This window comes from Crinia signifera, chromosome 4 (genome assembly GCF_055691185.1).
Source record: "Crinia signifera chromosome 4, ASM5569118v1, whole genome shotgun sequence".
Taxonomy (NCBI): domain Eukaryota; kingdom Metazoa; phylum Chordata; class Amphibia; order Anura; family Myobatrachidae; genus Crinia; species Crinia signifera.
The window spans coordinates 62969879-63041967 of record NC_139220.1 but is presented as its reverse complement, the minus strand read 5'-3'; positions in this window follow the sequence as shown (position 1 = coordinate 63041967).

Sequence of the window (72089 nt, the reverse complement as noted above, 5' to 3'; positions counted from 1 at the left end):
GAACCCTGTGTTTTATGAATGAAACCATGTGTTCTCTGAATGGAAACCACCCGTGATCTATAAATATAACCATCTGTTCTATGAATACAACCTTGTGTTCTATGAATAGAACCCTGTGTTCTATAAATGGAACCCTGTGTTCTATGAATAGAACCCTGTGTTTTATTAATGAAATTATGTGTTCTCTGAATGAAAACCACCCGTGATCTATAAATATAACCATGTGTTCTATGAATAAAACCTTGTGTTCTATGTATAGAACCCTGTGTTCTATGAATGGAACCCTGTGTTCTATGAATAGAACCCTGTGTTTTATGAATGAAACCATGTGTTCTCTGAATGGAAACCACCCGTGATCTATAAATATAACCATCTGTTCTATGAATAAAACCTTGTGTTCTATGAATAGAACCCTGTGTTCTATAAATGGAACCCTGTGTTCTATGAATAGAACCCTGTGTTTTATGAATGAAATTATGTGTTCTCTGAATGGAAACCACCCGTGATCTATAAATATAACCATGTGTTCTATGAATAAAACCTTGTGTTCTATAAATAGAACCCTGTGTTCTATGAATGGAACCCTGTGTTCTATGAATAGAACCCTGTGTTTTATGAATGAAACCATGTGTTCTCTGAATGGAAACCACCCGTGATCTATAAATATAACCATCTGTTCTATGAATAAAACCTTGTGTTCTATGAATAGAACCCTGTGTTCTATAAATGGAACCCTGTGTTCTATGAATAGAACCCTGTGTTTTATGAATGAAATTAAGTGTTCTCTGAATGGAAACCACCCGTGATCTATAAATATAACCATGTGTTCTATGAATAAAACCTTGTGTTCTATTAATAGAACCCTGTGTTCTATGAATGGAACCCTGTGTTCTATGAATAGAACCCTGTGTTTTATGAATGAAACCATGTGTTCTCTGAATGGAAACCACCCGTGATCTATAAATATAACCATGTGTTCTATGAATAAAACCTTGTGTTCTATGTATAGAACCCTGTGTTCTATGATTGGAACCCTGTGTTCTATGAATAGAACCCTGTGTTTTATGAATGAAATTAAGTGTTCTCTGAATGGAAACCAGCCATGATCTCTAAATATAACCATGTGTTCTATGAATAAAACCTTGTGTTCTATTAATAGAACCCTGTGTTCTATGAATGGAACCATGTGTTCTATGAATATAACCCTGTGTTTTATGAATGAAATTATGTGTTCTCTGAATGGAAACCACCCATGATCTATAAATATAACCATGTGTTCTATGAATAAAACCTTGTGTTCTATTAATGGAACCCTGTGTTCTATAAATGGAACCCTGTGTTCTATGAATAGAACCCTGTGTTTTATTAATGAAATTATGTGTTCTCTGAATGGAAACCACCCGTGATCTATAAATATAACCATGTGTTCTATGAATAAAACATTGTGTTCTATTAATAGAACCCTGTGTTCTATGAATGGAACCCTGTGTTCTATGAATAGAACCCTGTGTTTTATGAATGAAACCATGTGTTCTCTGAATGGAAACCACGAGTGATCTTTAAATATAACCATCTGTTCTATGAATAAAACCTTGTGTTCTATGAATAGAACCCTGTGTTCTATAAATGGAACCCTGTGTTCTATGAATAGAACACTGTGTTTTAGGAATGAAATTCTGTGTTCTCTGAATGGAAACCACCCGTGATCTATAAATATAACCATGTGTTCTATGAATAAAACCTTGTGTTCTATTAATAGAACCCTGTGTTCTATGAATGGAACCCTGTGTTCTATGAATAGAACCCTGTGTTTTATGAATGAAACCATGAGTTCTCTGAATGGAAACCACCCGTGATCTATAAATATAACCATCTGTTCTATGAATAAAACCTTGTGTTCTATGAATAGAACCCTGTGTTCTATAAATGGAACCCTGTATTCTATGAATAGAACCCTGTGTTTTATGAATGAAATTATGTGTTCTCTGAATGGAAACCACCCGTGATCTATAAATATAACCATGTGTTCTATGAATAAAACCTTGTGTTCTATTAATAGAACCATGTGTTCTATGAATGGAACCCTGTGTTCTATGAATAGAACCCTGTGTTTTATGAATGAAACCATGTGTTCTCTGAATGGAAACCACCCGTGATCTATAAATATAACCATCTGTTCTATGAATAAAACCTTGTGTTCTATGAATAGAACCATGTGTTCTATGAATGGAACCCTGTGTTCTATGAATAGAACCCTGTGTTTTATGAATTAAATTATGTGTTCTCTGAATGGAAACCACCCATGATCTATAAATATAACCATGTGTTCTATGAATAAAACCTTGTGTTCTATTAATAGAACCCTGTGTTCTATGAATGGAACCCTGTGTTCTATGAATATAACCCTGTGTTTTATTAATTAAACCATGTGTTTTCTGAATGGAAACCACCAGTGATCTATAAATATAACCATGTGTTCTATGAATAAAACCTTGTGTTCTATTAATAGAACCCTGTGTTCTATGAATGGAACCCTGTGTTCTATGAATAGAACCCTGTGTTTTATGAATGAAACCATGTGTTCTCTGAATGGAAACCACCCGTTATCTATAAATATAACCATCTGTTCTATGAATAAAACCTTGTGTTCTATGAATAGAACCCTGTGTTCTATTAATGGAACCCTGTGTTCTATGAATTGAACCCTGTGTTTTATTAATGAAATTATGTGTTCTCTGAATGGAAACCACCCGTGATCTATAAATATAACCATGTGTTCTATGAATAAAACCTTGTGTTCTATGTATAGAACCCTGTGTTCTATGAATGGAACCCTGTGTTCTGTGAATAGAACCCTGTGTTTTATTAATGAAACCATGTGTTCTCTGAATGGAAACCACCCGTGATCTATAAATATAACCATCTTTTCTATGAATAAAACCTTGTGTTCTATGAATAGAACCCTGTGTTCTACAAATGGAACCCTGAGTTCTATGAATAGAACCCTGTGTTTTATGAATTAAATTATGTGTTCTCTGAATGGAAACCACCCATAATCTATACATATAACCATGTGTTCTATGAATAAAACCTTGTGTTCTATTAATAGAACCCTGTGTTCTATGAATGTAACCCTGTGTTCTTTGAATAGAACCCTGGGTTTTATGAATGAAACCATGTGTTCTCTGAATGGAAACCACCCGTGATCTATAAATATAACCATCTGTTCTATGAATAAAACCTTGTGTTCTATGAATAGAACTCTGTGTTCTATAAATGGAACCCTGTGTTCTATGAATAGAACCCTGTGTTTTATCAATGAAATTATGTGTTCTCTGAATGGAAACCACCCGTGATCTATAAATATAACCATGTGTTCTATGAATAAAACCTTGTGTTCTATTAATAGAACCCTGTGTTCTATGAATGGAACCCTGTGTTCTATGAATAGAACCCTGTGTTTTATGAATGAAACCATGTGTTCTCTGAATGGAAACCACCCGTGATCTATAAATATAACCATGTGTTCTATGAATAAAACCTTGTGTTTTATGTATAGAACCCTGTGTTCTATGAATGGAACCCTGTGTTCTATGAATAGAACCCTGTGTTTTATGAATGAAATTATGTGTTCTCTGAATGGAAACCACCCGTGATCTATAAATATAACCATGTGTTCTATGAATAAAACCTTGGCCCTTATTCTGGTTGGTGCGGTCAGAGCCGCACACGGGGCTCCGACCGCACAAACCAATCCCCGCCCACCCTACGGATCGCCACGGCCGTCCGTACACGGACGGCTGGCGATCCGCATTAAAATGGTGGAGGCTACGCCTCCACCATGGTGGGAGCTGCCCCCTGCATTCGATGGTCGTCGACCATCGAAGGCAGGTCCGCACGCCGCGGCAGCTCCCGCAAGCTAAGACCACACGGACAATCGTCCGTGTGGTAGCTTGTATGGGGGCTGAAAGCTGACATCCGGCGACGTCAGCTTTCCGCCCCCATGAGTGGCGTCATGCCCTCATTACCATGCATACGCCCCGCGTTTGCATGGGAACGCCCATGAAACGCGGGGCGTACACATAGGAAAATGAGGGCATGATGCCTCTCACGCCCCTATACGCCCCCTTTGCGGCGGACGAAATCTGTCTGCGGCGAAGGGGGCTGCACATGCGCAGATTCACCTCTGCGCATGTGCAGTGTTAAAACATCGGCGGTACGGCCGCACGCGGGCCGTACCGTTCCGATTAGAATAAGGGCCCTTGTGTTCTATTAATAGAACCCTGTGTTCTATGAATGGAACCCTGTGTTCTATGAATAGAACCCTGTGTTTTATGAATGAAACCATGTGTTCTCTGAATGGAAACCACCCGTGATCTATAAATATAACCATCTGTTCTATGAATAAAACCTTGTGTTCTATGAATAGAACCCTGTGTTCTATAAATGGAACCCTGTGTTCTATGAATAGAACCCTGTGTTTTATTAATGAAATTATGTGTTCTCTGAATGGAAACCACCCGTGATCTATAAATATAACCATGTGTTCTATGAATAAAACCTTGTGTTCTATTAATAGAACCCTGTGTTCTATGAATGGAACCCTGTGTTCTATGAATAGAACCCTGTGTTTTATGAATGAAATTAAGTGTTCTCTGAATGGAAACCAGCCATGATCTATAAATATTACCATGTGTTCTATGAATAAAACCTTGTGTTCTATTAATAGAACCCTGTGTTCTATGAATGGAACCCTGTGTTCTATGAATAGAACCCTGTGTTTTATGAATGAAATTAAGTGTTCTCTGAATGGAAACCACCCATGATCTATAAATATAACCATGTGTTCTATGAATAAAACCTTGTGTTCTATTAATAGAACCCTGTGTTCTATAAATGGAACCCTGTGTTCTATGAATAGAACCCTGTGTTTTATTAATGAAATTATGTGTTCTCTGAATGGAAACCACCCGTGATCTATAAATATAACCATGTGTTCTATGAATAAAACCTTGTGTTCTATGAATGGAACCCTGTGTTCTATGAATAGAACCCTGTGTTTTATGAATGAAACCATGAGTTCTCTGAATGGAAACCACCCGTGATCTATAAATATAACCATCTGTTCTATGAATAAAACCTTGTGTTCTATGAATAGAACCCTGTGTTCTATAAATGGAACCCTGTGTTCTATGAATAGAACCCTGTGTTTTATGAATGAAATTATGTGTTCTCTGAATGGAAACCACCCGTGATCTATAAATATAACCATGTGTTCTATGAATAAAACCTTGTGTTCTATTAATAGAACCATGTGTTCTATGAATGGAACCCTGTGTACTATGAATAGAACCCTGTGTTTTATGAATGAAACCATGTGTTCTCTGAATGGAAACCACCCGTGATCTATAAATATAACCATCTGTTCTATGAATAAAACCTTGTGTTCTATGAATAGAACCCTGTGTTCTATGAATGGAACCCTGTGTTCTATGAATAGAACCCTGTGTTTTATGAATTAAATTATGTGTTCTCTGAATGAAAACCACCCATGATCTATAAATATAACCATGTGTTCTATGAATAAAACCTTGTGTTCTATTAATAGAACCCTGTGTTCTATGAATGGAACCCTGTGTTCTATGAATATAACCCTGTGTTTTATTAATTAAACCATGTGTTTTCTGAATGGAAACCACCCGTGATCTATAAATATAACCATGTGTTCTATGAATAAAACCTTGTGTTCTATTAATAGAACCCTGTGTTCTATGAATGGAACCCTGTGTTCTATGAATAGAACCCTGTGTTTTATGAATGAAACCATGTGTTCTCTGAATGGAAACCACCCGTTATCTATAAATATAACCATCTTTTCTTTAAATAAAACCTTGTGTTCTATGAATAGAACCCTGTGTTCTACAAATGGAACCCTGAGTTCTATGAATAGAACCCTGTGTTTTATGAATTAAATTATGTGTTCTCTGAATGGAAACCACCCATAATCTATACATATAACCATGTGTTCTATGAATAAAACTTTGTGTTCTATTAATAGAACCCTGTGTTCTATGAATGTAACCCTGTGTTCTTTGAATAGAACCCTGGGTTTTATGAATGAAACCATGTGTTCTCTGAATGGAAACCACCCGTGATCTATAAATATAAACATCTGTTCTATGAATAAAACCTTGTGTTCTATGAATAGAACTCTGTGTTCTATAAATGGAACCCTGTGTTCTATGAATAGAACCCTGTGTTTTATGAATGAAATTATGTGTTCTCTGAATGGAAACCACCCGTGATCTATAAATATAACCATGTGTTCTATGAATAAAACCTTGTGTTCTATTAATAGAACCCTGTGTTCTATGAATGGAACCCTGTGTTCTATGAATAGAACCCTGTGTTTTATGAATGAAACCATGTGTTCTCTGAATGGAAACCACCCGTGATCTTTAAATATAACCATCTGTTCTATGAATAAAACCTTGTGTTCTATGAATATAACCCTGTGTTCTATAAATGGAACCCTGTGTTCTATGAATAGAACACTGTGTTTTAGGAATGAAATTATGTGTTCTCTGAATGGAAACCACCCGTGATCTATAAATATAACCATGTGTTCTATGAATAAAACCTTGTGTTCTATTAATAGAACCCTGTGTTCTATGAATGGAACCCTGTGTTCTATGAATAGAACCCTGTGTTTTATGAATGAAACCATGAGTTCTCTGAATGGAAACCACCCGTGATCTATAAATATAACCATCTGTTCTATGAATAAAACCTTGTGTTCTATGAATAGAACCCTGTGTTCTATAAATGGAACCCTGTGTTCTATGAATAGAACCCTGTGTTTTATGAATGAAATTATGTGTTCTCTGAATGGAAACCACCTGTGATCTATAAATATAACCATGTGTTCTATGAATAAAACCTTGTGTTCTATTAATAGAACCCTGTGTTCTATGAATGGAACCATGTGTTCTATGAATAGAACCCTGTGTTTTATGAATGAAACCATGTGTTCTCTGAATGGAAACCACCCGTGATCTATAAATATAACCATCTGTTCTATGAATACAACCTTGTGTTCTATGAATAGAACCCTGTGTTCTATAAATGGAACCCTGTGTTCTATGAATAGAACCCTGTGTTTTATTAATGAAATTATGTGTTCTCTGAATGAAAACCACCCGTGATCTATAAATATAACCATGTGTTCTATGAATAAAACCTTGTGTTCTATGTATAGAACCCTGTGTTCTATGAATGGAACCCTGTGTTCTATGAATAGAACCCTGTGTTTTATGAATGAAACCATGTGTTCTCTGAATGGAAACCACCCGTGATCTATAAATATAACCATCTGTTCTATGAATAAAACCTTGTGTTCTATGAATAGAACCCTGTGTTCTATAAATGGAACCCTGTGTTCTATGAATAGAACCCTGTGTTTTATGAATGAAATTATGTGTTCTCTGAATGGAAACCACCCGTGATCTATAAATATAACCATGTGTTCTATGAATAAAACCTTGTGTTCTATAAATAGAACCCTGTGTTCTATGAATGGAACCCTGTGTTCTATGAATAGAACCCTGTGTTTTATGAATGAAACCATGTGTTCTCTGAATGGAAACCACCCGTGATCTATAAATATAACCATCTGTTCTATGAATAAAACCTTGTGTTCTATGAATAGAACCCTGTGTTCTATAAATGGAACCCTGTGTTCTATGAATAGAACCCTGTGTTTTATGAATGAAATTAAGTGTTCTCTGAATGGAAACCACCCGTGATCTATAAATATAACCATGTGTTCTATGAATAAAACCTTGTGTTCTATTAATAGAACCCTGTGTTCTATGAATGGAACCCTGTGTTCTATGAATAGAACCCTGTGTTTTATGAATGAAACCATGTGTTCTCTGAATGGAAACCACCCGTGATCTATAAATATAACCATGTGTTCTATGAATAAAACCTTGTGTTCTATGTATAGAACCCTGTGTTCTATGATTGGAACCCTGTGTTCTATGAATAGAACCCTGTGTTTTATGAATGAAATTAAGTGTTCTCTGAATGGAAACCAGCCATGATCTCTAAATATAACCATGTGTTCTATGAATAAAACCTTGTGTTCTATTAATAGAACCCTGTGTTCTATGAATGGAACCATGTGTTCTATGAATATAACCCTGTGTTTTATGAATGAAATTATGTGTTCTCTGAATGGAAACCACCCATGATCTATAAATATAACCATGTGTTCTATGAATAAAACCTTGTGTTCTATTAATGGAACCCTGTGTTCTATAAATGGAACCCTGTGTTCTATGAATAGAACCCTGTGTTTTATTAATGAAATTATGTGTTCTCTGAATGGAAACCACCCGTGATCTATAAATATAACCATGTGTTCTATGAATAAAACATTGTGTTCTATTAATAGAACCCTGTGTTCTATGAATGGAACCCTGTGTTCTATGAATAGAACCCTGTGTTTTATGAATGAAACCATGTGTTCTCTGAATGGAAACCACGAGTGATCTTTAAATATAACCATCTGTTCTATGAATAAAACCTTGTGTTCTATGAATAGAACCCTGTGTTCTATAAATGGAACCCTGTGTTCTATGAATAGAACACTGTGTTTTAGGAATGAAATTCTGTGTTCTCTGAATGGAAACCACCCGTGATCTATAAATATAACCATGTGTTCTATGAATAAAACCTTGTGTTCTATTAATAGAACCCTGTGTTCTATGAATGGAACCCTGTGTTCTATGAATAGAACCCTGTGTTTTATGAATGAAACCATGAGTTCTCTGAATGGAAACCACCCGTGATCTATAAATATAACCATCTGTTCTATGAATAAAACCTTGTGTTCTATGAATAGAACCCTGTGTTCTATAAATGGAACCCTGTATTCTATGAATAGAACCCTGTGTTTTATGAATGAAATTATGTGTTCTCTGAATGGAAACCACCCGTGATCTCTAAATATAACCATGTGTTCTATGAATAAAACCTTGTGTTCTATTAATAGAACCATGTGTTCTATGAATGGAACCCTGTGTTCTATGAATAGAACCCTGTGTTTTATGAATGAAACCATGTGTTCTCTGAATGGAAACCACCCGTGATCTATAAATATAACCATCTGTTCTATGAATAAAACCTTGTGTTCTATGAATAGAACCATGTGTTCTATGAATGGAACCCTGTGTTCTATGAATAGAACCCTGTGTTTTATGAATTAAATTATGTGTTCTCTGAATGGAAACCACCCATGATCTATAAATATAACCATGTGTTCTATGAATAAAACCTTGTGTTCTATTAATAGAACCCTGTGTTCTATGAATGGAACCCTGTGTTCTATGAATATAACCCTGTGTTTTATTAATTAAACCATGTGTTTTCTGAATGGAAACCACCAGTGATCTATAAATATAACCATGTGTTCTATGAATAAAACCTTGTGTTCTATTAATAGAACCCTGTGTTCTATGAATGGAACCCTGTGTTCTATGAATAGAACCCTGTGTTTTATGAATGAAACCATGTGTTCTCTGAATGGAAACCACCCGTTATCTATAAATATAACCATCTGTTCTATGAATAAAACCTTGTGTTCTATGAATAGAACCCTGTGTTCTATTAATGGAACCCTGTGTTCTATGAATTGAACCCTGTGTTTTATTAATGAAATTATGTGTTCTCTGAATGGAAACCACCCGTGATCTATAAATATAACCATGTGTTCTATGAATAAAACCTTGTGTTCTATGTATAGAACCCTGTGTTCTATGAATGGAACCCTGTGTTCTGTGAATAGAACCCTGTGTTTTATTAATGAAACCATGTGTTCTCTGAATGGAAACCACCCGTGATCTATAAATATAACCATCTTTTCTATGAATAAAACCTTGTGTTCTATGAATAGAACCCTGTGTTCTACAAATGGAACCCTGAGTTCTATGAATAGAACCCTGTGTTTTATGAATTAAATTATGTGTTCTCTGAATGGAAACCACCCATAATCTATACATATAACCATGTGTTCTATGAATAAAACCTTGTGTTCTATTAATAGAACCCTGTGTTCTATGAATGTAACCCTGTGTTCTTTGAATAGAACCCTGGGTTTTATGAATGAAACCATGTGTTCTCTGAATGGAAACCACCCGTGATCTATAAATATAACCATCTGTTCTATGAATAAAACCTTGTGTTCTATGAATAGAACTCTGTGTTCTATAAATGGAACCCTGTGTTCTATGAATAGAACCCTGTGTTTTATCAATGAAATTATGTGTTCTCTGAATGGAAACCACCCGTGATCTATAAATATAACCATGTGTTCTATGAATAAAACCTTGTGTTCTATTAATAGAACCCTGTGTTCTATGAATGGAACCCTGTGTTCTATGAATAGAACCCTGTGTTTTATGAATGAAACCATGTGTTCTCTGAATGGAAACCACCCGTGATCTATAAATATAACCATGTGTTCTATGAATAAAACCTTGTGTTTTATGTATAGAACCCTGTGTTCTATGAATGGAACCCTGTGTTCTATGAATAGAACCCTGTGTTTTATGAATGAAATTATGTGTTCTCTGAATGGAAACCACCCGTGATCTATAAATATAACCATGTGTTCTATGAATAAAACCTTGGCCCTTATTCTGGTTGGTGCGGTCAGAGCCGCACACGGGGCTCCGACCGCACAAACCAATCCCCGCCCACCCTACGGATCGCCACGGCCGTCCGTACACGGACGGCTGGCGATCCGCATTAAAATGGTGGAGGCTACGCCTCCACCATGGTGGGAGCTGCCCCCTGCATTCGATGGTCGTCGACCATCGAAGGCAGGTCCGCACGCCGCGGCAGCTCCCGCAAGCTAAGACCACACGGACAATCGTCCGTGTGGTAGCTTGTATGGGGGCTGAAAGCTGACATCCGGCGACGTCAGCTTTCCGCCCCCATGAGTGGCGTCATGCCCTCATTACCATGCATACGCCCCGCGTTTGCATGGGAACGCCCATGAAACGCGTGGCGTACACATAGGAAAATGAGGGCATGATGCCTCTCACGCCCCTATACGCCCCCTTTGCGGCGGACGAAATCTGTCTGCGGCGAAGGGGGCTGCACATGCGCAGATTCACCTCTGCGCATGTGCAGTGTTAAAACATCGGCGGTACGGCCGCACGCGGGCCGTACCGTTCCGATTAGAATAAGGGCCCTTGTGTTCTATTAATAGAACCCTGTGTTCTATGAATGGAACCCTGTGTTCTATAAATGGAACCCTGTGTTCTATGAATAGAACCCTGTGTTTTATTAATGAAATTATGTGTTCTCTGAATGGAAACCACCCGTGATCTATAAATATAACCATGTGTTCTATGAATAAAACCTTGTGTTCTATTAATAGAACCCTGTGTTCTATGAATGGAACCCTGTGTTCTATGAATAGAACCCTGTGTTTTATGAATGAAACCATGTGTTCTCTGAATGGAAACCACCCGTGATCTATAAATATAACCATCTGTTCTATGAATAAAACCTTGTGTTCTATGAATAGAACCCTGTGTTCTATAAATGGAACCCTGTGTTCTATGAATAGAACCCTGTGTTTTATTAATGAAATTATGTGTTCTCTGAATGGAAACCACCCGTGATCTATAAATATAACCATGTGTTCTATGAATAAAAACTTGTGTTCTATTAATAGAACCCTGTGTTCTATGAATGGAACCCTGTGTTCTATGAATAGAACCCTGTGTTTTATGAATGAAACCATGTGTTCTCTGAATGGAAACCACCCGTGATCTATAAATATAACCATCTTTTCTATGAATAAAACCTTGTGTTCTATGAATAGAACCCTGTGTTCTACAAATGGAACCCTGTGTTCTATGAATAGAACCCTGTGTTTTATGAATTAAATTATGTGTTCTCTGAATGGAAAACACCCGTAATCTATAAATATAACCATGTTTTCTATGAATACAACCTTGTGTTCTATTAATAGAACCCTGTGTTCTATGAATGGAACCCTGTGTTCTATGAATAGAACCCTGTGTTTTATGAATTAAACCATGTGTTCTCTGAATGGAAACCACCCGTGATCTATAAATATAACCATCTGTTCTATGAATACAACCTTGTGTTCTATGAATAGAACCCTGTGTTCTATAGATGGAACCCTGTGTTCTATGAATAGAACCCTGTGTTTTATTAATGAAATTATGTGTTCTCTGAATGAAAACCACCCGTGATCTATAAATATAACCATGTGTTCTATGAATAAAACCTTGTGTTCTATGTATAGAACCCTGTGTTCTATGAATGGAACCCTGTGTTCTATGAATAGAACCCTGTGTTTTATGAATGAAACCATGTGTTCTCTGAATGGAATCCACCCGTGATCTATAAATATAACCATCTGTTCTATGAATAAAACCTTGTGTTCTATGAATAGAACCCTGTGTTCTATAAATGGAACCCTGTGTTCTATGAATAGAACCCTGTGTTTTATGAATGAAATTATGTGTTCTCTGAATGGAAACCACCCGTGATTTATAAATATAACCATGTGTTCTATGAATAAAACCTTGTGTTCTATTAATAGAACCCTGTTTTCTATGAATGGAACCCTTTGTTCTATGAATAGAACCCTGTGTTTTATGAATGAAACCATGTGTTCTCTGAATGGAAACCACCCGTGATCTATAAATATAACCATCTGTTCTATGAATAAAACCTTGTGTTCTATGAATAGAACCCTGTGTTCTATAAATGGAACCCTGTGTTCTATGAATAGAACACTGTGTTTTAGGAATGAAATTATGTGTTCTCTGAATGGAAACCACCCGTGATCTATAAATATAACCATGTGTTCTATGAATAAAACCTTGTGTTCTATTAATAGAACCCTGTGTTCTATGAATGGAACCCTGTGTTCTATGAATAGAACCCTGTGTTTTATGAATTAAATTATGTGTTCTCTGAATGGAAACCACCCGTGATCTATAAATATAACCATGTATTCTATGAATAAAACCTTGTGTTCTATTAATAGAACCCTGTGTTCTATGAATGGAACCCTGTGTTCTATGAATAGAACCCTGTGTTTTATGAATGAAACCATGTGTTCTCTGAATGGAAACCACCCGTGATCTATAAATATAACCATCTGTTCTATGAATAAAACCTTGTGTTCTATGAATAGAACCCTGTGTTCTATAAATGGAACCCTGTGTTCTATGAATAGAACCCTGTGTTTTATGAATGAAATTAAGTGTTCTCTGAATGGAAACCACCCGTGATCTATAAATATAACCATGTGTTCTATGAATAAAACCTTGTGTTCTATTAATAGAACCCTGTGTTCTATGAATGGAACCCTGTGTTCTATGAATAGAACCCTGTGTTTTATGAATGAAACCATGTGTTCTCTGAATGGAAACCACCCGTGATCTATAAATATAACCATGTGTTCTATGAATAAATTCTTGTGTTCTATGTATAGAACCCTGTGTTCTATGAATGGAACACTGTGTTCTATGAATAGAACCCTGTGTTTTATGAATGAAATTAAGTGTTCTCTGAATGGAAACCAGCCATGATCTATAAATATAACCATGTGTTCTATGAATAAAACCTTGTGTTCTATTAATAGAACCCTGTGTTCTATGAATGGAACCCTGTGTTCTATGAATAGAACCCTGTGTTTTATGAATGAAATTAAGTGTTCTCTGAATGGAAACCACCCATGATCTATAAATATAACCATGTGTTCTATGAATAAAACCTTGTGTTCTATTAATAGAACCCTGTGTTCTATAAATGGAACCCTGTGTTCTATGAATAGAACCCTGTGTTTTATTAATGAAATTATGTGTTCTCTGAATGGAAACCACCCGTGATCTATAAATATAACCATGTGTTCTATGAATAAAACCTTGTGTTCTATGAATGGAACCCTGTGTTCTATGAATAGAACCCTGTGTTTTATGAATGAAACCATGAGTTCTCTGAATGGAAACCACCCGTGATCTATAAATATAACCATCTGTTCTATGAATAAAACCTTGTGTTCTATGAATAGAAACCTGTGTTCTATAAATGGAACCCTGTGTTCTATGAATAGAACCCTGTGTTTTATGAATGAAATTATGTGTTCTCTGAATGGAAACCACCCGTGATCTATAAATATAACCATGTGTTCTATGAATAAAACCTTGTGTTCTATTAATAGAACCATGTGTTCTATGAATGGAACCCTGTGTACTATGAATAGAACCCTGTGTTTTATGAATGAAACCATGTGTTCTCTGAATGGAAACCACCCGTGATCTATAAATATAACCATCTGTTCTATGAATAAAACCTTGTGTTCTATGAATAGAACCCTGTGTTCTATGAATGGAACCCTGTGTTCTATGAATAGAACCCTGTGTTTTATGAATTAAATTATGTGTTCTCTGAATGGAAACCACCCATGATCTATAAATATAACCATGTGTTCTATGAATAAAACCTTGTGTTCTATTAATAGAACCCTGTGTTTTATGAATGGAACCCTGTGTTCTATGAATATAACCCTGTGTTTTATTAATTAAACCATGTGTTTTCTGAATGGAAACCACCCGTGATCTATAAATATAACCATGTGTTCTATGAATAAAACCTTGTGTTCTATTAATAGAACCCTGTGTTCTATGAATGGAACCCTGTGTTCTATGAATAGAACCCTGTGTTTTATGAATGAAACCATGTGTTCTCTGAATGGAAACCACCCGTTATCTATAAATATAACCATCTTTTCTTTGAATAAAACCTTGTGTTCTATGAATAGAACCCTGTGTTCTACAAATGGAACCCTGAGTTCTATGAATAGAACCCTGTGTTTTATGAATTAAATTATGTGTTCTCTGAATGGAAACCACCCATAATCTATACATATAACCATGTGTTCTATGAATAAAACTTTGTGTTCTATTAATAGAACCCTGTGTTCTATGAATGTAACCCTGTGTTCTTTGAATAGAACCCTGGGTTTTATGAATGAAACCATGTGTTCTCTGAATGGAAACCACCCGTGATCTATAAATATAAACATCTGTTCTATGAATAAAACCTTGTGTTCTATGAATAGAACTCTGTGTTCTATAAATGGAACCCTGTGTTCTATGAATAGAACCCTGTGTTTTATGAATGAAATTATGTGTTCTCTGAATGGAAACCACCCGTGATCTATAAATATAACCATGTGTTCTATGAATAAAACCTTGTGTTCTATTAATAGAACCCTGTGTTCTATGAATGGAACCCTGTGTTCTATGAATAGAACCCTGTGTTTTATGAATGAAACCATGTGTTCTCTGAATGGAAACCACCCGTGATCTTTAAATATAACCATCTGTTCTATGAATAAAACCTTGTGTTCTATGATTATAACCCTGTGTTCTATAAATGGAACCCTGTGTTCTATGAATAGAACACTGTGTTTTAGGAATGAAATTATGTGTTCTCTGAATGGAAACCACCCGTGATCTATAAATATAACCATGTGTTCTATGAATAAAACCTTGTGTTCTATTAATAGAACCCTGTGTTCTATGAATGGAACCCTGTGTTCTATGAATAGAACCCTGTGTTTTATGAATGAAACCATGTGTTCTCTGAATGGAAACCACCCGTGATCTATAAATATAACCATCTGTTCTATGAATACAACCTTGTGTTCTATGAATAGAACCCTGTGTTCTATAAATGGAACCCTGTGTTCTATGAATAGAACCCTGTGTTTTATGAATGAAATTAAGTGTTCTCTGAATGGAAACCACCCGTGATCTATAAATATAACCATGTGTTCTATGAATAAAACCTTGTGTTCTATTAATAGAACCCTGTGTTCTATGAATGGAACCCTGTGTTCTATGAATAGAACCCTGTGTTTTATGAATGAAACCATGTGTTCTCTGAATGGAAACCACCCGTGATCTATAAATATAACCATGTGTTCTATGAATAAAACCTTGTGTTCTATGTATAGAACCCTGTGTTCTATGATTGGAACCCTGTGTTCTATGAATAGAAACCTGTGTTTTATGAATGAAATTAAGTGTTCTCTGAATGGAAACCAGCCATGATCTCTAAATATAACCATGTGTTCTATGAATAAAACCTTGTGTTCTATTAATAGAACCCTGTGATCTATGAATGGAACCATGTGTTCTATGAATATAACCCTGTGTTTTATGAATGAAATTATGTGTTCTCTGAATGGAAACCACCCATGATCTATAAATATAACCATGTGTTCTATGAATAAAACCTTGTGTTCTATTAATGGAACCCTGTGTTCTATAAATGGAACCCTGTGTTCTATGAATAGAACCCTGTGTTTTATTAATGAAATTATGTGTTCTCTGAATGGAAACCACCCGTGATCTATAAATATAACCATGTGTTCTATGAATAAAACATTGTGTTCTATTAATAGAACCCTGTGTTCTATGAATGGAACCCTGTGTTCTATGAATAGAACCCTGTGTTTTATGAATGAAACCATGTGTTCTCTGAATGGAAACCACGAGTGATCTTTAAATATAACCATCTGTTCTATGAATAAAACCTTGTGTTCTATGAATAGAACCCTGTGTTCTATAAATGGAACCCTGTGTTCTATGAATAGAACACTGTGTTTTAGGAATGAAATTCTGTGTTCTCTGAATGGAAACCACCCGTGATCTATAAATATAACCATGTGTTCTATGAATAAAACCTTGTGTTCTATTAATAGAACCCTGTGTTCTATGAATGGAACCCTGTGTTCTATGAATAGAACCCTGTGTTTTATGAATGAAACCATGAGTTCTCTGAATGGAAACCACCCGTGATCTATAAATATAACCATCTGTTCTATGAATAAAACCTTGTGTTCTATGAATAGAACCCTGTGTTCTATAAATGGAACCCTGTATTCTATGAATAGAACCCTGTGTTTTATGAATGAAATTATGTGTTCTCTGAATGGAAACCACCCGTGATCTATAAATATAACCATGTGTTCTATGAATAAAACCTTGTGTTCTATTAATAGAACCATGTGTTCTATGAATGGAACCCTGTGTTCTATGAATAGAACCCTGTGTTTTATGAATGAAACCATGTGTTCTCTGAATGGAAACCACCCGTGATCTATAAATATAACCATCTGTTCTATGAATAAAACCTTGTGTTCTATGAATAGAACCATGTGTTCTATGAATGGAACCCTGTGTTCTATGAATAGAACCCTGTGTTTTATGAATTAAATTATGTGTTCTCTGAATGGAAACCACCCATGATCTATAAATATAACCATGTGTTCTATGAATAAAACCTTGTGTTCTATTAATAGAACCCTGTGTTCTATGAATGGAACCCTGTGTTCTGTGAATATAACCCTGTGTTTTATTAATTAAACCATGTGTTTTCTGAATGGAAACCAACAGTGATCTATAAATATAACCATGTGTTCTATGAATAAAACCTTGTGTTCTATTAATAGAACCCTGTGTTCTATGAATGGAACCCTGTGTTCTATGAATAGAACCCTGTGTTTTATGAATGAAACCATGTGTTCTCTGAATGGAAACCACCCGTTATCTATAAATATAACCATCTGTTCTATGAATAAAACCTTGTGTTCTATGAATAGAACCCTGTGTTCTATTAATGGAACCCTGTGTTCTATGAATAGAACCCTGTGTTTTATTAATGAAATTATGTGTTCTCTGAATGGAAACCACCCGTGATCTATAAATATAACCATGTGTTCTATGAATAAAACCTTGTGTTCTATGTATAGAACCCTGTGTTCTATGAATGGAACCCTGTGTTCTGTGAATAGAACCCTGTGTTTTATTAATGAAACCATGTGTTCTCTGAATGGAAACCACCCGTGATCTATAAATATAACCATCTTTTCTATGAATAAAACCTTGTGTTCTATGAATAGAACCCTGTGTTCTACAAATGGAACCCTGAGTTCTATGAATAGAACCCTGTGTTTTATGAATTAAATTATGTGTTCTCTGAATGGAAACCACCCATAATCTATACATATAACCATGTGTTCTATGAATAAAACCTTGTGTTCTATTAATAGAACCCTGTGTTCTATGAATGTAACCCTGTGTTCTTTGAATAGAACCCTGAGTTTTATGAATGAAACCATGTGTTCTCTGAATGGAAACCACCCGTGATCTATAAATATAACCATCTGTTCTATGAATAAAACCTTGTGTTCTATGAATAGAACTCTGTGTTCTATAAATGGAACCCTGTGTTCTATGAATAGAACCCTGTGTTTTATCAATGAAATTATGTGTTCTCTGAATGGAAACCACCCGTGATCTCTAAATATAACCATGTGTTCTATGAATAAAACCTTGTGTTCTATTAATAGAACCCTGTGTTCTATAAATGGAACCCTGTGTTCTATGAATAGAACCCTGTGTTTTATGAATGAAACCATGTGTTCTCTGAATGGAAACCACCCGTGATCTATAAATATAACCATGTGTTCTATGAATAAAACCTTGTGTTTTATGTATAGAACCCTGTGTTCTATGAATGGAACCCTGTGTTCTATGAATAGAACCCTGGGTTTTATGAATGAAACCATGTGTTCTCTGAATGGAAACCACCCATGATCTATAAATATAACCATCTGTTCTATGAATAAAACCTTGTGTTCTATGAATAGAACTCTGTGTTCTATAAATGGAACCCTGTGTTCTATGAATAGAACCCTGTGTTTTATGAATGAAATTATGTGTTCTCTGAATGGAAACCACCCGTGATCTATAAATATAACCATGTGTTCTATGAATAAAACCTTGGCCCTTATTCTGGTTGGTGCGGTCAGAGCCGCACACGGGGCTCCGACCGCACAAACCAATCCCCGCCCACCCTACGGATCGCCACGGCCGTCCGTACACGGACGGCTGGCGATCCGCATTAAAATGGTGGAGGCTACGCCTCCACCATGGTGGGAGCTGCCCCCTGCATTCGATGGTCGTCGACCATCGAAGGCAGGTCCGCACGCCGCGGCAGCTCCCGCAAGCTAAGACCACACGGACAATCGTCCGTGTGGTAGCTTGTATGGGGGCTGAAAGCTGACATCCGGCGACGTCAGCTTTCCGCCCCCATGAGTGGCGTCATGCCCTCATTACCATGCATACGCCCCGCGTTTGCATGGGAACGCCCATGAAACGCGGGGCGTACACATAGGGAAATGAGGGCATGATGCCTCTCACGCCCCTATACGCCCCCTTTGCGGCGGACGAAATCCGTCTGCGGCGAAGGGGGCTGCACATGCGCAGATTCACCTCTGCGCATGTGCAGTGTTAAAACATCGGCGGTACGGCCGCACGCGGGCCGTACCGTTCCGATTAGAATAAGGGCCCTTGTGTTCTATTAATAGAACCCTGTGTTCTATGAATGGAACCCTGTGTTCTATGAATAGAACCCTGTGTTTTATGAATGAAACCATGTGTTCTCTGAATGGAAACCACCCGTGATCTATAAATATAACCATCTGTTCTATGAATAAAACCTTGTGTTCTATGAATAGAACCCTGTGTTCTATAAATAGAACCCTGTGTTCTATGAATAGAACCCTGTGTTTTATTAATGAAATTATGTGTTCTCTGAATGGAAACCACCCGTGATCTATAAATATAACCATGTGTTCTATGAATAAAACCTTGTGTTCTATTAATAGAACCCTGTGTTCTATGAATGGAACCCTGTGTTCTATGAATAGAACCCTGTGTTTTATGAATGAAACCATGTGTTCTCTGAATGGAAACCACCCGTGATCTATAAATATAACCATCTTTTCTATGAATAAAACCTTGTGTTCTATGAATAGAACCCTGTGTTCTACAAATGGAACCCTGTGTTCTATGAATAGAACCCTGTGTTTTATGAATTAAATTATGTGTTCTCTGAATGGAAAACACCCGTAATCTATAAATATAACCATGTTTTCTATGAATACAACCTTGTGTTCTATTAATAGAACCCTGTGTTCTATGAATGGAACCCTGTGTTCTATGAATAGAACCCTGTGTTTTATGAATTAAACCATGTGTTCTCTGAATGGTAACCACCCGTGATCTATAAATATAACCATCTGTTCTATGAATACAACCTTGTGTTCTATGAATAGAACCCTGTGTTCTATAAATGGAACCCTGTGTTCTATGAATAGAACCCTGTGTTTTATTAATGAAATTATGTGTTCTCTGAATGAAAACCACCCGTGATCTATAAATATAACCATGTGTTCTATGAATAAAACCTTGTGTTCTATGTATAGAACCCTGTGTTCTATGAATGGAACCCTGTGTTCTATGAATAGAACCCTGTGTTTTATGAATGAAACCATGTGTTCTCTGAATGGAATCCACCCGTGATCTATAAATATAACCATCTGTTCTATGAATAAAACCTTGTGTTCTATGAATAGAACCCTGTGTTCTATAAATGGAACCCTGTGTTCTATGAATAGAACACTGTGTTTTAGGAATGAAATTATGTGTTCTCTGAATGGAAACCACCCGTGATCTATAAATATAACCATGTGTTCTATAAATAAAACCTTGTGTTCTATTAATAGAACCCTGTGTTCTATGAATGGAACCCTGTGTTCTATGAATAGAACCCTGTGTTTTATGAATGAAACCATGTGTTCTCTGAATGGAAACCACCCGTGATCTATAAATATAACCATCTGTTCTATGAATAAAACCTTGTGTTCTATGAATTGAACCCTGTGTTCTATGAATGGAACCCTGTGTTCTATGAATAGAACCCTGTGTTTTATTAATGAAATTATGTGTTCTCTGAATGGAAACCACCCGTGATCTTTAAATATAACCATCTGTTCTATGAATAAAACCTTGTGTTCTATGAATATAACCCTGTGTTCTATAAATGGAACCCTGTGTTCTATGAATAGAACACTGTGTTTTAGGAATGAAATTATGTGTTCTCTGAATGGAAACCACCCGTGATCTATAAATATAACCATGTGTTCTATGAATAAAACCTTGTGTTCTATTAATAGAACCCTGTGTTCTATGAATGGAACCCTGTGTTCTATGAATAGAACCCTGTGTTTTATGAATGAAACCATGAGTTCTCTGAATGGAAACCACCCGTGATCTATAAATATAACCATCTGTTCTATGAATAAAACCTTGTGTTCTATGAATAGAACCCTGTGTTCTATAAATGGAACCCTGTGTTCTATGAATAGAACCCTGTGTTTTATGAATGAAATTATGTGTTCTCTGAATGGAAACCACCTGTGATCTATAAATATAACCATGTGTTCTATGAATAAAACCTTGTGTTCTATTAATAGAACCCTGTGTTCTATGAATGGAACCATGTGTTCTATGAATAGAACCCTGTGTTTTATGAATGAAACCATGTGTTCTCTGAATGGAAACCACCCGTGATCTATAAATATAACCATCTGTTCTATGAATACAACCTTGTGTTCTATGAATAGAACCCTGTGTTCTATAAATGGAACCCTGTGTTCTATGAATAGAACCCTGTGTTTTATTAATGAAATTATGTGTTCTCTGAATGAAAACCACCCGTGATCTATAAATATAACCATGTGTTCTATGAATAAAACCTTGTGTTCTATGTATAGAACCCTGTGTTCTATGAATGGAACCCTGTGTTCTATGAATAGAACCCTGTGTTTTATGAATGAAACCATGTGTTCTCTGAATGGAAACCACCCGTGATCTATAAATATAACCATCTGTTCTATGAATAAAACCTTGTGTTCTATGAATAGAACCCTGTGTTCTATAAATGGAACCCTGTGTTCTATGAATAGAACCCTGTGTTTTATGAATGAAATTATGTGTTCTCTGAATGGAAACCACCCGTGATCTATAAATATAACCATGTGTTCTATGAATAAAACCTTGTGTTCTATAAATAGAACCCTGTGTTCTATGAATGGAACCCTGTGTTCTATGAATAGAACCCTGTGTTTTATGAATGAAACCATGTGTTCTCTGAATGGAAACCACCCGTGATCTATAAATATAACCATCTGTTCTATGAATAAAACCTTGTGTTCTATGAATAGAACCCTGTGTTCTATAAATGGAACCCTGTGTTCTATGAATAGAACCCTGTGTTTTATGAATGAAATTAAGTGTTCTCTGAATGGAAACCACCCGTGATCTATAAATATAACCATGTGTTCTATGAATAAAACCTTGTGTTCTATTAATAGAACCCTGTGTTCTATGAATGGAACCCTGTGTTCTATGAATAGAACCCTGTGTTTTATGAATGAAACCATGTGTTCTCTGAATGGAAACCACCCGTGATCTATAAATATAACCATGTGTTCTATGAATAAAACCTTGTGTTCTATGTATAGAACCCTGTGTTCTATGATTGGAACCCTGTGTTCTATGAATAGAACCCTGTGTTTTATGAATGAAATTAAGTGTTCTCTGAATGGAAACCAGCCATGATCTCTAAATATAACCATGTGTTCTATGAATAAAACCTTGTGTTCTATTAATAGAACCCTGTGTTCTATGAATGGAACCATGTGTTCTATGAATATAACCCTGTGTTTTATGAATGAAATTATGTGTTCTCTGAATGGAAACCACCCATGATCTATAAATATAACCATGTGTTCTATGAATAAAACCTTGTGTTCTATTAATGGAACCCTGTGTTCTATAAATGGAACCCTGTGTTCTATGAATAGAACCCTGTGTTTTATTAATGAAATTATGTGTTCTCTGAATGGAAACCACCCGTGATCTATAAATATAACCATGTGTTCTATGAATAAAACATTGTGTTCTATTAATAGAACCCTGTGTTCTATGAATGGAACCCTGTGTTCTATGAATAGAACCCTGTGTTTTATGAATGAAACCATGTGTTCTCTGAATGGAAACCACGAGTGATCTTTAAATATAACCATCTGTTCTATGAATAAAACCTTGTGTTCTATGAATAGAACCCTGTGTTCTATAAATGGAACCCTGTGTTCTATGAATAGAACACTGTGTTTTAGGAATGAAATTCTGTGTTCTCTGAATGGAAACCACCCGTGATCTATAAATATAACCATGTGTTCTATGAATAAAACCTTGTGTTCTATTAATAGAACCCTGTGTTCTATGAATGGAACCCTGTGTTCTATGAATAGAACCCTGTGTTTTATGAATGAAACCATGAGTTCTCTGAATGGAAACCACCCGTGATCTATAAATATAACCATCTGTTCTATGAATAAAACCTTGTGTTCTATGAATAGAACCCTGTGTTCTATAAATGGAACCCTGTATTCTATGAATAGAACCCTGTGTTTTATGAATGAAATTATGTGTTCTCTGAATGGAAACCACCCGTGATCTATAAATATAACCATGTGTTCTATGAATAAAACCTTGTGTTCTATTAATAGAACCATGTGTTCTATGAATGGAACCCTGTGTTCTATGAATAGAACCCTGTGTTTTATGAATGAAACCATGTGTTCTCTGAATGGAAACCACCCGTGATCTATAAATATAACCATCTGTTCTATGAATAAAACCTTGTGTTCTATGAATAGAACCATGTGTTCTATGAATGGAACCCTGTGTTCTATGAATAGAACCCTGTGTTTTATGAATTAAATTATGTGTTCTCTGAATGGAAACCACCCATGATCTATAAATATAACCATGTGTTCTATGAATAAAACCTTGTGTTCTATTAATAGAACCCTGTGTTCTATGAATGGAACCCTGTGTTCTATGAATATAACCCTGTGTTTTATTAATTAAACCATGTGTTTTCTGAATGGAAACCACCAGTGATCTATAAATATAACCATGTGTTCTATGAATAAAACCTTGTGTTCTATTAATAGAACCCTGTGTTCTATGAATGGAACCCTGTGTTCTATGAATAGAACCCTTTGTTTTATGAATGAAACCATGTGTTCTCTGAATGGAAACCACCCGTTATCTATAAATATAACCATCTGTTCTATGAATAAAACCTTGTGTTCTATGAATAGAACCCTGTGTTCTATTAATGGAACCCTGTGTTCTATGAATAGAACCCTGTGTTTTATTAATGAAATTATGTGTTCTCTGAATGGAAACCACCCGTGATCTATAAATATAACCATGTGTTCTATGAATAAAACCTTGTGTTCTATGTATAGAACCCTGTGTTCTATGAATGGAACCCTGTGTTCTGTGAATAGAACCCTGTGTTTTATTAATGAAACCATGTGTTCTCTGAATGGAAACCACCCGTGATCTATAAATATAACCATCTTTTCTATGAATAAAACCTTGTGTTCTATGAATAGAACCCTGTGTTCTACAAATGGAACCCTGAGTTCTATGAATAGAACCCTGTGTTTTATGAATTAAATTATGTGTTCTCTGAATGGAAACCACCCATAATCTATACATATAACCATGTGTTCTATGAATAAAACCTTGTGTTCTATTAATAGAACCCTGTGTTCTATGAATGTAACCCTGTGTTCTTTGAATAGAACCCTGGGTTTTATGAATGAAACCATGTGTTCTCTGAATGGAAACCACCCGTGATCTATAAATATAACCATCTGTTCTATGAATAAAACCTTGTGTTCTATGAATAGAACTCTGTGTTCTATAAATGGAACCCTGTGTTCTATGAATAGAACCCTGTGTTTTATCAATGAAATTATGTGTTCTCTGAATGGAAACCACCCGTGATCTATAAATATAACCATGTGTTCTATGAATAAAACCTTGTGTTCTATTAATAGAACCCTGTGTTCTATGAATGGAACCCTGTGTTCTATGAATAGAACCCTGTGTTTTATGAATGAAACCATGTGTTCTCTGAATGGAAACCACCCGTGATCTATAAATATAACCATGTGTTCTATGAATAAAACCTTGTGTTTTATGTATAGAACCCTGTGTTCTATGAATGGAACCCTGTGTTCTATGAATAGAACCCTGGGTTTTATGAATGAAACCATGTGTTCTCTGAATGGAAACCACCCATGATCTATAAATATAACCATCTGTTCTATGAATAAAACCTTGTGTTCTATGAATAGAACTCTGTGTTCTATAAATGGAACCCTGTGTTCTATGAATAGAACCCTGTGTTTTATGAATGAAATTATGTGTTCTCTGAATGGAAACCACCCGTGATCTATAAATATAACCATGTGTTCTATGAATAAAACCTTGGCCCTTATTCTGGTTGGTGCGGTCAGAGCCGCACACGGGGCTCCGACCGCACAAACCAATCCCCGCCCACCCTACGGATCGCCACGGCCGTCCGTACACGGACGGCTGGCGATCCGCATTAAAATGGTGGAGGCTACGCCTCCACCATGGTGGGAGCTGCCCCCTGCATTCGATGGTCGTCGACCATCGAAGGCAGGTCCGCACGCCGCGGCAGCTCCCGCAAGCTAAGACCACACGGACAATCGTCCGTGTGGTAGCTTGTATGGGGGCTGAAAGCTGACATCCGGCGACGTCAGCTTTCCGCCCCCATGAGTGGCGTCATGCCCTCATTACCATGCATACGCCCCGCGTTTGCATGGGAACGCCCATGAAACGCGGGGCGTACACATAGGGAAATGAGGGCATGATGCCTCTCACGCCCCTATACGCCCCCTTTGCGGCGGACGAAATCCGTCTGCGGCGAAGGGGGCTGCACATGCGCAGATTCACCTCTGCGCATGTGCAGTGTTAAAACATCGGCGGTACGGCCGCACGCGGGCCGTACCGTTCCGATTAGAATAAGGGCCCTTGTATTCTATTAATAGAACCCTGTGTTCTATGAATGGAACCCTGTGTTCTATGAATAGAACCCTGTGTTTTATGAATGAAACCATGTGTTCTCTGAATGGAAACCACCCGTGATCTATAAATATAACCATCTGTTCTATGAATAAAACCTTGTGTTCTATGAATAGAACCCTGTGTTCTATAAATGGAACCCTGTGTTCTATGAATAGAACCCTGTGTTTTATTAATGAAATTATGTGTTCTCTGAATGGAAACCACCCGTGATCTATAAATATAACCATGTGTTCTATGAATAAAACCTTGTGTTCTATTAATAGAACCCTGTGTTCTATGAATGGAACCCTGTGTTCTATGAATAGAACCCTGTGTTTTATGAATGAAACCATGTGTTCTCTGAATGGAAACCACCCGTGATCTATAAATATAACCATCTTTTCTATGAATAAAACCTTGTGTTCTATGAATAGAACCCTGTGTTCTACAAATGGAACCCTGTGTTCTATGAATAGAACCCTGTGTTTTATGAATTAAATTATGTGTTCTCTGAATGGAAAACACCCGTAATCTATAAATATAACCATGTTTTCTATGAATACAACCTTGTGTTCTATTAATAGAACCCTGTGTTCTATGAATGGAACCCTGTGTTCTATGAATAGAACCCTGTGTTTTATGAATTAAACCATGTGTTCTCTGAATGGAAACCACCCGTGATCTATAAATATAACCATCTGTTCTATGAATACAACCTTGTGTTCTATGAATAGAACCCTGTGTTCTATAAATGGAACCCTGTGTTCTATGAATAGAACCCTGTGTTTTATTAATGAAATTATGTGTTCTCTGAATGAAAACCACCCGTGATCTATAAATATAACCATGTGTTCTATGAATAAAACCTTGTGTTCTATGTATAGAACCCTGTGTTCTATGAATGGAACCCTGTGTTCTATGAATAGAACCCTGTGTTTTATGAATGAAACCATGTGTTCTCTGAATGGAATCCACCCGTGATCTATAAATATAACCATCTGTTCTATGAATAAAACCTTGTGTTCTATGAATAGAACCCTGTGTTCTATAAATGGAACCCTGTGTTCTATGAATAGAACCCTGTGTTTTATGAATGAAATTATGTGTTCTCTGAATGGAAACCACCCGTGATTTATAAATATAACCATGTGTTCTATGAATAAAACCTTGTGTTCTATTAATAGAACCCTGTTTTCTATGAATGGAACCCTTTGTTCTATGAATAGAACCCTGTGTTTTATGAATGAAACCATGTGTTCTCTGAATGGAAACCACCCGTGATCTATAAATATAACCATCTGTTCTATGAATAAAACCTTGTGTTCTATGAATAGAACCCTGTGTTCTATAAATGGAACCCTGTGTTCTATGAATAGAACACTGTGTTTTAGGAATGAAATTATGTGTTCTCTGAATGGAAACCACCCGTGATCTATAAATATAACCATGTGTTCTATGAATAAAACCTTGTGTTCTATTAATAGAACCCTGTGTTCTATGAATGGAACCCTGTGTTCTATGAATAGAACCCTGTGTTTTATGAATTAAATTATGTGTTCTCTGAATGGAAACCACCCGTGATCTATAAATATAACCATGTATTCTATGAATAAAACCTTGTGTTCTATTAATAGAACCCTGTGTTCTATAAATGGAACCCTGTGTTCTATGAATAGAACCCTGTGTTTTATGAATGAAACCATGTGTTCTCTGAATGGAAACCACCCGTGATCTATAAATATAACCATCTGTTCTATGAATAAAACCTTGTGTTCTATGAATAGAACCCTGTGTTCTATAAATGGAACCCTGTGTTCTATGAATAGAACCCTGTGTTTTATGAATGAAATTAAGTGTTCTCTGAATGGAAACCACCCGTGATCTATAAATATAACCATGTGTTCTATGAATAAAACCTTGTGTTCTATTAATAGAACCCTGTGTTCTATGAATGGAACCCTGTGTTCTATGAATAGAACCCTGTGTTTTATGAATGAAACCATGTGTTCTCTGAATGGAAACCACCCGTGATCTATAAATATAACCATGTGTTCTATGAATAAATTCTTGTGTTCTATGTATAGAACCCTGTGTTCTATGAATGGAACACTGTGTTCTATGAATAGAACCCCGTGTTTTATGAATGAAATTAAGTGTTCTCTGAATGGAAACCAGCCATGATCTATAAATATAACCATGTGTTCTATGAATAAAACCTTGTGTTCTATTAATAGAACCCTGTGTTCTATGAATGGAACCCTGTGTTCTATGAATAGAACCCTGTGTTTTATGAATGAAATTAAGTGTTCTCTGAATGGAAACCACCCATGATCTATAAATATAACCATGTGTTCTATGAATAAAACCTTGTGTTCTATTAATAGAACCCTGTGTTCTATAAATGGAACCCTGTGTTCTATGAATAGAACCCTGTGTTTTATTAATGAAATTATGTGTTCTCTGAATGGAAACCACCCGTGATCTATAAATATAACCATGTGTTCTATGAATAAAACCTTGTGTTCTATGAATGGAACCCTGTGTTCTATGAATAGAACCCTGTGTTTTATGAATGAAACCATGAGTTCTCTGAATGGAAACCACCCGTGATCTATAAATATAACCATCTGTTCTATGAATAAAACCTTGTGTTCTATGAATAGAACCCTGTGTTCTATAAATGGAACCCTGTGTTCTATGAATAGAACCCTGTGTTTTATGAATGAAATTATGTGTTCTCTGAATGGAAACCACCCGTGATCTATAAATATAACCATGTGTTCTATGAATAAAACCTTGTGTTCTATTAATAGAACCATGTGTTCTATGAATGGAACCCTGTGTACTATGAATAGAACCCTGTGTTTTATGAATGAAACCATGTGTTCTCTGAATGGAAACCACCCGTGATCTATAAATATAACCATCTGTTCTATGAATAAAACCTTGTGTTCTATGAATAGAACCCTGTGTTCTATGAATGGAACCCTGTGTTCTATGAATAGAACCCTGTGTTTTATGAATTAAATTATGTGTTCTCTGAATGGAAACCACCCATGATCTATAAATATAACCATGTGTTCTATGAATAAAACCTTGTGTTCTATTAATAGAACCCTGTGTTTTATGAATGGAACCCTGTGTTCTATGAATATAACCCTGTGTTTTATTAATTAAACCATGTGTTTTCTGAATGGAAACCACCCGTGATCTATAAATATAACCATGTGTTCTATGAATAAAACCTTGTGTTCTATTAATAGAACCCTGTGTTCTATGAATGGAACCCTGTGTTCTATGAATAGAACCCTGTGTTTTATGAATGAAACCATGTGTTCTCTGAATGGAAACCACCCGTTATCTATAAATATAACCATCTTTTCTTTGAATAAAACCTTGTGTTCTATGAATAGAACCCTGTGTTCTACAAATGGAACCCTGAGTTCTATGAATAGAACCCTGTGTTTTATGAATTAAATTATGTGTTCTCTGAATGGAAACCACCCATAATCTATACATATAACCATGTGTTCTATGAATAAAACTTTGTGTTCTAATAATAGAACCCTGTGTTCTATGAATGTAACCCTGTGTTCTTTGAATAGAACCCTGGGTTTTATGAATGAAACCATGTGTTCTCTGAATGGAAACCACCCGTGATCTATAAATATAAACATCTGTTCTATGAATAAAACCTTGTGTTCTATGAATAGAACTCTGTGTTCTATAAATGGAACCCTGTGTTCTATGAATAGAACCCTGTGTTTTATGAATGAAATTATGTGTTCTCTGAATGGAAACCACCCGTGATCTATAAATATAACCATGTGTTCTATGAATAAAACCTTGTGTTCTATTAATAGAACCCTGTGTTCTATGAATGGAACCCTGTGTTCTATGAATAGAACCCTGTGTTTTATGAATGAAACCATGTGTTCTCTGAATGGAAACCACCCGTGATCTTTAAATATAACCATCTGTTCTATGAATAAAACCTTGTGTTCTATGAATATAACCCTGTGTTCTATAAATGGAACCCTGTGTTCTATGAATAGAACACTGTGTTTTAGGAATGAAATTATGTGTTCTCTGAATGGAAACCACCCGTGATCTATAAATATAACCATGTGTTCTATGAATAAAACCTTGTGTTCTATTAATAGAACCCTGTGTTCTATGAATGGAACCCTGTGTTCTATGAATAGAACCCTGTGTTTTATGAATGAAACCATGTGTTCTCTGAATGGAAACCACCCGTGATCTATAAATATAACCATCTGTTCTATGAATAAAACCTTGTGTTCTATGAATAGAACCCTGTGTTCTATAAATGGAACCCTGTGTTCTATGAATAGAACCCTGTGTTTTATGAATGAAATTAAGTGTTCTCTGAATGGAAACCACCCGTGATCTATAAATATAACCATGTGTTCTATGAATAAAACCTTGTGTTCTATTAATAGAACCCTGTGTTCTATGAATGGAACCCTGTGTTCTATGAATAGAACCCTGTGTTTTATGAATGAAACCATGTGTTCTCTGAATGGAAACCACCCGTGATCTATAAATATAACCATCTGTTCTATGAATAAAACCTTGTGTTCTATGAATAGAACCCTGTGTTCTATAAATGGAACCCTGTGTTCTATGAATAGAACCCTGTGTTTTATTAATGAAATTATGTGTTCTCTGAATGGAAACCACCCGTGATCTATAAATATAACCATGTGTTCTATGAATAAAACCTTGTGTTCTATTAATAGAACCCTGTGTTCTATGAATGGAACCCTGTGTTCTATGAATAGAACCCTGTGTTTTATGAATGAAACCATGTGTTCTCTGAATGGAAACCACCTGTGATCTATAAATATAACCATCTTTTCTATGAATAAAACCTTGTGTTCTATGAATAGAACCCTGTGTTCTACAAATGGAACCCTGTGTTCTATGAATAGAACCCTGTGTTTTATGAATTAAATTATGTGTTCTCTGAATGGAAAACACCCGTAATCTATAAATATAACCATGTTTTCTATGAATACAACCTTGTGTTCTATTAATAGAACCCTGTGTTCTATGAATGGAACCCTGTGTTCTATGAATAGAACCCTGTGTTTTATGAATTAAACCATGTGTTCTCTGAATGGAAACCACCCGTGATCTATAAATATAACCATCTGTTCTATGAATACAACCTTGTGTTCTATGAATAGAACCCTGTGTTCTATAAATGGAACCCTGTGTTCTATGAATAGAACCCTGTGTTTTATTAATGAAATTATGTGTTCTCTGAATGAAAACCACCCGTGATCTATAAATATAACCATGTGTTCTATGAATAAAACCTTGTGTTCTATGTATAGAACCCTGTGTTCTATGAATGGAACCCTGTGTTCTATGAATAGAACCCTGTGTTTTATGAATGAAACCATGTGTTCTCTGAATGGAATCCACCCGTGATCTATAAATATAACCATCTGTTCTATGAATAAAACCTTGTGTTCTATGAATAGAACCCTGTGTTCTATAAATGGAACCCTGTGTTCTATGAATAGAACCCTGTGTTTTATGAATGAAATTATGTGTTCTCTGAATGGAAACCACCCGTGATTTATAAATATAACCATGTGTTCTATGAATAAAACCTTGTGTTCTATTAATAGAACCCTGTTTTCTATGAATGGAACCCTTTGTTCTATGAATAGAACCCTGTGTTTTATGAATGAAACCATGTGTTCTCTGAATGGAAACCACCCGTGATCTATAAATATAACCATCTGTTCTATGAATAAAACCTTGTGTTCTATGAATAGAACCCTGTGTTCTATAAATGGAACCCTGTGTTCTATGAATAGAACACTGTGTTTTAGGAATGAAATTATGTGTTCTCTGAATGGAAACCACCCGTGATCTATAAATATAACCATGTGTTCTATGAATAAAACCTTGTGTTCTATTAATAGAACCCTGTGTTCTATGAATGGAACCCTGTGTTCTATGAATAGAACCCTGTGTTTTATGAATTAAATTATGTGTTCTCTGAATGGAAACCACCCGTGATCTATAAATATAACCATGTATTCTATGAATAAAACCTTGTGTTCTATTAATAGAACCCTGTGTTCTATGAATGGAACCCTGTGTTCTATGAATAGAACCCTGTGTTTTATGAATGAAACCATGTGTTCTCTGAATGGAAACCACCCGTGATCTATAAATATAACCATCTGTTCTATGAATAAAACCTTGTGTTCTATGAATAGAACCCTGTGTTCTATAAATGGAACCCTGTGTTCTATGAATAGAACCCTGTGTTTTATGAATGAAATTAAGTGTTCTCTGAATGGAAACCACCCGTGATCTATAAATATAACCATGTGTTCTATGAATAAAACCTTGTGTTCTATTAATAGAACCCTGTGTTCTATGAATGGAACCCTGTGTTCTATGAATAGAACCCTGTGTTTTATGAATGAAACCATGTGTTCTCTGAATGGAAACCACCCGTGATCTATAAATATAACCATGTGTTCTATGAATAAATTCTTGTGTTCTATGTATAGAACCCTGTGTTCTATGAATGGAACACTGTGTTCTATGAATAGAACCCTGTGTTTTATGAATGAAATTAAGTGTTCTCTGAATGGAGACCAGCCATGATCTATAAATATAACCATGTGTTCTATGAATAAAACCTTGTGTTCTATTAATAGAACCCTGTGTTCTATGAATGGAACCCTGTGTTCTATGAATAGAACCCTGTGTTTTATGAATGAAATTAAGTGTTCTCTGAATGGAAACCACCCATGATCTATAAATATAACCATGTGTTCTATGAATAAAACCTTGTGTTCTATTAATAGAACCCTGTGTTCTATAAATGGAACCCTGTGTTCTATGAATAGAACCCTGTGTTTTATTAATGAAATTATGTGTTCTCTGAATGGAAACCACCCGTGATCTATAAATATAACCATGTGTTCTATGAATAAAACCTTGTGTTCTATGAATGGAACCCTGTGTTCTATGAATAGAACCCTGTGTTTTATGAATGAAACCATGAGTTCTCTGAATGGAAACCACCCGTGATCTATAAATATAACCATCTGTTCTATGAATAAAACCTTGTGTTCTATGAATAGAACCCTGTGTTCTATAAATGGAACCCTGTGTTCTATGAATAGAACCCTGTGTTTTATGAATGAAATTATGTGTTCTCTGAATGGAAACCACCCGTGATCTATAAATATAACCATGTGTTCTATGAATAAAACCTTGTGTTCTATTAATAGAACCATGTGTTCTATGAATGGAACCCTGTGTACTATGAATAGAACCCTGTGTTTTATGAATGAAACCATGTGTTCTCTGAATGGAAACCACCCGTGATCTATAAATATAACCATCTGTTCTATGAATAAAACCTTGTGTTCTATGAATAGAACCCTGTGTTCTATGAATGGAACCCTGTGTTCTATGAATAGAACCCTGTGTTTTATGAATTAAATTATGTGTTCTCTGAATGGAAACCACCCGTGATCTATAAATATAACCATCTGTTCTATGAATAAAACCTTGTGTTCTATGAATAGAACCCTGTGTTCTATAAATGGAACCCTGTGTTCTATGAATAGAACCCTGTGTTTTATTAATGAAATTATGTGTTCTCTGAATGGAAACCACCCGTGATCTATAAATATAACCATGTGTTCTATGAATAAAACCTTGTGTTCTATTAATAGAACCCTGTGTTCTATGAATGGAACCCTGTGTTCTATGAATAGAACCCTGTGTTTTATGAATGAAACCATGTGTTCTCTGAATGGAAACCACCCGTGATCTATAAATATAACCATCTTTTCTATGAATAAAACCTTGTGTTCTATGAATAGAACCCTGTGTTCTACAAATGGAACCCTGTGTTCTATGAATAGAACCCTGTGTTTTATGAATTAAATTATGTGTTCTCTGAATGGAAAACACCCGTAATCTATAAATATAACCATGTTTTCTATGAATACAACCTTGTGTTCTATTAATAGAACCCTGTGTTCTATGAATGGAACCCTGTGTTCTATGAATAGAACCCTGTGTTTTATGAATTAAACCATGTGTTCTCTGAATGGAAACCACCCGTGATCTATAAATATAACCATCTGTTCTATGAATACAACCTTGTGTTCTATGAATAGAACCCTGTGTTCTATAAATGGAACCCTGTGTTCTATGAATAGAACCCTGTGTTTTATTAATGAAATTATGTGTTCTCTGAATGAAAACCACCCGTGATCTATAAATATAACCATGTGTTCTATGAATAAAACCTTGTGTTCTATGTATAGAACCCTGTGTTCTATGAATGGAACCCTGTGTTCTATGAATAGAACCCTGTGTTTTATGAATGAAACCATGTGTTCTCTGAATGGAATCCACCCGTGATCTATAAATATAACCATCTGTTCTATGAATAAAACCTTGTGTTCTATGAATAGAACCCTGTGTTCTATAAATGGAACCCTGTGTTCTATGAATAGAACCCTGTGTTTTATGAATGAAATTATGTGTTCTCTGAATGGAAACCACCCGTGATTTATAAATATAACCATGTGTTCTATGAATAAAACCTTGTGTTCTATTAATAGAACCCTGTTTTCTATGAATGGAACCCTTTGTTCTATGAATAGAACCCTGTGTTTTATGAATGAAACCATGTGTTCTCTGAATGGAAACCACCCGTGATCTATAAATATAACCATCTGTTCTATGAATAAAACCTTGTGTTCTATGAATAGAACCCTGTGTTCTATAAATGGAACCCTGTGTTCTATGAATAGAACACTGTGTTTTAGGAATGAAATTATGTGTTCTCTGAATGGAAACCACCCGTGATCTATAAATATAACCATGTGTTCTATGAATAAAACCTTGTGTTCTATTAATAGAACCCTGTGTTCTATGAATGGAACCCTGTGTTCTATGAATAGAACCCTGTGTTTTATGAATTAAATTATGTGTTCTCTGAATGGAAACCACCCGTGATCTATAAATATAACCATGTATTCTATGAATAAAACCTTGTGTTCTATTAATAGAACCCTGTGTTCTATGAATGGAACCCTGTGTTCTATGAATAGAACCCTGTGTTTTATGAATGAAACCATGTGTTCTCTGAATGGAAACCACCCGTGATCTATAAATATAACCATCTGTTCTATGAATAAAACCTTGTGTTCTATGAATAGAACCCTGTGTTCTATAAATGGAACCCTGTGTTCTATGAATAGAACCCTGTGTTTTATGAATGAAATTAAGTGTTCTCTGAATGGAAACCACCCGTGATCTATAAATATAACCATGTGTTCTATGAATAAAACCTTGTGTTCTATTAATAGAACCCTGTGTTCTATGAATGGAACCCTGTGTTCTATGAATAGAACCCTGTGTTTTATGAATGAAACCATGTGTTCTCTGAATGGAAACCACCCGTGATCTATAAATATAACCATGTGTTCTATGAATAAATTCTTGTGTTCTATGTATAGAACCCTGTGTTCTATGAATGGAACACTGTGTTCTATGAATAGAACCCTGTGTTTTATGAATGAAATTAAGTGTTCTCTGAATGGAAACCAGCCATGATCTATAAATATAACCATGTGTTCTATGAATAAAACCTTGTGTTCTATTAATAGAACCCTGTGTTCTATGAATGGAACCCTGTGTTCTATGAATAGAACCCTGTGTTTTATGAATGAAATTAAGTGTTCTCTGAATGGAAACCACCCATGATCTATAAATATAACCATGTGTTCTATGAATAAAACCTTGTGTTCTATTAATAGAACCCTGTGTTCTATAAATGGAACCCTGTGTTCTATGAATAGAACCCTGTGTTTTATTAATGAAATTATGTGTTCTCTGAATGGAAACCACCCGTGATCTAAAAATATAACCATGTGTTCTATGAATAAAACCTTGTGTTCTATGAATGGAACCCTGTGTTCTATGAATAGAACCCTGTGTTTTATGAATGAAACCATGAGTTCTCTGAATGGAAACCACCCGTGATCTATAAATATAACCATCTGTTCTATGAATAAAACCTTGTGTTCTATGAATAGAACCCTGTGTTCTATAAATGGAACCCTGTGTTCTATGAATAGAACCCTGTGTTTTATGAATGAAATTATGTGTTCTCTGAATGGAAACCACCCGTGATCTATAAATATAACCATGTGTTCTATGAATAAAACCTTGTGTTCTATTAATAGAACCATGTGTTCTATGAATGGAACCCTGTGTACTATGAATAGAACCCTGTGTTTTATGAATGAAACCATGTGTTCTCTGAATGGAAACCACCCGTGATCTATAAATATAACCATCTGTTCTATGAATAAAACCTTGTGTTCTATGAATAGAACCCTGTGTTCTATGAATGGAACCCTGTGTTCTATGAATAGAACCCTGTGTTTTATGAATTAAATTATGTGTTCTCTGAATGGAAACCACCCATGATCTATAAATATAACCATGTGTTCTATGAATAAAACCTTGTGTTCTATTAATAGAACCCTGTGTTTTATGAATGGAACCCTGTGTTCTATGAATATAACCCTGTGTTTTATTAATTAAACCATGTGTTTTCTGAATGGAAACCACCCGTGATCTATAAATATAACCATGTGTTCTATGAATAAAACCTTGTGTTCTATTAATAGAACCCTGTGTTCTCTGAATGGAACCCTGTGTTCTATGAATAGAACCCTGTGTTTTATGAATGAAACCATGTGTTCTCTGAATGGAAACCACCCGTTATCTATAAATATAACCATCTTTTCTTTGAATAAAACCTTGTGTTCTATGAATAGAACCCTGTGTTCTACAAATGGAACCCTGAGTTCTATGAATAGAACCCTGTGTTTTATGAATTAAATTATGTGTTCTCTGAATGGAAACCACCCATAATCTATACATATAACCATGTGTTCTATGAATAAAACTTTGTGTTCTATTAATAGAACCCTGTGTTCTATGAATGTAACCCTGTGTTCTTTGAATAGAACCCTGGGTTTTATGAATGAAACCATGTGTTCTCTGAATGGAAACCACCCGTGATCTATAAATATAAACATCTGTTCTATGAATAAAACCTTGTGTTCTATGAATAGAACTCTGTGTTCTATAAATGGAACCCTGTGTTCTATGAATAGAACCCTGTGTTTTATGAATGAAATTATGTGTTCTCTGAATGGAAACCACCCGTGATCTATAAATATAACCATGTGTTCTATGAATAAAACCTTGTGTTCTATTAATAGAACCCTGTGTTCTATGAATGGAACCCTGTGTTCTATGAATAGAACCCTGTGTTTTATGAATGAAACCATGTGTTCTCTGAATGGAAACCACCCGTGATCTTTAAATATAACCATCTGTTCTATGAATAAAACCTTGTGTTCTATGAATATAACCCTGTGTTCTATAAATGGAACCCTGTGTTCTATGAATAGAACACTGTGTTTTAGGAATGAAATTATGTGTTCTCTGAATGGAAACCACCCGTGATCTATAAATATAACCATGTGTTCTATGAATAAAACCTTGTGTTCTATTAATAGAACCCTGTGTTCTATGAATGGAACCCTGTGTTCTATGAATAGAACCCTGTGTTTTATGAATGAAACCATGTGTTCTCTGAATGGAAACCACCCGTGATCTATAAATATAACCATCTGTTCTATGAATAAAACCTTGTGTTCTATGAATAGAACCCTGTGTTCTATAAATGGAACCCTGTGTTCTATGAATAGAACCCTGTGTTTTATGAATGAAATTAAGTGTTCTCTGAATGGAAACCACCCGTGATCTATAAATATAACCATGTGTTCTATGAATAAAACCTTGTGTTCTATTAATAGAACCCTGTGTTCTATGAATGGAACCCTGTGTTCTATGAATAGAACCCTGTGTTTTAGGAATGAAACCATGTGTTCTCTGAATGGAAACCACCCGTGATCTATAAATATAACCATGTGTTCTATGAATAAAACCTTGTGTTCTATGTATAGAACCCTGTGTTCTATGATTGGAACCCTGTGTTCTATGAATAGAACCCTGTGTTTTATGAATGAAATTAAGTGTTCTCTGAATGGAAACCAGCCATGATCTCTAAATATAACCATGTGTTCTATGAATAAAACCTTGTGTTCTATTAATAGAACCCTGTGTTCTATGAATGGAACCATGTGTTCTATGAATATAACCCTGTGTTTTATGAATGAAATTATGTGTTCTCTGAATGGAAACCACCCATGATCTATAAATATAACCATGTGTTCTATGAATAAAACCTTGTGTTCTATTAATGGAACCCTGTGTTCTATAAATGGAACCCTGTGTTCTATGAATAGAACCCTGTGTTTTATTAATGAAATTATGTGTTCTCTGAATGGAAACCACCCGTGATCTATAAATATAACCATGTGTTCTATGAATAAAACATTGTGTTCTATTAATAGAACCCTGTGTTCTATGAATGGAACCCTGTGTTCTATGAATAGAACCCTGTGTTTTATGAATGAAACCATGTGTTCTCTGAATGGAAACCACGAGTGATCTTTAAATATAACCATCTGTTCTATGAATAAAACCTTGTGTTCTATGAATAGAACCCTGTGTTCTATAAATGGAACCCTGTGTTCTATGAATAGAACACTGTGTTTTAGGAATGAAATTCTGTGTTCTCTGAATGGAAACCACCCGTGATCTATAAATATAACCATGTGTTCTATGAATAAAACCTTGTGTTCTATTAATAGAACCCTGTGTTCTATGAATGGAACCCTGTGTTCTATGAATAGAACCCTGTGTTTTATGAATGAAACCATGAGTTCTCTGAATGGAAACCACCCGTGATCTATAAATATAACCATCTGTTCTATGAATAAAACCTTGTGTTCTATGAATAGAACCCTGTGTTCTATAAATGGAACCCTGTATTCTATGAATAGAACCCTGTGTTTTATGAATGAAATTATGTGTTCTCTGAATGGAAACCACCCGTGATCTATAAATATAACCATGTGTTCTATGAATAAAACCTTGTGTTCTATTAATAGAACCATGTGTTCTATGAATGGAACCCTGTGTTCTATGAATAGAACCCTGTGTTTTATGAATGAAACCATGTGTTCTCTGAATGGAAACCACCCGTGATCTATAAACATAACCATCTGTTCTATGAATAAAACCTTGTGTTCTATGAATAGAACCATGTGTTCTATGAATGGAACCCTGTGTTCTATGAATAGAACCCTGTGTTTTATGAATTAAATTATGTGTTCTCTGAATGGAAACCACCCATGATCTATAAATATAACCATGTGTTCTATGAATAAAACCTTGTGTTCTATTAATAGAACCCTGTGTTCTATGAATGGAACCCTGTGTTCTGTGAATATAACCCTGTGTTTTATTAATTAAACCATGTGTTTTCTGAATGGAAACCACCAGTGATCTATAAATATAACCATGTGTTCTATGAATAAAACCTTGTGTTCTATTAATAGAACCCTGTGTTCTATGAATGGAACCCTGTGTTCTATGAATAGAACCCTGTGTTTTATGAATGAAACCATGTGTTCTCTGAATGGAAACCACCCGTTATCTATAAATATAACCATCTGTTCTATGAATAAAACCTTGTGTTCTATGAATAGAACCCTGTGTTCTATTAATGGAACCCTGTGTTCTATGAATAGAACCCTGTGTTTTATTAATGAAATTATGTGTTCTCTGAATGGAAACCACCCGTGATCTATAAATATAACCATGTGTTCTATGAATAAAACCTTGTGTTCTATGTATAGAACCCTGTGTTCTATGAATGGAACCCTGTGTTCTGTGAATAGAACCCTGTGTTTTATTAATGAAACCATGTGTTCTCTGAATGGAAACCACCCGTGATCTATAAATATAACCATCTTTTCTATGAATAAAACCTTGTGTTCTATGAATAGAACCCTGTGTTCTACAAATGGAACCCTGAGTTCTATGAATAGAACCCTGTGTTTTATGAATTAAATTATGTGTTCTCTGAATGGAAACCACCCATAATCTATACATATAACCATGTGTTCTATGAATAAAACCTTGTGTTCTATTAATAGAACCCTGTGTTCTATGAATGTAACCCTGTGTTCTTTGAATAGAACCCTGGGTTTTATGAATGAAACCATGTGTTCTCTGAATGGAAACCACCCGTGATCTATAAATATAACCATCTGTTCTATGAATAAAACCTTGTGTTCTATGAATAGAACTCTGTGTTCTATAAATGGAACCCTGTGTTCTATGAATAGAACCCTGTGTTTTATCAATGAAATTATGTGTTCTCTGAATGGAAACCACCCGTGATCTATAAATATAACCATGTGTTCTATGAATAAAACCTTGTGTTCTATTAATAGAACCCTGTGTTCTATGAATGGAACCCTGTGTTCTATGAATAGAACCCTGTGTTTTATGAATGAAACCATGTGTTCTCTGAATGGAAACCACCCGTGATCTATAAATATAACCATGTGTTCTATGAATAAAACCTTGTGTTTTATGTATAGAACCCTGTGTTCTATGAATGGAACCCTGTGTTCTATGAATAGAACCCTGGGTTTTATGAATGAAACCATGTGTTCTCTGAATGGAAACCACCCATGATCTATAAATATAACCATCTGTTCTATGAATAAAACCTTGTGTTCTATGAATAGAACTCTGTGTTCTATAAATGGAACCCTGTGTTCTATGAATAGAACCCTGTGTTTTATGAATGAAATTATGTGTTCTCTGAATGGAAACCACCCGTGATCTATAAATATAACCATGTGTTCTATGAATAAAACCTTGGCCCTTATTCTGGTTGGTGCGGTCAGAGCCGCACACGGGGCTCCGACCGCACAAACCAATCCCCGCCCACCCTACGGATCGCCACGGCCGTCCGTACACGGACGGCTGGCGATCCGCATTAAAATGGTGGAGGCTACGCCTCCACCATGGTGGGAGCTGCCCCCTGCATTCGATGGTCGTCGACCATCGAAGGCAGGTCCGCACGCCGCGGCAGCTCCCGCAAGCTAAGACCACACGGACAATCGTCCGTGTGGTAGCTTGTATGGGGGCTGAAAGCTGACATCCGGCGACGTCAGCTTTCCGCCCCCATGAGTGGCGTCATGCCCTCATTACCATGCATACGCCCCGCGTTTGCATGGGAACGCCCATGAAACGCGGGGCGTACACATAGGGAAATGAGGGCATGATGCCTCTCACGCCCCTATACGCCCCCTTTGCGGCGGACGAAATCCGTCTGCGGCGAAGGGGGCTGCACATGCGCAGATTCACCTCTGCGCATGTGCAGTGTTAAAACATCGGCGGTACGGCCGCACGCGGGCCGTACCGTTCCGATTAGAATAAGGGCCCTTGTGTTCTATTAATAGAACCCTGTGTTCTATGAATGGAACCCTGTGTTCTATGAATAGAACCCTGTGTTTTATGAATGAAACCATGTGTTCTCTGAATGGAAACCACCCGTGATCTATAAATATAACCATCTGTTCTATGAATAAAACCTTGTGTTCTATGAATAGAACCCTGTGTTCTATAAATGGAACCCTGTGTTCTATGAATAGAACCCTGTGTTTTATTAATGAAATTATGTGTTCTCTGAATGGAAACCACCCGTGATCTATAAATATAACCATGTGTTCTATGAATAAAACCTTGTGTTCTATTAATAGAACCCTGTGTTCTATGAATGGAACCCTGTGTTCTATGAATAGAACCCTGTGTTTTATGAATGAAACCATGTGTTCTCTGAATGGAAACCACCCGTGATCTATAAATATAACCATCTGTTCTATGAATAAAACCTTGTGTTCTATGAATAGAACCCTGTGTTCAATGAATGGAACCCTGTGTTCTATGAATAGAACCCAGTGTTTTATGAATGAAACCATGTGTTCTCTGAATGGAAACCACCCGTGATCTATAAATATAACCATGTGTTCTATGAATAAAACCTTGTGTTCTATGAATAGAACCCTGTGTTCTATAAATGAAACCCTGTGTTCTATGAATAGAACACTGTGTTTTAGGAATGAAATTATGTGTTCTCTGAATGGAAACCACCCGTGATCTATAAATATAACCATGTGTTCTATGAATAAAGCCTTGTGTTCTATTAATAGAACCCTGTGTTCTATGAATGGAACCCTGTGTTCTATGAATAGAACCCTGTGTTTTATTAATTAAACCATGTGTTCACTGAATGAAAACCACCCGTGATTTATAAATATAACCATGTGTTCTATGAATAAAACCTTCTGTTCTATGTATAGAACCCTGTGTTCTATGAATGGAACCCTGTGTTCTATGAATAGAACCCTGTGTTTTATGAATGAAACCATGTGTTCTCTGAATGGAAACCACCCGTGATCTATAAATATAACCATCTGTTCTATGAATAAAACCTTGTGTTCTATGAATAGAACCCTGTGTTCTATAAATGGAACCCTGTGTTCTATGAATAGAACACTGTGTTTTAGGAATGAAATTATGTGTTCTCTGAATGGAAACCACCCGTGATCTATAAATATAACCATGTGTTCTATGAATAAAACCTTGTGTTCTATTAATAGAACCCTGTGTTCTATGAATGGAACCCTGTGTTCTATGAATAGAACCCTGTGTTTTATGAATTAAATTATGTGTTCTCTGAATGGAAACCACCCGTGATCTATAAATATAACCATGTATTCTATGAATAAAACCTTGTGTTCTATTAATAGAACCCTGTGTTCTATGAATGGAACCCTGTGTTCTATGAATAGAACCCTGTGTTTTATGAATGAAACCATGTGTTCTCTGAATGGAAACCACCCGTGATCTATAAATATAACCATCTGTTCTATGAATAAAACCTTGTGTTCTATGAATAGAACCCTGTGTTCTATAAATGGAACCCTGTGTTCTATGAATAGAACCCTGTGTTTTATGAATGAAATTAAGTGTTCTCTGAATGGAAACCACCCGTGATCTATAAATATAACCATGTGTTCTATGAATAAAACCTTGTGTTCTATTAATAGAACCCTGTGTTCTATGAATGGAACCCTGTGTTCTATGAATAGAACCCTGTGTTTTATGAATGAAACCATGTGTTCTCTGAATGGAAACCACCCGTGATCTATAAATATAACCATGTGTTCTATGAATAAAACCTTGTGTTCTATTAATAGAACCCTGTGTTCTATGAATGGAACCCTGTGTTCTATGAATAGAACCCTGTGTTTTATGAATGAAACCATGTGTTCTCTGAATGGAAACCACCCGTGATCTATAAATATAACCATCTGTTCTATGAATAAAACCTTGTGTTCTATGAATAGAACCCTGTGTTCTATAAATGGAACCCTGTGTTCTATGAATAGAACCCTGTGTTTTATGAATGAAATTATGTGTTCTCTGAATGGAAACCACCCGTGATCTATAAATATAACCATGTGTTCTATGAATAAAACCTTGTGTTCTATTAATAGAACCCTGTTTTCTATGAATGGAACCCTGTGTTCTATGAATAGAACCCTGTGTTTTATGAATGAAACCATGTGTTCTCTGAATGGAAACCACCCGTGATCTATAAATATAACCATCTGTTCTATGAATACAACCTTGTGTTCTATGAATAGAACCCTGTGTTCTATAAATGGAACCCTGTGTTCTATGAATAGAACCCTGTGTTTTATTAATGAAATTATGTGTTCTCTGAATGAAAACCACCCGTGATCTATAAATATAACCATGTGTTCTATGAATAAAACCTTGTGTTCTATGTATAGAACCCTGTGTTCTATGAATGGAACCCTGTGTTCTATGAATAGAACCCTGTGTTTTATGAATGAAACCATGTGTTCTCTGAATGGAAACCACCCGTGATCTATAAATATAACCATCTGTTCTATGAATAAAACCTTGTGTTCTATGAATAGAACCCTGTGTTCTATAAATGGAACCCTGTGTTCTATGAATAGAACCCTGTGTTTTATGAATGAAATTATGTGTTCTCTGAATGGAAACCACCCGTGATCTATAAATATAACCATGTGTTCTATGAATAAAACCTTGTGTTCTATTAATAGAACCCTGTTTTCTATGAATGGAACCCTGTGTTCTATGAATAGAACCCTGTGTTTTATGAATGAAACCATGTGTTCTCTGAATGGAAACCACCCGTGATCTATAAATATAACCATCTGTTCTATGAATAAAACCTTGTGTTCTATGAATAGAACCCTGTGTTCTATAAATGGAACCCTGTGTTCTATGAATAGAACCCTGTGTTTTATGAATGAAATTATGTGTTCTCTGAATGGAAACCACCCGTGATCTATAAATATAACCATGTGTTCTATGAATAAAACCTTGTGTTCTATTAATAGAACCCTGTTTTCTATGAATGGAACCCTGTGTTCTATGAATAGAACCCTGTGTTTTATGAATGAAACCATGTGTTCTCTGAATGGAAACCACCTGTGATCTATAAATATAACCATGTGTTCTATGAATAAAAACTTGTGTTCTATGAATAGAACCCTGTGTTCTATAAATGGAACCCTGTGTTCTATGAATAGAACACTGTGTTTTAGGAATGAAATTATGTGTTCTCTGAATGGAAACCACCCGTGATCTATAAATATAACCATGTGTTCTATGAATAAAACCTTGTGTTCTATTAATAGAACCCTGTGTTCTATGAATGGAACCCTGTGTTCTATGAATAGAACCCTGTGTTTTATGAATGAAACCATGTGTTCTCTGAATGGAAACCACCCGTGATCTATAAATATAACCATGTGTTCTATGAATAAAACCTTGTGTTCTATTAATAGAACCCTGTGTTCTATGAATGGAACCCTGTGTTCTATGAATAGAACCCTGTGTTTTATGAATGAAACCATGTGTTCTCTGAATGGAAACCACCCGTGATCTATAAATATAACCATGTGTTCTATGAATAAAACCTTGTGTTCTATGTATAGAACCCTGTGTTCTATGATTGGAACCCTGTGTTCTATGAATAGAACCCTGTGTTTTATGAATGAAATTAAGTGTTCTCTGAATGGAAACCAGCCATGATCTCTAAATATAACCATGTGTTCTATGAATAAAACCTTGTGTTCTATTAATAGAACCCTGTGTTCTATGAATGGAACCATGTGTTCTATGAATATAACCCTGTGTTTTATGAATGAAATTATGTGTTCTCTGAATGGAAACCACCCATGATCTATAAATATAACCATGTGTTCTATGAATAAAACCTTGTGTTCTATTAATGGAACCCTGTGTTCTATAAATGGAACCCTGTGTTCTATGAATAGAACCCTGTGTTTTATTAATGAAATTATGTGTTCTCTGAATGGAAACCACCCGTGATCTATAAATATAACCATGTGTTCTATGAATAAAACCTTGTGTTCTATTAATAGAACCCTGTGTTCTATGAATGGAACCCTGTGTTCTATGAATAGAACCCTGTGTTTTATGAATGAAACCATGTGTTCTCTGAATGGAAACCACCCGTGATCTTTAAATATAACCATCTGTTCTATGAATAAAACCTTGTGTTCTATGAATATAACCCTGTGTTCTATAAATGGAACCCTGTGTTCTATGAATAGAACACTGTGTTTTAGGAATGAAATTATGTGTTCTCTGAATGGAAACCACCCGTGATCTATAAATATAACCATGTGTTCTATGAATAAAACCTTGTGTTCTATTAATAGAACCCTGTGTTCTATGAATGGAACCCTGTGTTCTATGAATAGAACCCTGTGTTTTATGAATGAAACCATGTGTTCTCTGAATGGAAACCACCCGTGATCTATAAATATAACCATCTGTTCTATGAATAAAACCTTGTGTTCTATGAATAGAACCCTGTGTTCTATAAATGGAACCCTGTGTTCTATGAATAGAACCCTGTGTTTTATGAATGAAATTAAGTGTTCTCTGAATGGAAACCACCCGTGATCTATAAATATAACCATGTGTTCTATGAATAAAACCTTGTGTTCTATTAATAGAACCCTGTGTTCTATGAATGGAACCCTGTGTTCTATGAATAGAACCCTGTGTTTTAGGAATGAAACCATGTGTTCTCTGAATGGAAACCACCCGTGATCTATAAATATAACCATGTGTTCTATGAATAAAACCTTGTGTTCTATGTATAGAACCCTGTGTTCTATGATTGGAACCCTGTGTTCTATGAATAGAACCCTGTGTTTTATGAATGAAATTAAGTGTTCTCTGAATGGAAACCAGCCATGATCTCTAAATATAACCATGTGTTCTATGAATAAAACCTTGTGTTCTATTAATAGAACCCTGTGTTCTATGAATGGAACCATGTGTTCTATGAATATAACCCTGTGTTTTATGAATGAAATTATGTGTTCTCTGAATGGAAACCACCCATGATCTATAAATATAACCATGTGTTCTATGAATAAAACCTTGTGTTCTATTAATGGAACCCTGTGTTCTATAAATGGAACCCTGTGTTCTATGAATAGAACCCTGTGTTTTATTAATGAAATTATGTGTTCTCTGAATGGAAACCACCCGTGATCTATAAATATAACCATGTGTTCTATGAATAAAACATTGTGTTCTATTAATAGAACCCTGTGTTCTATGAATGGAACCCTGTGTTCTATGAATAGAACCCTGTGTTTTATGAATGAAACCATGTGTTCTCTGAATGGAAACCACGAGTGATCTTTAAATATAACCATCTGTTCTATGAATAAAACCTTGTGTTCTATGAATAGAACCCTGTGTTCTATAAATGGAACCCTGTGTTCTATGAATAGAACACTGTGTTTTAGGAATGAAATTCTGTGTTCTCTGAATGGAAACCACCCGTGATCTATAAATATAACCATGTGTTCTATGAATAAAACCTTGTGTTCTATTAATAGAACCCTGTGTTCTATGAATGGAACCCTGTGTTCTATGAATAGAACCCTGTGTTTTATGAATGAAACCATGAGTTCTCTGAATGGAAACCACCCGTGATCTATAAATATAACCATCTGTTCTATGAATAAAACCTTGTGTTCTATGAATAGAACCCTGTGTTCTATAAATGGAACCCTGTATTCTATGAATAGAACCCTGTGTTTTATGAATGAAATTATGTGTTCTCTGAATGGAAACCACCCGTGATCTATAAATATAACCATGTGTTCTATGAATAAAACCTTGTGTTCTATTAATAGAACCATGTGTTCTATGAATGGAACCCTGTGTTCTATGAATAGAACCCTGTGTTTTATGAATGAAACCATGTGTTCTCTGAATGGAAACCACCCGTGATCTATAAATATAACCATCTGTTCTATGAATAAAACCTTGTGTTCTATGAATAGAACCATGTGTTCTATGAATGGAACCCTGTGTTCTATGAATAGAACCCTGTGTTTTATGAATTAAATTATGTGTTCTCTGAATGGAAACCACCCATGATCTATAAATATAACCATGTGTTCTATGAATAAAACCTTGTGTTCTATTAATAGAACCCTGTGTTCTATGAATGGAACCCTGTGTTCTATGAATAGAACCCTGTGTTTTATGAATGAAACCATGTGTTCTCTGAATGGAAACCACCCGTTATCTATAAATATAACCATCTGTTCTATGAATAAAACCTTGTGTTCTATGAATAGAACCCTGTGTTCTATTAATGGAACCCTGTGTTCTATGAATAGAACCCTGTGTTTTATTAATGAAATTATGTGTTCTCTGAATGGAAACCACCCGTGATCTATAAATATAACCATGTGTTCTATGAATAAAACCTTGTGTTCTATGTATAGAACCCTGTGTTCTATGAATGGAACCCTGTGTTCTGTGAATAGAACCCTGTGTTTTATTAATGAAACCATGTGTTCTCTGAATGGAAACCACCCGTGATCTATAAATATAACCATCTTTTCTATGAATAAAACCTTGTGTTCTATGAATAGAACCCTGTGTTCTACAAATGGAACCCTGAGTTCTATGAATAGAACCCTGTGTTTTATGAATTAAATTATGTGTTCTCTGAATGGAAACCACCCATAATCTATACATATAACCATGTGTTCTATGAATAAAACCTTGTGTTCTATTAATAGAACCCTGTGTTCTATGAATGTAACCCTGTGTTCTTTGAATAGAACCCTGGGTTTTATGAATGAAACCATGTGTTCTCTGAATGGAAACCACCCGTGATCTATAAATATAACCATCTGTTCTATGAATAAAACCTTGTGTTCTATGAATAGAACTCTGTGTTCTATAAATGGAACCCTGTGTTCTATGAATAGAACCCTGTGTTTTATCAATGAAATTATGTGTTCTCTGAATGGAAACCACCCGTGATCTATAAATATAACCATGTGTTCTATGAATAAAACCTTGTGTTCTATTAATAGAACCCTGTGTTCTATGAATGGAACCCTGTGTTCTATGAATAGAACCCTGTGTTTTATGAATGAAACCATGTGTTCTCTGAATGGAAACCACCCGTGATCTATAAATATAACCATGTGTTCTATGAATAAAACCTTGTGTTTTATGTATAGAACCCTGTGTTCTATGAATGGAACCCTGTGTTCTATGAATAGAACCCTGGGTTTTATGAATGAAACCATGTGTTCTCTGAATGGAAACCACCCATGATCTATAAATATAACCATCTGTTCTATGAATAAAACCTTGTGTTCTATGAATAGAACCATGTGTTCTATGAATGGAACCCTGTGTTCTATGAATAGAACCCTGTGTTTTATGAATTAAATTATGTGTTCTCTGAATGGAAACCACCCATGATCTATAAATATAACCATGTGTTCTATGAATAAAACCTTGTGTTCTATTAATAGAACCCTGTGTTCTATGAATGGAACCCTGTGTTCTATGAATAGAACCCTGTGTTTTATGAATGAAACCATGTGTTCTCTGAATGGAAACCACCCGTTATCTATAAATATAACCATCTGTTCTATGAATAAAACCTTGTGTTCTATGAATAGAACCCTGTGTTCTATTAATGGAACCCTGTGTTCTATGAATAGAACCCTGTGTTTTATTAATGAAATTATGTGTTCTCTGAATGGAAACCACCCGTGATCTATAAATATAACCATGTGTTCTATGAATAAAACCTTGTGTTCTATGTATAGAACCCTGTGTTCTATGAATGGAACCCTGTGTTCTGTGAATAGAACCCTGTGTTTTATTAATGAAACCATGTGTTCTCTGAATGGAAACCACCCGTGATCTATAAATATAACCATGTTTTCTATGAATAAAACCTTGTGTTCTATGAATAGAACCCTGTGTTCTACAAATGGAACCCTGAGTTCTATGAATAGAACCCTGTGTTTTATGAATTAAATTATGTGTTCTCTGAATGGAAACCACCCATAATCTATACATATAACCATGTGTTCTATGAATAAAACCTTGTGTTCTATTAATAGAACCCTGTGTTCTATGAATGTAACCCTGTGTTCTTTGAATAGAACCCTGGGTTTTATGAATGAAACCATGTGTTCTCTGAATGGAAACCACCCGTGATCTATAAATATAACCATCTGTTCTATGAATAAAACCTTGTGTTCTATGAATAGAACTCTGTGTTCTATAAATGGAACCCTGTGTTCTATGAATAGAACCCTGTGTTTTATCAATGAAATTATGTGTTCTCTGAATGGAAACCACCCGTGATCTATAAATATAACCATGTGTTCTATGAATAAAACCTTGTGTTCTATTAATAGAACCCTGTGTTCTATGAATGGAACCCTGTGTTCTATGAATAGAACCCTGTGTTTTATGAATGAAACCATGTGTTCTCTGAATGGAAACCACCCGTGATCTATAAATATAACCATGTGTTCTATGAATAAAACCTTGTGTTTTATGTATAGAACCCTGTGTTCTATGAATGGAACCCTGTGTTCTATGAATAGAACCCTGGGTTTTATGAATGAAACCATGTGTTCTCTGAATGGAAACCACCCATGATCTATAAATATAACCATCTGTTCTATGAATAAAACCTTGTGTTCTATGAATAGAACTCTGTGTTCTATAAATGGAACCCTGTGTTCTATGAATAGAACCCTGTGTTTTATGAATGAAATTATGTGTTCTCTGAATGGAAACCACCCGTGATCTATAAATATAACCATGTGTTCTATGAATAAAACCTTGGCCCTTATTCTGGTTGGTGCGGTCAGAGCCGCACACGGGGCTCCGACCGCACAAACCAATCCCCGCCCACCCTACGGATCGCCACGGCCGTCCGTACACGGACGGCTGGCGATCCGCATTAAAATGGTGGAGGCTACGCCTCCACCATGGTGGGAGCTGCCCCCTGCATTCGATGGTCGTCGACCATCGAAGGCAGGTCCGCACGCCGCGGCAGCTCCCGCAAGCTAAGACCACACGGACAATCGTCCGTGTGGTAGCTTGTATGGGGGCTGAAAGCTGACATCCGGCGACGTCAGCTTTCCGCCCCCATGAGTGGCGTCATGCCCTCATTACCATGCATACGCCCCGCGTTTGCATGGGAACGCCCATGAAACGCGGGGCGTACACATAGGGAAATGAGGGCATGATGCCTCTCACGCCCCTATACGCCCCCTTTGCGGCGGACGAAATCCGTCTGCGGCGAAGGGGGCTGCACATGCGCAGATTCACCTCTGCGCATGTGCAGTGTTAAAACATCGGCGGTACGGCCGCACGCGGGCCGTACCGTTCCGATTAGAATAAGGGCCCTTGTGTTCTATTAATAGAACCCTGTGTTCTATGAATGGAACCCTGTGTTCTATGAATAGAACCCTGTGTTTTATGAATGAAACCATGTGTTCTCTGAATGGAAACCACCCGTGATCTATAAATATAACCATCTGTTCTATGAATAAAACCTTGTGTTCTATGAATAGAACCCTGTGTTCTATAAATGGAACCCTGTGTTCTATGAATAGAACCCTGTGTTTTATTAATGAAATTATGTGTTCTCTGAATGGAAACCACCCGTGATCTATAAATATAACCATGTGTTCTATGAATAAAACCTTGTGTTCTATTAATAGAACCCTGTGTTCTATGAATGGAACCCTGTGTTCTATGAATAGAACCCTGTGTTTTATGAATGAAACCATGTGTTCTCTGAATGGAAACCACCCGTGATCTATAAATATAACCATCTGTTCTATGAATAAAACCTTGTGTTCTATGAATAGAACCCTGTGTTCAATGAATGGAACCCTGTGTTCTATGAATAGAACCCAGTGTTTTATGAATGAAACCATGTGTTCTCTGAATGGAAACCACCCGTGATCTATAAATATAACCATGTGTTCTATGAATAAAACCTTGTGTTCTATGAATAGAACCCTGTGTTCTATAAATGAAACCCTGTGTTCTATGAATAGAACACTGTGTTTTAGGAATGAAATTATGTGTTCTCTGAATGGAAACCACCCGTGATCTATAAATATAACCATGTGTTCTATGAATAAAGCCTTGTGTTCTATTAATAGAACCCTGTGTTCTATGAATGGAACCCTGTGTTCTATGAATAGAACCCTGTGTTTTATTAATTAAACCATGTGTTCACTGAATGAAAACCACCCGTGATTTATAAATATAACCATGTGTTCTATGAATAAAACCTTCTGTTCTATGTATAGAACCCTGTGTTTTATGAATGGAACCCTGTGTTCTATGAATAGAACCCTGTGTTTTATGAATGAAACCATGTGTTCTCTGAATGGAAACCACCCGTGATCTATAAATATAACCATCTGTTCTATGAATAAAACCTTGTGTTCTATGAATAGAACCCTGTGTTCTATAAATGGAACCCTGTGTTCTATGAATAGAACACTGTGTTTTAGGAATGAAATTATGTGTTCTCTGAATGGAAACCACCCGTGATCTATAAATATAACCATGTGTTCTATGAATAAAACCTTGTGTTCTATTAATAGAACCCTGTGTTCTATGAATGGAACCCTGTGTTCTATGAATAGAACCCTGTGTTTTATGAATTAAATTATGTGTTCTCTGAATGGAAACCACCCGTGATCTATAAATATAACCATGTATTCTATGAATAAAACCTTGTGTTCTATTAATAGAACCCTGTGTTCTATGAATGGAACCCTGTGTTCTATGAATAGAACCCTGTGTTTTATGAATGAAACCATGTGTTCTCTGAATGGAAACCACCCGTGATCTATAAATATAACCATCTGTTCTATGAATAAAACCTTGTGTTCTATGAATAGAACCCTGTGTTCTATAAATGGAACCCTGTGTTCTATGAATAGAACCCTGTGTTTTATGAATGAAATTAAGTGTTCTCTGAATGGAAACCACCCGTGATCTATAAATATAACCATGTGTTCTATGAATAAAACCTTGTGTTCTATTAATAGAACCCTGTGTTCTATGAATGGAACCCTGTGTTCTATGAATAGAACCCTGTGTTTTATGAATGAAACCATGTGTTCTCTGAATGGAAACCACCCGTGATCTATAAATATAACCATGTGTTCTATGAATAAAACCTTGTGTTCTATTAATAGAACCCTGTGTTCTATGAATGGAACCCTGTGTTCTATGAATAGAACCCTGTGTTTTATGAATGAAACCATGTGTTCTCTGAATGGAAACCACCCGTGATCTATAAATATAACCATCTGTTCTATGAATAAAACCTTGTGTTCTATGAATAGAACCCTGTGTTCTATAAATGGAACCCTGTGTTCTATGAATAGAACCCTGTGTTTTATGAATGAAATTATGTGTTCTCTGAATGGAAACCACCCGTGATCTATAAATATAACCATGTGTTCTATGAATAAAACCTTGTGTTCTATTAATAGAACCCTGTTTTCTATGAATGGAACCCTGTGTTCTATGAATAGAACCCTGTGTTTTATGAATGAAACCATGTGTTCTCTGAATGGAAACCACCCGTGATCTATAAATATAACCATCTGTTCTATGAATACAACCTTGTGTTCTATGAATAGAACCCTGTGTTCTATAAATGGAACCCTGTGTTCTATGAATAGAACCCTGTGTTTTATTAATGAAATTATGTGTTCTCTGAATGAAAACCACCCGTGATCTATAAATATAACCATGTGTTCTATGAATAAAACCTTGTGTTCTATGTATAGAACCCTGTGTTCTATGAATGGAACCCTGTGTTCTATGAATAGAACCCTGTGTTTTATGAATGAAACCATGTGTTCTCTGAATGGAAACCACCCGTGATCTATAAATATAACCATCTGTTCTATGAATAAAACCTTGTGTTCTATGAATAGAACCCTGTGTTCTATAAATGGAACCCTGTGTTCTATGAATAGAACCCTGTGTTTTATGAATGAAATTATGTGTTCTCTGAATGGAAACCACCCGTGATCTATAAATATAACCATGTGTTCTATGAATAAAACCTTGTGTTCTATTAATAGAACCCTGTTTTCTATGAATGGAACCCTGTGTTCTATGAATAGAACCCTGTGTTTTATGAATGAAACCATGTGTTCTCTGAATGGAAACCACCCGTGATCTATAAATATAACCATCTGTTCTATGAATAAAACCTTGTGTTCTATGAATAGAACCCTGTGTTCTATAAATGGAACCCTGTGTTCTATGAATAGAACCCTGTGTTTTATGAATGAAATTATGTGTTCTCTGAATGGAAACCACCCGTGATCTATAAATATAACCATGTGTTCTATGAATAAAACCTTGTGTTCTATTAATAGAACCCTGTTTTCTATGAATGGAACCCTGTGTTCTATGAATAGAACCCTGTGTTTTATGAATGAAACCATGTGTTCTCTGAATGGAAACCACCTGTGATCTATAAATATAACCATGTGTTCTATGAATAAAAACTTGTGTTCTATGAATAGAACCCTGTGTTCTATAAATGGAACCCTGTGTTCTATGAATAGAACACTGTGTTTTAGGAATGAAATTATGTGTTCTCTGAATGGAAACCACCCGTGATCTATAAATATAACCATGTGTTCTATGAATAAAACCTTGTGTTCTATTAATAGAACCCTGTGTTCTATGAATGGAACCCTGTGTTCTATGAATAGAACCCTGTGTTTTATGAATGAAACCATGTGTTCTCTGAATGGAAACCACCCGTGATCTATAAATATAACCATGTGTTCTATGAATAAAACCTTGTGTTCTATTAATAGAACCCTGTGTTCTATGAATGGAACCCTGTGTTCTATGAATAGAACCCTGTGTTTTATGAATGAAACCATGTGTTCTCTGAATGGAAACCACCCGTGATCTATAAATATAACCATGTGTTCTATGAATAAAACCTTGTGTTCTATGTATAGAACCCTGTGTTCTATGATTGGAACCCTGTGTTCTATGAATAGAACCCTGTGTTTTATGAATGAAATTAAGTGTTCTCTGAATGGAAACCAGCCATGATCTCTAAATATAACCATGTGTTCTATGAATAAAACCTTGTGTTCTATTAATAGAACCCTGTGTTCTATGAATGGAACCATGTGTTCTATGAATATAACCCTGTGTTTTATGAATGAAATTATGTGTTCTCTGAATGGAAACCACCCATGATCTATAAATATAACCATGTGTTCTATGAATAAAACCTTGTGTTCTATTAATGGAACCCTGTGTTCTATAAATGGAACCCTGTGTTCTATGAATAGAACCCTGTGTTTTATTAATGAAATTATGTGTTCTCTGAATGGAAACCACCCGTGATCTATAAATATAACCATGTGTTCTATGAATAAAACCTTGTGTTCTATTAATAGAACCCTGTGTTCTATGAATGGAACCCTGTGTTCTATGAATAGAACCCTGTGTTTTATGAATGAAACCATGTGTTCTCTGAATGGAAACCACGAGTGATCTTTAAATATAACCATCTGTTCTATGAATAAAACCTTGTGTTCTATGAATAGAACCCTGTGTTCTATAAATGGAACCCTGTGTTCTATGAATAGAACACTGTGTTTTAGGAATGAAATTCTGTGTTCTCTGAATGGAAACCACCCGTGATCTATAAATATAACCATGTGTTCTATGAATAAAACCTTGTGTTCTATTAATAGAACCCTGTGTTCTATGAATGGAACCCTGTGTTCTATGAATAGAACCCTGTGTTTTATGAATGAAACCATGAGTTCTCTGAATGGAAACCACCCGTGATCTATAAATATAACCATCTGTTCTATGAATAAAACCTTGTGTTCTATGAATAGAACCCTGTGTTCTATAAATGGAACCCTGTATTCTATGAATAGAACCCTGTGTTTTATGAATGAAATTATGTGTTCTCTGAATGAAAACCACCCGTGATCTATAAATATAACCATGTGTTCTATGAATAAAACCTTGTGTTCTATTAATAGAACCATGTGTTCTATGAATGGAACCCTGTGTTCTATGAATAGAACCCTGGGTTTTATGAATGAAACCATGTGTTCTCTGAATGGAAACCACCCGTGATCTATAAATATAACCATCTGTTCTATGAATAAAACCTTGTGTTCTATGAATAGAACTCTGTGTTCTATAAATGGAACCCTGTGTTCTATGAATAGAACCCTGTGTTTTATGAATGAAATTATGTGTTCTCTGAATGGAAACCACCCGTGATCTATAAATATAACCATGTGTTCTATGAATAAAACCTTGTGTTCTATTAATAGAACCCTGTGTTCTATGAATGGAACCCTGTGTTCTATGAATAGAACCCTGTGTTTTATGAATGAAACCATGTGTTCTCTGAATGGAAACCACCCGTGATCTATAAATATAACCATGTGTTCTATGAATAAAACCTTGTGTTTTATGTATAGAACCCTGTGTTCTATGAATGGAACCCTGTGTTCTATGAATAGAACCCTGTGTTTTATGAATGAAACCATGTGTTCTCTGAATGGAAACCACCCGTGATCTATAAATATAACCATCTTTTCTATGAATAAAACCTTGTGTTCTATGAATAGAACCCTGTGTTCTACAAATGGCACCCTGTGTTCTATGAATAGAACCCTGTGTTTTATGAATTAAATTATGTGTTCTCTGAATGGAAAACACCCGTAATCTATAAATATAACCATGTTTTCTATGAATACAACCTTGTGTTCTATTAATAGAACCCTGTGTTCTATGAATGGAACCCTGTGTTCTATGAATAGAACCCTGTGTTTTATGAATTAAACCATGTGTTATCTGAATGGAAACCACCCGTGATCTATAAATATAACCATCTGTTCTATGAATACAACCTTGTGTTCTATGAATAGAACCCTGTGTTCTATAAATGGAACCCTGTGTTCTATGAATAGAACCCTGTGTTTTATGAATGAAATTATGTGTTCTCTGAATGGAAACCACCCGTGATCTATAAATATAACCATGTGTTCTATGAATAAAACCTTGTGTTCTATTAATAGAACCCTGTGTTCTATGAATGGAACCCTGTGTTCTATGAATAGAACCCTGTGTTTTATGAATGAAACCATGTGTTCTCTGAATGGAAACCACCCGTGATCTATAAATATAACCATCTGTTCTATGAATAAAACCTTGTGTTCTATGAATAGAACCCTGTGTTCTATAAATGGAACCCTGTGTTCTATGAATAGAACCCTGTGTTTTATTAATGAAATTATGTGTTCTCTGAATGGAAACCACCCGTGATCTATAAATATAACCATGTGTTCTATGAATAAAACCTTGTGTTCTATTAATAGAACCCTGTGTTCTATGAATGGAACCCTGTGTTCTATGAATAGAACCCTGTGTTTTATGAATGAAACCATGTGTTCTCTGAATGGAAACCACCCGTGATCTATAAATATAACCATCTTTTCTATGAATAAAACCTTGTGTTCTATGAATAGAACCCTGTGCTCTACAAATGGCACCCTGTGTTCTATGAATAGAACCCTGTGTTTTATGAATTAAATTATGTGTTCTCTGAATGGAAAATACCCGTAATCTATAAATATAACCATGTTTTCTATGAATACAACCTTGTGTTCTATTAATAGAACCCTGTGTTCTATGAATGGAACCCTGTGTTCTATGAATAGAACCCTGTGTTTTATGAATTAAACCATGTGTTATCTGAATGGAAACCACCCGTGATCTATAAATATAACCATCTGTTCTATGAATACAACCTTGTGTTCTATGAATAGAACCCTGTGTTCTATAAATGGAACCCTGTGTTCTATGAATAGAACCCTGTGTTTTATTAATGAAATTATGTGTTCTCTGAATGAAAACCACCCGTGATCTATAAATATAACCATGTGTTCTATGAATAAACCCTTGTGTTCTATGTATAGAACCCTGTGTTCTATGAATGGAACCCTGTGTTCTATGAATAGAACCCTGTGTTTTATGAATGAAACCATGTGTTCTCTGAATGGAAACCACCCGTGATCTATAAATATAACCATCTGTTCTATGAATAAAACCTTGTGTTCTATGAATAGAACCCTGTGTTCTATAAATGGAACCCTGTGTTCTATGAATAGAACCCTGTGTTTTATGAATGAAATTATGTGTTCTCTGAATGGAAACCACCCGTGATTTATAAATATAACCATGTGTTCTATGAATAAAACCTTGTGTTCTATTAATAGAACCCTGTTTTCTATGAATGGAACCCTTTGTTCTATGAATAGAACCCTGTGTTTTATGAATGAAACCATGTGTTCTCTGAATGGAAACCACCCGTGATCTATAAATATAACCATCTGTTCTATGAATAAAACCTTGTGTTCTATGAATAGAACCCTGTGTTCTATAAATGGAACCCTGTGTTCTATGAATAGAACACTGTGTTTTAGGAATGAAATTATGTGTTCTCTGAATGGAAACCACCCGTGATCTATAAATATAACCATGTGTTCTATGAATAAAACCTTGTGTTCTATTAATAGAACCCTGTGTTCTATGAATGGAACCCTGTGTTCTATGAATAGAACCCTGTGTTTTATGAATTAAATTATGTGTTCTCTGAATGGAAACCACCCGTGATCTATAAATATAACCATGTATTCTATGAATAAAACCTTGTGTTCTATTAATAGAACCCTGTGTTCTATGAATGGAACCCTGTGTTCTATGAATAGAACCCTGTGTTTTATGAATGAAACCATGTGTTCTCTGAATGGAAACCACCCGTGATCTATAAATATAACCATCTGTTCTATGAATAAAACCTTGTGTTCTATGAATAGAACCCTGTGTTCTATAAATGGAACCCTGTGTTCTATGAATAGAACCCTGTGTTTTATGAATGAAATTAAGTGTTCTCTGAATGGAAACCACCCGTGATCTATAAATATAACCATGTGTTCTATGAATAAAACCTTGTGTTCTATTAATAGAACCCTGTGTTCTATGAATGGAACCCTGTGTTCTATGAATAGAACCCTGTGTTTTATGAATGAAACCATGTGTTCTCTGAATGGAAACCACCCGTGATCTATAAATATAACCATGTGTTCTATGAATAAAACCTTGTGTTCTATGTATAGAACCCTGTGTTCTATGAATGGAACACTGTGTTCTATGAATAGAACCCTGTGTTTTATGAATGAAATTAAGTGTTCTCTGAATGGAAACCAGCCATGATCTATAAATATAACCATGTGTTCTATGAATAAAACCTTGTGTTCTATTAATAGAACCCTGTGTTCTATGAATGGAACCCTGTGTTCTATGAATAGAACCCTGTGTTTTATGAATGAAATTAAGTGTTCTCTGAATGGAAACCACCCATGATCTATAAATATAACCATGTGTTCTATGAATAAAACCTTGTGTTCTATTAATAGAACCCTGTGTTCTATAAATGGAACCCTGTGTTCTATGAATAGAACCCTGTGTTTTATTAATGAAATTATGTGTTCTCTGAATGGAAACCACCCGTGATCTATAAATATAACCATGTGTTCTATGAATAAAACCTTGTGTTCTATGAATGGAACCCTGTGTTCTATGAATAGAACCCTGTGTTTTATGAATGAAACCATGAGTTCTCTGAATGGAAACCACCCGTGATCTATAAATATAACCATCTGTTCTATGAATAAAACCTTGTGTTCTATGAATAGAACCCTGTGTTCTATAAATGGAACCCTGTGTTCTATGAATAGAACCCTGTGTTTTATGAATGAAATTATGTGTTCTCTGAATGGAAACCACCCGTGATCTATAAATATAACCATGTGTTCTATGAATAAAACCTTGTGTTCTATTAATAGAACCATGTGTTCTATGAATGGAACCCTGTGTACTATGAATAGAACCCTTTGTTTTATGAATGAAACCATGTGTTCTCTGAATGGAAACCACCCGTGATCTATAAATATAACCATCTGTTCTATGAATAAAACCTTGTGTTCTATGAATAGAACCCTGTGTTCTATGAATGGAACCCTGTGTTCTATGAATAGAACCCTGTGTTTTATGAATTAAATTATGTGTTCTCTGAATGGAAACCACCCATGATCTATAAATATAACCATGTGTTCTATGAATAAAACCTTGTGTTCTATTAATAGAACCCTGTGTTCTATGAATGGAACCCTGTGTTCTATGAATATAACCCTGTGTTTTATTAATTAAACCATGTGTTTTCTGAATGGAAACCACCCGTGATCTATAAATATAACCATGTGTTCTATGAATAAAACCTTGTGTTCTATTAATAGAACCCTGTGTTCTATGAATGGAACCCTGTGTTCTATGAATAGAACCCTGTGTTTTATGAATGAAACCATGTGTTCTCTGAATGGAAACCACCCGTTATCTATAAATATAACCATCTTTTCTTTGAATAAAACCTTGTGTTCTATGAATAGAACCCTGTGTTCTACAAATGGAACCCTGAGTTCTATGAATAGAACCCTGTGTTTTATGAATTAAATTATGTGTTCTCTGAATGGAAACCACCCATAATCTATACATATAACCATGTGTTCTATGAATAAAACTTTGTGTTCTATTAATAGAACCCTGTGTTCTATGAATGTAACCCTGTGTTCTTTGAATAGAACCCTGGGTTTTATGAATGAAACCATGTGTTCTCTGAATGGAAACCACCCGTGATCTATAAATATAAACATCTGTTCTATGAATAAAACCTTGTGTTCTATGAATAGAACTCTGTGTTCTATAAATGGAACCCTGTGTTCTATGAATAGAACCCTGTGTTTTATGAATGAAATTATGTGTTCTCTGAATGGAAACCACCCGTGATCTATAAATATAACCATGTGTTCTATGAATAAAACCTTGTGTTCTATTAATAGAACCCTGTGTTCTATGAATGGAACCCTGTGTTCTATGAATAGAACCCTGTGTTTTATGAATGAAACCATGTGTTCTCTGAATGGAAACCACCCGTGATCTTTAAATATAACCATCTGTTCTATGAATAAAACCTTGTGTTCTATGAATATAACCCTGTGTTCTATAAATGGAACCCTGTGTTCTATGAATAGAACACTGTGTTTTAGGAATGAAATTATGTGTTCTCTGAATGGAAACCACCCGTGATCTATAAATATAACCATGTGTTCTATGAATAAAACCTTGTGTTCTATTAATAGAACCCTGTGTTCTATGAATGGAACCCTGTGTTCTATGAATAGAACCCTGTGTTTTATGAATGAAACCATGAGTTCTCTGAATGGAAACCACCCGTGATCTATAAATATAACCATCTGTTCTATGAATAAAACCTTGTGTTCTATGAATAGAACCCTGTGTTCTATAAATGGAACCCTGTGTTCTATGAATAGAACCCTGTGTTTTATGAATGAAATTATGTGTTCTCTGAATGGAAACCACCTGTGATCTATAAATATAACCATGTGTTCTATGAATAAAACCTTGTGTTCTATTAATAGAACCCTGTGTTCTATGAATGGAACCATGTGTTCTATGAATAGAACCCTGTGTTTTATGAATGAAACCATGTGTTCTCTGAATGGAAACCACCCGTGATCTATAAATATAACCATCTGTTCTATGAATACAACCTTGTGTTCTATGAATAGAACCCTGTGTTCTATAAATGGAACCCTGTGTTCTATGAATAGAACCCTGTGTTTTATTAATGAAATTATGTGTTCTCTGAATGAAAGCCACCCGTGATCTATAAATATAACCATGTGTTCTATGAATAAAACCTTGTGTTCTATGTATAGAACCCTGTGTTCTATGAATGGAACCCTGTGTTCTATGAATAGAACCCTGTGTTTTATGAATGAAACCATGTGTTCTCTGAATGGAAACCACCCGTGATCTATAAATATAACCATCTGTTCTATGAATAAAACCTTGTGTTCTATGAATAGAACCCTGTGTTCTATAAATGGATCCCTGTGTTCTATGAATAGAACCCTGTGTTTTATGAATGAAATTATGTGTTCTCTGAATGGAAACCACCCGTGATCTATAAATATAACCATGTGTTCTATGAATAAAACCTTGTGTTCTATTAATAGAACCCTGTTTTCTATGAATGGAACCCTGTGTTCTATGAATAGAACCCTGTGTTTTATGAATGAAACCATGTGTTCTCTGAATGGAAACCACCTGTGATCTATAAATATAACCATGTCTTCTATGAATAAAAACTTGTGTTCTATGAATAGAACCCTGTGTTCTATAAATGGAACCCTGTGTTCTATGAATAGAACACTGTGTTTTAGGAATGAAATTATGTGTTCTCTGAATGGAAACCACCCGTGATCTATAAATATAACCATGTGTTCTATGAATAAAACCTTGTGTTCTATTAATATAACCCTGTGTTCTATGAATGGAACCCTGTGTTCTATGAATAGAACCCTGTGTTTTATGAATTAAATTATGTGTTCTCTGAATGGAAACCACCCGTGATCTATAAATATAACCATGTGTTCTATGAATAAAACCTTGTGTTCTATAAATAGAACCCTGTGTTCTATGAATGGAACCCTGTGTTCTATGAATAGAACCCTGTGTTTTATGAATGAAACCATGTGTTCTCTGAATGGAAACCACACGTGATCTATAAATATAACCATCTGTTCTATGAATAAAACCTTGTGTTCTATGAATAGAACCCTGTGTTCTATAAATGGAACCCTGTGTTCTATGAATAGAACCCTGTGTTTTATGAATGAAATTAAGTGTTCTCTGAATGGAAACCACCCGTGATCTATAAATATAACCATGTGTTCTATGAATAAAACCTTGTGTTCTATTAATAGAACCCTGTGTTCTATGAATGGAACCCTGTGTTCTATGAATAGAACCCTGTGTTTTATGAATGAAACCATGTGTTCTCTGAATGGAAACCACCCGTGATCTATAAATATAACCATGTGTTCTATGAATAAAACCTTGTGTTCTATGTATAGAACCCTGTGTTCTATGATTGGAACCCTGTGTTCTATGAATAGAACCCTGTGTTTTATGAATGAAATTAAGTGTTCTCTGAATGGAAACCAGCCATGATCTCTAAATATAACCATGTGTTCTATGAATAAAACCTTGTGTTCTATTAATAGAACCCTGTGTTTTATGAATGGAACCATGTGTTCTATGAATATAACCCTGTGTTTTATGAATGAAATTATGTGTTCTCTGAATGGAAACCACCCATGATCTATAAATATAACCATGTGTTCTATGAATAAAACCTTGTGTTCTATTAATGGAACCCTGTGTTCTATAAATGGAACCCTGTGTTCTATGAATAGAACCCTGTGTTTTATTAATGAAATTATGTGTTCTCTGAATGGAAACCACCCGTGATCTATAAATATAACCATGTGTTCTATGAATAAAACCTTGTGTTCTATTAATAGAACCCTGTGTTCTATGAATGGAACCCTGTGTTCTATGAATAGAACCCTGTGTTTTATAAATGAAACCATGTGTTCTCTGAATGGAAACCACGAGTGATCTTTAAATATAACCATCTGTTCTATGAATAAAACCTTGTGTTCTATGAATAGAACCCTGTGTTCTATAAATGGAACCCTGTGTTCTATGAATAGAACACTGTGTTTTAGGAATGAAATTCTGTGTTCTCTGAATGGAAACCACCCGTGATCTATAAATATAACCATGTGTTCTATGAATAAAACCTTGTGTTCTATTAATAGAACCCTGTGTTCTATGAATGGAACCCTGTGTTCTATGAATAGAACCCTGTGTTTTATGAATGAAACCATGAGTTCTCTGAATGGAAACCACCCGTGATCTATAAATATAACCATCTGTTCTATGAATAAAACCTTGTGTTCTATGAATAGAACCCTGTGTTCTATAAATGGAACCCTGTATTCTATGAATAGAACCCTGTGTTTTATGAATGAAATTATGTGTTCTCTGAATGGAAACCACCCGTGATCTATAAATATAACCATGTGTTCTATGAATAAAACCTTGTGTTCTATTAATAGAACCATGTGTTCTATGAATGGAACCCTGTGTTCTATGAATAGAACCCTGTGTTTTATGAATGAAACCATGTGTTCTCTGAATGGAAACCACCCGTGATCTATAAATATAACCATCTGTTCTATGAATAAAACCTTGTGTTCTATGAATAGAACCATGTGTTCTATGAATGGAACCCTGTGTTCTATGAATAGAACCCTGTGTTTTATGAATTAAACTATGTGTTCTCTGAATGGAAACCACCCATGATCTATAAATATAACCATGTGTTCTATGAATAAAACCTTGTGTTCTATTACAAGAACCCTGTGTTCTATGAATGGAACCCTGTGTTCTATGAATATAACCCTGTGTTTTATTAATTAAACCATGTGTTTTCTGAATGGAAACCACCCGTGATCTATAAATATAACCATGTGTTCTATGAATAAAACATTGTGTTCTATTAATAGAACCCTGTGTTCTATGAATGGAACCATGTGTTCTATGAATAGAACCCTGTGTTTTATGAATGAAACCATGTGTTCTCTGAATGGAAACCACCCGTTATCTATAAATATAACCATCTGTTCTATGAATAAAACCTTGTGTTCTATGAATAGAACCCTGTGTTCTATTAATGGAACCCTGTGTTCTATGAATAGAACCCTGTGTTTTATTAATGAAATTATATGTTCTCTGAATGGAAACCACCCGTGATCTATAAATATAACCATGTGTTCTATGAATAAAACCTTGTGTTCTATGTATAGAACCCTGTGTTCTATGAATGGAACCCTGTGTTCTGTGAATAGAACCCTGTGTTTTATTAATGAAACCATGTGTTCTCTGAATGGAAACCACCCGTGATCTATAAATATAACCATCTTTTCTATGAATAAAACCTTGTGTTCTATGAATAGAACCCTGTGTTCTACAAATGGAACCCTGAGTTCTATGAATAGAACCCTGTGTTTTATGAATTAAATTATGTGTTCTCTGAATGGAAACCACCCATAATCTATACATATAACCATGTGTTCTATGAATAAAACCTTGTGTTCTATTAATAGAACCCTGTGTTCTATGAATGTAACCCTGTGTTCTTTGAATAGAACCCTGGGTTTTATGAATGAAACCATGTGTTCTCTGAATGGAAACCACCCGTGATCTATAAATATAACCATCTGTTCTATGAATAAAACCTTGTGTTCTATGAATAGAACTCTGTGTTCTATAAATGGAACCCTGTGTTCTATGAATAGAACCCTGTGTTTTATCAATGAAATTATGTGTTCTCTGAATGGAAACCACCCGTGATCTATAAATATAACCATGTGTTCTATGAATAAAACCTTGTGTTCTATTAATAGAACCCTGTGTTCTATGAATGGAACCCTGTGTTCTATGAATAGAACCCTGTGTTTTATGAATGAAACCATGTGTTCTCTGAATGGAAACCACCCGTGATCTATAAATATAACCATGTGTTCTATGAATAAAACCTTGTGTTTTATGTATAGAACCCTGTGTTCTATGAATGGAACCCTGTGTTCTATGAATAGAACCCTGGGTTTTATGAATGAAACCATGTGTTCTCTGAATGGAAACCACCCATGATCTATAAATATAACCATCTGTTCTATGAATAAAACCTTGTGTTCTATGAATAGAACTCTGTGTTCTATAAATGGAACCCTGTGTTCTATGAATAGAACCCTGTGTTTTATGAATGAAATTATGTGTTCTCTGAATGGAAACCACCCGTGATCTATAAATATAACCATGTGTTCTATGAATAAAACCTTGTGTTCTATTAATAGAACCCTGTGTTCTATGAATGGAACCCTGTGTTCTATGAATAGAACCCTGTGTTTTATGAATGAAACCATGAGTTCTCTGAATGGAAACCACCCGTGATCTATAAATATACAGATGGGTCTGTTCCCATCCTTGCAGGGGATGGCGCTGGCGTCGCCAGCCGCCATCCCCCGCCAGCGCCATGGCGATCGTGAGAAGGGGACGCGCGCGCACGAGAGGCGCGCGCGCCCCCTTCCGACGGCGCTTCCAAACGTTTCCCCGGGTCCCCGCCGGCTTGCCGGCGGTAACCCGGGGTCCCCCCTGCCTGCCCGCATCCCCCCTAACCCCCCCCTAACCCCGTCCGTCTCCCTGAGGCGGAGACGGACAGGGTTTCCGCCACGCTAGCGACGGAGACTGAGACGCGCGTGCGCGTGAGACGCACGCGCGTCTCAGTCTCCTCGCTGGCGAGGCTGCTGGCGGGTCGCCAGCGCATACGTTCTGGCGACCCGCCAGCAAGGATGGGACCTGCCCCATCTGTAACCATCTGTTCTATGAATAAAACCTTGTGTTCTATGAATAGAACCCTGTGTTCTATAAATGGAACCCTGTGTTCTATGAATAGAACCCTGTGTTTTATGAATGAAATTATGTGTTCTCTGAATGGAAACCACCCGTGATCTATAAATATAACCATGTGTTCTATGAATAAAACCTTGTGTTCTATTAATAGAACCCTGTGTTCTATGAATGGAACCATGTGTTCTATGAATAGAACCCTGTGTTTTATGAATGAAACCTTGTGTTCTCTGAATTGGGAACCACCCGTGATCTATAAATATAACCATCTGTTCTATGAATAAAACCTTGTGTTCTATGAATAGAACCCTGTGTTCTATAAATGGAACCCTGTGTTCTATGAATAGAACACTGTGTTTTAGGAATGAAATTATGTGTTCTCTGAATGGAAACCACCCGTGATCTATAAATATAACCATGTGTTCTATGAATAAAACCTTGTGTTCTATTAATAGAACCCTGTGTTCTATGAATGGAACCCTGTGTTCTATGAATAGAACCCTGTGTTTTATGAATGAAACCATGTGTTCTCTGAATGGAAACCACCCGTGATCTATAAATATAACCATCTGTTCTATGAATAAAACCTTGTGTTCTATGAATAGAACCCTGTGTTATATGAATGGAACCCTGTATTCTATGAATAGAACCCTGTGTTTTATGAATGAAATTAAGTGTTCTCTGAATGGAAACCACCCATGATCTATAAATATAACCATGTGTTCTATGAATAAAACCTTGTGTTCTATTAATAGATCCCTGTGTTCTATGAATGGAACCCTGTGTTCTATGAATAGAACCCTGTGTTTTATTAATGAAATTATGTGTTCTTTGAATGGAAACCACCCGTGATCTATAAATATAACCATGTGTTCTATGAATAAAACCTTGTGTTCTATGTATAGAACCCTGTGTTCTATGAATGGAACCCTGTGTTCTATGAATAGAACCCTGGGTTTTATGAATGAAACCATGTGTTCTCTGAATGGAAACCACCCGTGATCTATAAATATAACCATCTGTTCTATGAATAAAACCTTGTGTTCTATGAATAGAACCCTGTGTTCTATAAATGGAACCCTGTGTTCTATGAATAGAACACTGTGTTTTAGGAATGAAATTATGTGTTCTCTGAATGGAAACCACCCATGATCTATAAATATAACCATGTGTTCTATGAATAAAACCTTGTGTTCTATTAATAGAACCCTGTGTTCTATGAATGGAACCCTGTGTTCTATGAATAGAACCCTGTGTTTTATGAATGAAATTAAGTGTTCTCTGAATGGAAACCACCCATGATCTATAAATATAACCATGTGTTCTATGAATAAAACCTTGTGTTCTATTAATAGAACCCTGTGTTCTATGAATGGAACCCTGTGTTCTATGAATAGAACCCTGTGTTTTATTAATGAAATTATGTGTTCTCTGAATGGAAACCACCCGTGATCTATAAATATAACCATGTGTTCTATGAATAAAACCTTGTGTTCTATGTATAGAACCCTGTGTTCTATGAATGTAACCCTGTGTTCTATGAATAGAACCCAGGGTTTTATGAATGAAACCATGTGTTCTCTGAATGGAAACCACCCGTGATCTATAAATATAACCATCTGTTCTATGAATAAAACCTTGTGTTCTATGAATAGAACTCTGTGTTCTATAAATGGAACCCTGTGTTCTATGAATAGAACCCTGTGTTTTATGAATGAAATTATGTGTTCTCTGAATGGAAACCACCCGTGATCTATAAATATAACCATGTGTTCTATGAATAAAACCTTGTGTTCTATTAATAGAACCCTGTGTTCTATGAATGGAACCCTGTGTTCTATGAATAGAACCCTGTGTTTTATGAATGAAACCATGAGTTCTCTGAATGGAAACCACCCGTGATCTATAAATATAACCATCTGTTCTATGAATAAAACCTTGTGTTCTATGAATAGAACCCTGTGTTCTATAAATGGAACCCTGTGTTCTATGAATAGAACCCTGTGTTTTATGAATGAAATTATGTGTTCTCTGAATGGAAACCACCCGTGATCTATAAATATAACCATGTGTTCTATGAATAAAACCTTGTGTTCTATTAATAGAACCCTGTGTTCTATGAATGGAACCATGTGTTCTATGAATAGAACCCTGTGTTTTATGAATGAAACCTTGTGTTCTCTGAATGGGAACCACCCGTGATCTATAAATATAACCATCTGTTCTATGAATAAAACCTTGTGTTCTATGAATAGAACCCTGTGTTCTATAAATGGAACCCTGTGTCCTATGAATAGAACACTGTGTTTTAGGAATGAAATTATGTGTTCTCTGAATGGAAACCACCCGTGATCTATAAATATAACCATGTGTTCTATGAATAAAACCTTGTGTTCTATTAATAGAATCCTGTGTTCTATGAATGGAGCCCTGTGTTCTATGAATAGAACCCTATGTTTTATGAATGAAACCATGTGTTCTCTGAATGGAAACCACCCATGATCTATAAATATAACCATGTGTTCTATGAATAAAACCTTGTGTTCTATTAATAGAACCCTGTGTTCTATGAATGGAACCCTGTGTTCTATGAATAGAACCCTGTGTTTTATTAATGAAATTATGTGTTCTTTGAATGGAAACCACCCGTGATCTATAAATATAACCATGTGTTCTATGAATAAAACCTTGTGTTCTATGTATAGAACCCTGTGTTCTATGAATGGAACCCTGTGTTCTATGAATAGAACCCTGGGTTTTATGAATGAAACCATGTGTTCTCTGAATGGAAACCACCCGTGATCTATAAATATAACCATCTGTTCTATGAATAAAACCTTGTGTTCTATGAATAGAACCCTGTGTTCTATAAATGGAACCCTGTGTTCTATGAATAGAACACTGTGTTTTAGGAATGAAATTATGTGTTCTCTGAATGGAAACCACCCATGATCTATAAATATAACCATGTGTTCTATGAATAAAACCTTGTGTTCTATTAATAGAACCCTGTGTTCTATGAATGGAACCCTGTGTTCTATGAATAGAACCCTGTGTTTTATGAATGAAACCATGTGTTCTCTGAATGGAAACCACCCATGATCTATAAATATAACCATCTGTTCTATGAATAAAACCTTGTGTTCTATGAATAGAACCCTGTGTTCTATGAATTGAACCCTGTGTTCTATGAATAGAACCCTGTGTTTTATGAATGAAATTAAGTGTTCTCTGAATGGAAACCACCCGTGATCTATAAATATAATCATGTGTTCTATGAATAAAACCTTGTGTTCTATGTATAGAACCCTGTGTTCTATGAATGGAACCCTGTGTTCTATGAATAGAACCCTGTGTTTTATGAATGAAACCATGTGTTCTCTGAATGGAAACCACCCGTGATCTTTAAATATAACCATCTGTTCTATGAATAAAACCTTGTGTTCTATGAATAGAACCCTGTGTTCTATAAATGGAACCCTGTGTTCTATGAATAGAACACTGTGTTTTAGGAATGAAATTATGTGTTCTCTGAATGGAAACCACCCGTGATCTATAAATATAACCATGTGTTCTATGAATAAAACCTTGTGTTCTATTAATAGAACCCTGTGCTCTATGAATGGAACCCTGTGTTCTATGAATAGAACCCTGTGTTTTATGAATGAAACCATGAGTTCTCTGAATGGAAACCACCCGTGATCTATAAATATAACCATCTGTTCTATGAATAAAACCTTGTGTTCTATGAATAGAACCCTGTGTTCTATAAATGGAACCCTGTGTTCTATGAATAGAACCCTGTGTTTTATGAATGAAATTATGTGTTCTCTGAATGGAAACCACCCGTGATCTATAAATATAACCATGTGTTCTATGAATAAAACCTTGTATTCTATTAATAGAACCCTGTGTTCTATGAATGGAACCCTGTGTTCTATGAATAGAACCCTGTGTTTTATGAATGAAACCATGTGTTCTCTGAATGGGAACCACCCGTGATCTATAAATATAACCATCTGTTCTATGAATAAAACCTTGTGTTCTATGAATAGAACCCTGTGTTCTATAAATGGAACCCTGTGTTCTATGAATAGAACACTGTGTTTTAGGAATGAAATTATGTGTTCTCTGAATGGAAACCACCCGTGATCTATAAATATAACAATCTGTTCTATGAATAAAACCTTGTGTTCTATTACTAGAACCCTGTGTTCTATGAATGGAACCCTGTGTTCTATGAATAGAACCCTGTGTTTTATGAATGAAACCATGTGTTCTCTGAATGGAAACCACCCGTGATCTATAAATATAACCATGTGTTCTATGAATAAAACCTTGTGTTCTATGAATAGAACCCTGTGTTCTATAAATGGAACCCTGTGTTCTATGAATAGAACACTGTGTTTTATGAATTAAATTATGTGTTCTCTGAATGGAAAACACCCGTAATCTATAAATATAACCATGTTTTCTATGAATACAACCTTGTGTTCTATTAATAGAACCCTGTGTTCTATTAATAGAACCCTGTGTTCTATGAATGGAACCCTGTGTTCTATGAATAGAACCCTGTGTTTTATGAATGAAACCATGTGTTCTCTGAATGGAAACCACCCGTGATCTATAAATATAACCATCTGTTCTATGAATAAAACCTTGTGTTCTATGAATAGAACCCTGTGTTCTATAAATGGAACCCTGTGTTCTATGAATAGAACCCTGTGTTTTATTAATGAAATTATGTGTTCTCTGAATGAAAACCACCCGTGATCTCTAAATATAACCATGTGTTCTATGAATAAAACCTTGTGTTCTATGTATAGAACCCTGTGTTCTATGAATGGAACCCTGTGTTCTATGAATAGAACCCTGTGTTTTATGAATTAAACCATGTGTTCTCTGAATGGAAACCACCCGTGATCTATAAATATAACCATCTGTTCTATGAATAAAACCTTGTGTTCTATGAATAGAACCCTGTGTTCTATAAATGGAACCCTGTGTTCTATGAATAGAACCCTGTGTTTTATGAATGAAATTATGTGTTCTCTGAATGGAAACCACCCGTGATCTATAAATATAACCATGTGTTCTATGAATAAAACCTTGTGTTCTATTAATAGAACCCTGTGTTCTATGAACGGAACCCTGTGTTCTATGAATAGAACTCTGTGTTTTATGAATGAAACCATGTGTTCTCTGAATGGAAACCACCCGTGATCTATAAATATAACCATCTGTTCTATGAATAAAACCTTGTGTTCTACGAATAGAACCCTGTGTTCTATAAATGGAACCCTGTGTTCTATGAATAGAACCCTGTGTTTTATTAATGAAATTATGTGTTCTCTGAATGGAAACCACCCGTGATCTATAAATATAACCATGTGTTCTATGAATAAAACCTTGTGTTCTATTAATAGAACCCTGTGTTCTATGAATGGAACCCTGTGTTCTATGAATAGAACCCTGTGTTTTATGAATGAAACCATGTGTTCTCTGAATGGAAACCACCCGTGATCTATAAATATAACCATCTTTTCTATGAATAAAACCTTGTGTTCTATGAATAGAACCCTGTGTTCTACAAATGGAACCCTGTGTTCTATGAATAGAACACTGTGTTTTAGGAATGAAATTATGTGTTCTCTGAATGGAAACCACCCGTGATCTATAAATATAACCATGTGTTCTATGAATAAAACCTTGTGTTCTATTAATAGAACCCTGTGCTCTATGAATGGAACCCTGTGTTCTATGAATAGAACCCTGTGTTTTATGAATGAAACCATGAGTTCTCTGAATGGAAACCACCCGTGATCTATAAATATAACCATCTGTTCTATGAATAAAACCTTGTGTTCTATGAATAGAACCCTGTGTTCTATAAATGGAACCCTGTGTTCTATGAATAGAACCCTGTGTTTTATGAATGAAATTTTGTGTTCTCTGAATGGAAACCACCCGTGATCTTTAAATATAACCATCTGTTCTATGAATAAAACCTTGTGTTCTATGAATAGAACCCTGTGTTCTATAAATGGAACCCTGTGTTCTATGAATAGAACACTGTGTTTTAGGAATGAAATTATGTGTTCTCTGAATGGAAACCACCCATGATCTATAAATATAACCATGTGTTCTATGAATAAAACCTTG